Source organism: Pseudoliparis swirei, chromosome 6 (assembly GCF_029220125.1).
Source record: "Pseudoliparis swirei isolate HS2019 ecotype Mariana Trench chromosome 6, NWPU_hadal_v1, whole genome shotgun sequence".
NCBI lineage: Eukaryota > Metazoa > Chordata > Actinopteri > Perciformes > Liparidae > Pseudoliparis > Pseudoliparis swirei.
In genome coordinates this window covers 200016-272104 of record NC_079393.1, presented here as the reverse complement: position 1 = coordinate 272104, position 72089 = coordinate 200016, and the positions used below count along the sequence as shown (strand labels likewise).

The 72089-nt window shown below is 50.7% G+C and overlaps 1 protein-coding gene across 1 annotated transcript; it reads right to left on the bottom strand.

Annotated features, from left to right (window-relative positions):
• Positions 1 to 21820: 21820 nt before the first annotated feature.
• LOC130194892 (sodium channel protein type 8 subunit alpha-like) lies at positions 21821 to 62643 on the bottom strand. Its single transcript, XM_056416101.1, is given in 28 exon segments — positions 21821 to 21970; positions 24947 to 25228; positions 25307 to 25429; positions 25647 to 25820; positions 26023 to 26177; positions 26248 to 26299; positions 28834 to 28934; positions 29782 to 29947; positions 39297 to 39653; positions 39804 to 39890; positions 39976 to 40047; positions 40550 to 40856; positions 41703 to 41723; positions 42861 to 42888; positions 45569 to 45623; positions 45695 to 45898; positions 46033 to 46168; positions 50568 to 50631; positions 50685 to 50824; positions 50826 to 50892; positions 50995 to 51080; positions 51229 to 51357; positions 57507 to 57597; positions 57889 to 58000; positions 59350 to 59484; positions 59564 to 59741; positions 61483 to 61605; positions 62640 to 62643. Coding segments are annotated over 27 exon segments (3573 nt in total). The 5' UTR covers positions 61584 to 61605; positions 62640 to 62643.
• Positions 62644 to 72089: the final 9446 nt, after the last annotated feature.

Genomic DNA, 72089 nt, shown 5'->3' with positions numbered 1-72089 from the left:
GGTCAGGGCGAGTCAGTCACAGAGTCACCGGTCCAGCCAGTCAGCCCGCGGTCACCAGGTCAGAGTCATCACCAGTCAGTCGCCAGCCAGTCGGTCTGCCGGTCAGTCACCAGTCAGTCAGCCAGTCACATCAGTCACCGGTCAGCCAGGTCAGTCACCGGTCAGTCAGCCTGGTCTCAGCCAGAACCAGTCCAGGTCAGCCAGTCAGTCAGCGGTCTGCAGTCGGTCAGCCAGTCAGTTAGTCAGTCGCCAGTCAGTCACCCCAGTCACCAGTGTTAGGTCTGATCAGTCAGCCAGTCAGTCGCCCGGGACCACCAGTCGCAGTCACCAGTCAGTCACCAACCGTCACAGTCAGTGTTCCGAGACCAGTCAGTCACATCAGTCACCAGTCAGTCCCTTACCAACTCAGTCACCAATAGTCACCAGAGACCAGTAGTCAGGTCAGTCACCAGCCTGTCAGTCCAGGTCAGTCACCAGTCAGTCGGCCAGAACCAGTCAGTCAGACCAGTCAGTCACCAGTCAGTCACCCGGTCAGGTCAGCCTCAGTCAGCCAGGTCAGTCACCAGCCAGAACCAGTCAATCAGCCAGCCGCTAGCCGGTCACCAGTCACTCAGAGCTGTTGATCCGCCAGTCAGAAATAGTCAGCCAGCCATTGTCAGCGGTCAGTCACCAGTCAGTCACCAGTCAGTCAGTCGTCAGTCAGTCACCCAGTCAGTCACCGTCAGTCAAGCCCAGCCAGTCACCAGTCCCAGTCGTCACCAGTCAGTCAACCAGTCAGTCACGTCAGTCACCAGTCAGTCAGCCAGTCAGTCACTAGTCATCACCAGCCAGGAACCAGTCAATCAGCCAGTCATCAGCCAGTCAGTCACCGTCAGTCAGCCAGTCAGTTACCAGTCATCAGCCAGCCACCAGTCAGTCAGTCACCAGTCAGTCACCAGTCAGCCCGGGCCAGTCACCAGTCAGCCGTCATCAGTCACCAGCCGTCAGCCAGTCAGTCAGCTGTCAGTCACCAGTCAGTCAGCCAGTCAGTCAGCCAGTCAGTCAGTCAGTCAGCCAGTCAGTCACCAGCCAGGAACCAGTTGTCACCGAAGTCAGTCAGCCAGCTTCGTCACCAGTCAGTCAATAGTCGTCAGCCAGTCAGTCACCAGTCAGTCAGTCAGTCAGTCAGTCGTCAGTCACCTGCCGTCATCAGTCAGTCAGGCCAGTCACCATCAGTCAGCCGTCACCAGTCAGTCAGCCAGTCAGTCAGCCAGTCAGGCCAGTCACCAGTCAGTCAGCCAGCTGTCACCAGTCAGTCAGCCAGTCAGTCAGCCAGTCAGTCACCAGTCAGTCACCAGTCAGCCGGGCGCCAGTCAGTCACCAGTCAGTCACCAGTCAGTCAGCCAGTCAGTCACCAGTCAGTCAGCCAGTCAGTCAACCAGCCGTCACCAGTCAGTCAGCCAGCCGTCACCAGTCAGTCACCAGCCGCCGCCAGTCAGTCACCAGTCGCTCACTGGTCAGTCAGCCAGTCAGTCAGCCAGCCGTCACCAGCCAGGAACCAGTCAATCAGCCAGGTCAGCCAGTCAGTCACCATCAGTCAGCCAGTCACTAGCCGCCAGTCAGCCAGTTCGCCGCCAGCCACCAGCCGGGTCAGTCACCAGTCGTCACCAGTCAGCCAGTCAGTCACCAGTCAGTCATTGTCACCAGTCAGTCAGCCAGCGCTCGTCACCAGCCGTCAGCCAGTCAGTCAGCCAGTCAGTCACCAGTCAGCCGCCACGGGCCGTGGGTCATTGTCGTCACCAGTCGTCACCAGCCGTCAGCCAGCCCGTCAGCCGCCGCCGTCATCAGCCGTCAGCCAGCTTCAGTCAGCCAGTCAGTCAGCCAGTCGTCAACAGTCGTCAGCCAGTCAGTCAGCCAGTCGTCACCAGTCAGTCACCAGTCAGTCAGCCAGTCAGTCACCAGTCACCAGTCAGTCACCAGTCAGTCAGCCGTCAGTCACCAGTCAGTCAGCCAGTCAGTCACCAGTCAGTCACCAGCCGTCAACAGTCAGTCACCAGTCAGTCACCAGTCAGTCAGCCAGTCAGTCACGAACAGTCACCAGTCAGTCAGTCAGCCAGCTGGGTCAGCCAGTCACCAGTCAGTCAGCTGTCAGTCACCAGCCGTCACCAGTCAGTCAGTCAGTCACTGAATACCAGTCAGTCAATCACCAGTCAGTCAGCCAGTCAGGGGTCACCAGCCAGGAACCAATAATCAGCCGTCAGTCAGCCAGCCGTCACCAGGTCAGTCAGCCAGTCGTTAGCCGTCATTGGCCAGTCAGTCAGCCAGCCACCAGTCAGTCAGTCAACAGTCAGTCACCAGTCAGTCAGCTAGAACCAGTCAGTCACCAGTCAGTCAACAGTCAGTCACCAACCAGTCACCAGTCAGTCAGCTGTGAACCGCCGTCACCAGTCACCAGTCAGCCAGAACCAGTCAGTCAGCCAGCTGGGTCACCAGTCAGTCACCAGTCGTCAGCTGTCGTCAGCCAGTCAGTCACCAGCCAGGAACCAATAATCAGCCAGTCACGCCAGTCAGTCACCAGTCAGTCAGCCAGCCTGTTAGCCAGCTGTCAGCCAGTCAGTCAGCCAGCCACCAGCCGTCACCAGTCACGCCCAGTCAGTCAGTCAGCCAGTCAGTCACCAGTCAGTCACCAGTCAGTCACCAGTCAGTCAGTCAGTAACCAGTCAGTCAGTCACCAGTCAGTCACTAGTCAGTCAGTCACCAGTCAGTCAGTCACCAGTCAGTCACCAGTCAGTCAGTCAGAATGTAGGGCTGTGACTCACCTACACACACACAACACACACACGCACACACACACACACACACACACACACACACACACACACACACACATTGAGTTTTCAGCATGCGAGTCATATATCACCAGGTCTGATCACCGGTCATGTCAGTCACGACAGTCAGCCGTCATCGAGAGTGTTATCACCAGTCAGACAGAATCAGCCGTCAGTGGAGTCAGTCAACAACAGACGCTAGTTTAATACCAGTCAAAGACGCTTAATAAAGCGTCGCCAGTCACCAGTGTCATCTGAGCTCAGAGAAACTACAGGGGGTCGGCCCATTTTGTGTCCGTCAGTCAGTCACGTCACCAGTCTACCCTTCAGTCTACCAGTCAGTCAACGATCTTCAGCCAGTCACTTCAGTCGCCAGTCACCAGTCAGTCACCAGTCAGACAGCCGTCCATCAGTCAGCTCCGTCCAGTCAGGTCTCGTGGGTCAGTCTGCTTCGTCAGTCAGCCCAGTCAGCTCATCAGTCGGTCAGCCAGTCGTTTGTCCAGCCTGTCCTCATGTCAGTCAGCCAGTCTCGCCAGTCAGTCATGTCCTCCTGTCCTCCAGTCAGTCAGCCAGTCATGACCAGTCATGTCCTCCTGTCAGTCATCTCCAGTCCTGTCTCATGTCAGTCAGTCACCATGTCCCGTCACCTGTCCGTCAGTCCAGTCAGTCCTCCTGTACTTCGTCACCATGTCCTCAGCCAGTCAGTCCCAGTCAGTCCTTTGCCAGAACCTCATGTCCTCAGTCCTCCCAGTCAGTCACCAGTCAGTCAGCCGCCATCCTGTCCAGTCAGTCCTGTCAGCCAGTCCTTAGTCACCTGTCCTCCTGTCCACATGTCCCTTGTCACCAGTCATGTCCTCCTGGTCATGTCAGCCTTGTGTCAGTCTCATGTCAGCCTGTCCTCAGTCAGTCACCAGTCAGTCACCAGTCCTCCTGTCCAGTCATGTCCAGTCCTCATGGCCTCACCAGTCCTCAGCCAGTCCCTCATGTCTCCCCTGGCCAGTCATGTCAGCCTTTGTCACCAGTCATGTCACCAGTCCTCATGGCCTCCTGTCAACTCATGTCAGTCCTCGTCTTGTCCCGTCCTCCAGTCCTCAGGCCTCAGTCCTCCTGTCCTCAGTCCCTTGTCCAGCCGTCAGCCTGTCTAGTCAGTCATGTCAGCCTGTCGTCACCCTCAGTCAGTCCTCCTGGTCAGCAGTCCGTCAGTCCTCCTGTCCTCATGTCAGTCCTCCTGTCCTCAGGCTCAGTCGTCCTGTCCTCAGCCAGTTTGTCACTCATGTCCTCCTGTCAGTCCAGTCCTCATGTCACCAGTCCTTTGTCCTCCTGTCCTCAGTCAGTCAGTCAGTCCTCATGTCCTCCACCAGTCCTCCCAGTCCTCAGTCCCAGTCGCCTCATGTCCTCACCTGTCCTCCAGTCTTGTCCTCCAGTCAGTCATGCCAGTCAGTCACCATGTCCTTTGTCCTCAGTCAGCCATATCCTCACCGTCCATTTGTCCTCATGTCGTCAGTCAGTCATGTCACTCAGTCCAGTCCTCATGTCAGTCATGTCCTTCTGCCAGCCAGTCTCCTAGTCGTCACCAGTCGGTCAGCCAGTCAGTCACCAGTCGGTCAGTCACCAGTCGTCCGTCAGTCACCAGTCGTCCTCAGCATCAGTCCGGTCATATCCTCCTGTCAGTCCCTCCCGCTGTGTCCTCAGTCAGTCAGTCCTCCTGTCATCATGTCCTCAGTCGGTCAGTCCCAACCAGTCCAGTCAGTAACCAGTCAGTCAGTCTCCTGTCATGTCTCCAGTCAGTCATGTCCTGGTCAGCCAGTCCTTTGTCGTCAGAATAAAGACTCATCTGGTCTCTCAGCAGGTGGTCGATGATGACTCTGATGAAGAAGTTGAAAGTGAAGAAGCAGCAGAGGATGAAGGAGATGAAGTACAGGTACATGTTTGTGCTCTGCTCATCAGACTGCTATTGTGACTCCACCCACGCCACACACACACGCATGACACACACACACACGCACACACACACACACGCACACACACACACACACACACACACACACACACACACACACACACACATTGAGGTTGTATTAAGACAGGGGTGCTCACAGTTTTTCAGCATGCGAGCTACTTATATAATGACCAAGTCAAAATGATCTACCTATGTTCGGCATCGAGAAGTGTTAACACGACACGTGGAGACACATGCCGTCGTGGAGAGATCTCAACAACAGACGTTTAGTTTAATACAAGAACAAAGACGCCTCTAATAAAGGGACCTGACATCACTGCTGCTGTCATCTGAGCTCGAGAGAAAACTACAGGGGGGCGGGCCCATTTTTAAAAATGTCATGCGATACTACATTCACGATCTACCAATACTACCTTAACGATCTACCAATACTACCTTAACGATCTACCAATACTACCTTCGCGATCGATGTATTGAGACCCTGTATTCAGACAGCTCTCCATCAGGAGCTCCTCCATCAGGTCTTTTCAGGTGGAGGTGAGTCTGCTTCATGTTTCTCAGCCTCCACTCTTCAGCTCATCAGAAGGTTCTTTGTGTGTTTGTCCTCCTGTCCTCCTGTCCTCCTGTCCTTTTGGGTCCCTCCCTGTCTCCTGTCCTCATGTCCTCACCCTGTCCTCATGTCCTCATGTCCTCATGTCCTCATCCTCACCCTGTCCTCACCCTGTCCTCATGTCCTCATCCTCACCCTGTCCTCATGTCCTCACCCTGTCCTCATGTCCTCATCATGTCCTCATCCTCACCCTGTCCTCATGTCCTCCTGTCCTCATGTCCCTCATGTCCTCATGTCCTCCTGTCCTCATGTCCTCATGTCCTCCTGTCCTCATGTCCTTCTGTCCTCATGTCCTCCTGTCCTCCTGTCCCTTTGTCCTCCTGTCCTCATGGCCTCCTGTCCTCATGTCCTGTCCTCATGTCCTCATGTCCTCATGTCCTCCTGTCCTCATGTCCTCATGTCCTCCTGTCCTCATGTCCTCCTGTCCTCATGTCCTCATGTCCTCCTGTCCTCATGTCCTCATGTCCTCCTGTCCTCATGTCCTCATGTCCTCCTGTCCTCATGTCCTCCTGTCCTCATGTCCTCCTGTCCTCCTGTCCTCCTCATGTCCTCATGTCCTCCGGTCCTCATGTCCTCCTGTCCTCATGTCCTCCTGTCCTCATGTCCTCATGTCCTCATGTCCTCATGTCCTCATGTCCTCATGTCCTCATGTCCACTTGTCCTTATGTCCACCTGTCCTCGTGTCCACTTGTCCACCTGTCCTCATGTCCCTGTCCTCATGTCCACCTGTCCTCATGTCCACCTGTCCTCATGTCCACATGTCCTTATGTCCACTTGTCCTCCTGTCATGTCCTCCTCCTGTCCTCATGTCCTTCTGTCTCCTGTCCTCATGTCCTCCTGTCCTCCTGTCCTCATGTCCTCCTGTCCTCATGTCCTTTTGTCCTCATCTCCTCATATCCTCCTGTCCATTTGTCCTCATGTCCTCCTGTCATCATGTCCTCATGTCATGTCCTCCTCCTCATGTCCTCCTGTCCTCATGTCATGTCCTGTCCTCATGTCCTCCTGTCTCATGTCCTCCTGTCCCTCCTCCTGTCCTCCTGTCCTGTCATCCTGTCCTCCTGTCCTCATGTCCTCATGTCCTCCTGTCCTCATGTCCTCCTGTCCTCCTGTCCTGTGTCCTCATGTCATCCTGTCCTTGTGTCCTCATGTCCTCATGTCCTGTCCTCATGTCTCATGTCCTCCTGTCCTCCCTGTCCTCATGTCCTGTGTCATCCTGTCCTCCTGTCCTCCTTTCCCTTTGTCCTCATGTCCTCATGTCCTCCTGTCCTCCTGTCCTTTTGTCCTCATGTCCTCCTGTCCTCATGTCCTTTTGTCCTCCTGTCCTCCTGTCCTTTTGTCCTCATGTCCTTTTGTCCTACACACACACACACACACACACACACACACACACACACACACACACACACACACACACACACACACACACACACACACACACACACACACACACACACACACACACACACACACACGGCGTACTGACCCGTGTGGCGTCCACTGCTGCGTACATGACGTCCACACAGTCTGACGACAACCCCTGAGGAGGAAACACAACCTGAACGACTGTTTCACTTTGTGATCTCAGACTGATCAGGTTTAGAGGGATCAGGTGAGAGGGATCAGGTAAGAGGGATCAGAGGACTGAGAGGGACTAGGTGAGAGGGATCAGGTTTAGAGATCAGGTGAGAGGATCAGTGAGAGGGATCAGGTTTAGAGGGACCAGGGTGAGAGGATCAGTGGCTTAGAGGATCAGGTGAGAGGATCAGGTGAGAGGGATCAGGTTTAGAGGATCAGTGAGAGTGGATCAGGTTTAGAGGACAGGTGAGAGGATCAGTTTAGAGGGGACTCCGGGTTTAGAGGATCCAGGTGAGAGGGATCAGGTGAGAGGGATCAGGTGAGAGGGATCAGGTTTAGAGGGATCGGGTGAGAGGGACTAGTGAGAGGGATCAGGTGAGAGGGATCAGGGTTGAGGGATCAGGTGAGAGGGATCAGGTTTAGAGGACTGGGGTGAGAGGGATCAGGCTAGAGGATAGGTCAGAGAGGATCAGGTTTAGAGGGATCAGGTGAGAGGCATCAGGTGAGAGGGATCAGGTTTAGAGGGATCAGGTGTCTGACTGACCAGCTGCAGCAGCTTGCATCCGCCTCAACACGTTGTCGAGTTGAGGGGTCCTGTTCTCAGCGGACCCCGGGTCCCCCCAGGCCGCCCACCTGTAGTGAGTAGGACCCACCTGGCGGAGTAGGACCCACCTGTGGTGGAAGAGGACCCACCTGTGGTGGGAGTAGGACCCACCTGTGGTGGGAGTAGGACCCACCTGCAAGTAGGACCCACCTGTAGTAGGGAGTAGGACCCACCTGTGGTAGGAAGTAGGACCCACCTGTAGTAGGAAGTAGGACCCACCTGTAGTAGGGAGTAGGACCCACCTGTAGTGGGTGGGACCCACCTGTAGTGAGGGATGGGACCCACCTGTAGTAGGAGCAGGACCCACCTGTGGTAGGGGTTGGACCCACCTGTAGTAGGGAGTAGGACCCACCTGTAGTAGGGAGTAGGACCCACCTGTAGTAGGATGTAGGACCCACCTGTGGTAGGAAGTAGGACCCACCTGTGGTAGGAAGTAGGACCCACCTGTGGTAGGAAGTAGGACCCACCTGTAGTAGGGAGTAGGACCCACCTGTAGTAGGGAGTAGGACCCACCTGTGGTAGGAAGTAGGACCCACCTGTAGGGTATGAACTGCGAAGCTTCGGGGTCAAACTTCTTCCAGGTGTCATCAAACTTGAGTGGTAGTGGCGGCTCAGCGGTCGTCGGCTCCTCCGAAGGTCTCGGGCGATGGCGATGTACAGGTGCACCACCAGCAGGAGGTAGCGGCGGCGTGAGAGCGATGGCGACGGAGCGCGCAGTCACGCTAGCAGTCCTCCCGGGTTACTCCGTGTCGGTGTGATCTGCGGCGCCAGCCACATACGGTGCCGAGCTGCTGGCCAGCAGCATCGCCATTCTATCCACATCTCGAAGTTCACCATAGGTCCAGCGGCCTCTTCACCTGGCCCACCAGGCTAACAGCATGCCGAAGACGGAGGAGGTGAACGTGACGATGAAGAGGAGGAGGCCGATGTTGAAGCCATGTGACAGAATAGTGTGAACGCTTCCGGATGCCTCTGGCCTCGGAGAGCAGGCGCACTACCGGAAGATACGCTTTCCAGCACGCGGTTCATTGATCGCATGGACACAAAGTACTTCTCAGTGACGACGCCTGAAGAGGAGAAAACTATTCAACTCAACTCCCGTCACGAGGAACACGTGGAGAGGAATCTGAAGCCTTCATCGAGGGAACATGTGTCACGAGACGACACCACCTGTCCATGTCTCCTCTCACCTGATCATCCCTTCACTCAGCCTCACACACCTGAAGCTCCGCCTCCTTAAGGCCACCTCTTTGAGTTGTGTGAAGAACACGACTGAACTCATTATTATATCATCTCATCTTCTAGAAGCTTCTTGATGTCTCATTATGTGGAGGAGATCTGGACCAATGAAGCTCGTGGGGGCGTGTCTTGTTTTTCGATGCTCATCAACACTATTGGGACTCATCACTCACACTCACAGGACACATTGCATCCTGGAACATGCACATCGTGTTCTTGATCTCAACACCAGGGGGCGCTACAATGGTTTGCCCAATGTGTTTATTCTAGGTATATATATTATATAGACCTGTCTTGTCCTCCACAGGTGAGAGTCAAACTCACAGAGTGGAAACATGGACATCACCCACCATTGAACAGATGATATGAAAAGGCGCCTTATAAGATAAATGTATTATTATTATTATAATGTGGCTTTCAGAAAACTCTCTAATAATTGAAGTCTCAGATGTTAATTTCTGTGAATAAAGCAGCCAGTCGTTTCAATGAATTCAGACGATGACGTCACCGGAGGACCTCACCAGATAAGAGTTATTCAGTAGCAGTCAGCAGGTTCCAGCCGTCGGTGAAGTAGTGCTGCCGGAGCGCCGCCAGCTTCAGGAGGACCTCCATGACGAAGAGGCATTGTGGGCGTCGTGAACCCCACAGTCAGAACCGCCTCCTTGAGCCCGCTCTGCTGGTCCGTCTCCACCATCAGGGCCACCAGGTTCAGGCAGACCATTCACCATGAGACACCTGAAGGTGGCGCAGTCACCAGGTCCAAGAGCCGGGCCTGCAGGCAGTTCTGAAGGGAGGAGCAGCGAGGTAACCCATTCATCAGCGCCCCACAAGTGACTCTGAGTCCAGTTATTTTCGTCTCTTAATGTTCTTATCTTTATGTGTTTGAGGTTTGTTGTTGTTATGAAGTAAACACGTTGGACCAGGTATATATTTATGATGACAAATTAATTTGCATGTTCACCGTTAACTGACACCCAATAATGCTCATTGTTTTGCCTGATTGCACAGGAGCCCATCAGGTGCCTGAGCCCTAACAGAAAAGACTACCTGACCCTCAACGGTCCAGGTGTCTGCAGATGACGTCAGTTCTGGATGACCGTAACCCACAGGGTGAGCTGGCTGATCGAAGGTCTCAGGCCGGTTCTTCACAGAAAGTAAAGGATTGCTGCTCTGGGACTCAGATTAGAGCTTCACAAGCCATTAGACACACATGAGGAAGTCCGAGACGGTCCGCCAGGACCAGTCAGTCACCAGTCAGTCACCAGTCGGATCGTCAGTCAGGAACCAGTCAGTCACTCAGGTCACATATAGTCACACCCACCAGTCGGCCGGTTACAGTCATGTCGCATAGTCACGGTCAGTATTGATCGGTCCACCCACATCAGTAACATAGTCACCATGTCACACAGTCACCAGTCACACAGTTCACCATGTCAGTCACCCCGGTCAGCCAGCCATCTCGCGGTCAGGTCACCCGTCATAGTCATATAGCCCACCAGGTCAGAGTCACATTAGTCTTGGTCAGTCCCATTGAGGTCGGTCACTCAGAGTTCATCAGGACACACACCAGGTCATTCAGGTCATGTCACTCGGTCACCAGGTAACATAGTCACATGTCACCAGTCCAGGTAACTCAGTCAGAGTCACATAGTCACCAGGTTGAGTCATAGTCACCAGAGTCACGTTGACCAGGTCACATAGGTCACGATTCACCCAGTCACCAGGTCACATTGTCACAGAGTCAGTCACACCAGTCACCAGTCACACATATCACATGTAGTCACCAGGTCACATAGTCACTCTGTGACACACCAGTCGGTAGTCACACATTCATCCAGACGGTCGGTCACAGAGTCCACCAGGTAACATATTCACTCAGTGACTCTGTCAATTCGGTCATAGTCCATGTAGTCGAAGTCACCGAAGTAGGTCACTGATCAGTATTCACCATAGATCACTCAGTCGGTCAGTGCGGTCACCTGTAGTCACTCCCACCTGAAAATAGTCACCAAGGTCAGTCACCCACCAGGTCACTCAGTGTAGTCGGTCACCCAGTCAGGTCACATAGTCACACCCACCAGGTCGGTCAACACATCGGTCCTATGTGACACATAGTAGGACACATTCACTGTCACAGTCACTCAGTCCAGGCGGTCGGTCACATCACCATGACACCGGTCGTAGTCACACACAGTCACCATGTAGTTATGATGGTCACCAGGTCACATAGTCATGGTCACCCACCAGTAACACATCGGTCACCTGTCAGTCACATAGGTAACATATTCGCGGTAGTCACTCAGTGCTATCTCACCATAGTGGTCAGTCACCCAGTCCACTAGGTAACAGTCACATGACTCGGTCACCCACTCAGTCAGCCTTCATAGGTCACACAATCACATAGTAACACAGTCACCATCGACACTGTCAGGTCAGTCACAGAGTCGGTCATAGGTCACACTCATCCTCTGTTCCATCACACCCAGAGTCAGGTCAGTCACCCAGTCTGTCAGTCCACCAGGTCACCTTTCAGTCAGCCAGGACACAACTCACCAGGTCGGTCACAGTCTCTTGACCGGTCACCGGAATACATAGTCACCATGTCGGTCACCCAGTCACAGGTCACTTGATCCATGTCACGACCGCACCAGGTAAACACAGTTGTCTGCTATGTCACTCACTAGGGGTCAGCACAGTCTGGTCCATGTGATTGGTCCCAGCTCCGGTCTATACAAATTCTCTTCGCTCTGTCACACTCCACCAGGGGACTTCAATCCTACCAAGGTCGCATATGGTCATGATGACACACCCAACTGGTCTCATGATCGGTCCAAGTGACACACCACCAGGTCGACGGCATGCCTCTGCGGTCCGACCGCAGGTAACACAGTCTCAGCCTCTGGTCACCACTAGGTCAACTCCAGACATGACACCTACTATTCGGTCACCATGACACAATCGGTCAGTCTGGCTAACCAGTTCAGCTGCTGTTGGCACCTAGACTGCAGGAACCAGTCGGGGTCCCAATCAGCTAATAACTCACCTGCCAGCCGAAGAATGACAGTCAGCCAGTCGGCATGCCGTGGTAACAATCAGCTAAGGCCAGTAAGTTACCTGTAGTTGCGGCAATCAGGCCCGTCCAGTGCTCTGGTCAGGTCTAATGCGTGGACTACTGCCTCCTCTGTGAGGTCTACACAGTGGTCTCAGTCCGGGAGCCCGGTCATCCAGGGTCCGCAGTCGGTCAGGGTCTCACCCTGTGGTCAGAGGAGGTCCACCAGAGTCCGGTGTTCATAGGTCCAATGGTCGGTCCGGTGGAGTCCAGATCGAGTCTCAGGGGAGTCCATTGGTTCCAGCAACCCGGTCCAGGGAGTCGGTTAGAGTCCTGGCTTGATCGGGATTGATCGGTTGCCAGAGTAGAGTCATTGGTTGTTTCACGCAGTCAGTCCAAGTCTTGGTCGCAGTCCACCGAGCTATCCAGGAACCAGAGTCCCTTTCGGTCGCCGGTCATTGGTCAGTCAGCCTTAGGAGTCCAACGGTCTGTCACCGAGTCCTTAGAGTCTTTCCGAGTAAACACACTGCAACGAACCATATCGGATTAAAAACAGCAGATTTCCACTTCAGTCGCACTGGAGTCACTTTAGAGTCAGTGGCGCTTTCGGTCTTGTCGACTCGTAGGAGTCCAATGTCGGTCATAGCTTCAGTCCATTCGGTCTATTGACCGGTCAGGTCAGCCAACGGTCACCAGGGTAAGTCGCTTTAGTCACCAGGTCACCAGTCATTCAGTCCATAGTAGATCTCAGTCCAGTAGGAGTCAGGAGTCACTCAGCCTAGTACTCAGTAGAGTCCCACCTGTAGTAGTAGTCACGCAGTCGGTGGGAAGTAGGACCCACTCAGTAGCCAGTGGACCCACCTCTGTAGTAGGTCGGAGCAGGACCCACTCAGGTAGGAAGTAGGAGTCACCAGTAGGAACCCACTCGGTCACCAGTCAGTAGGACCCACCTGTAGTAGGAAGTGGGACCCACCTGTGTAGGGTCAAGTGGACCCACCTGTAGGTAGGTCACCTGTAGTCGGTGGAAGTAGGACCCACCTGAAGTAGTGGTCAAGGACCCACTGTAGGGAGTCACAGACCCACCTGTAGTAGGGACATAGGGACCCACCTGTCAGTCAGGGTACCCAGTCTGTAGTAGGCGGACCCACCTGGTAGTCAGCCAGGACCCAGGTAGGAAGTCGGTCACCCACCTGGTAGGGGAGTCGGTCCCACCTGTAGGTAGGGAAGTCGGACCCACCTGTGGTAGTGATAGGACCCACCTGTAGTAGGAAGCGGTCCCACCTTGTAGTCACCTAGGGAGTCTCAGTAGTCACCATTCCACAGTCACCAGCCTGTTGACCTCACGCAGTCTGGATTCAGCCGCCCACCTGTCGGTCACCGGTCGGTCGGTCGGTCGCGGTCGGTCACCGGTCGGTCAGCCCAGTCGGTCGCAGTCGGTCAGCCGGTCAGTCACCAGCCGGGACGGTCAATCAGCCCCGGTCGGTCAATGATCGGTCACCCGGTCAGTCGGCCGGTCAGTTGGCCAGTCGGTCAGCCGGTCAGTCGTGACCGCAGTCGATTAATTCGCGGTCGGTCAGCGGTCAGTCGGCCAGGCGGTCGGTCAGCCGGTCGGTCTTGATCGGTCACCAACACTTGGTCGGTCGGTCGGCGGGAACGCGGTCGGTCACCGGTCGGTCAGCCGGTCAGTCAGCCGGTCGGTCGGTCAGCCCGGTCAGTCTGGGACCAGTCGGTCCAGCCCGGTCGGTCCGGCCGCGGTCGGTCAGCCGGTCAATCAGCCCGGTCGGTCAGTCCGGTCGGTCACCGGTCGGTCCGGGAACCCGGTCAATCGGTCGGTCGGTCGACGGTCAGTCACGATCGGTCGGTCAGCCAGTCGGTCACCGGTCAGTCAGCCAGTTAAATTCACCAGCCGGGACCCGGTCAGTCAATGGTCGGTCAGCCAGTCGGTCACCCGGTCGGTCAGCGGTCAGTCGGTTAGCCAGTCAGTCGGCCGGTCGGTCGGCAGCCGGCCACCGGTCGGTCGGTCGCAGTCGGTCCCGGTCGGTCCAGCCGGAACCGGTCGGTCAGCGGTCAGTCGCGGTCCAGTCACCGGTCGGTCAGCCGGTCGGTCAGCCGGTCGGTCACTTAGTCACCGGAACGGTCGCCGGTCAGTCGGCCGGTCGGTCATTGGTCCTTGATCGGCAGGAACGGTCAGTCCAGCCGGTCGGTTATTGGTCAGTCAGCTTGGCGGTCGCAGTCGGTCAGTCACCGGTCGGTCTTGACGGGATCGGTCAGTCAGCCGGTCGGTCGGTCGGTACCCAGTCGGTCGGTCACAGTCGGTCGGTCGGCCGGTCAGTTGGCCGGTCGGTCACCAGTCGGTCGGCCATGCCGGTCGGTCGGTCGCAGCCGGTCAGTCACCGGTCAGTGGGCCGGTCGCCAGTCGGTCGCGGTCGGTCAATGGCACCGGTCGGTCGCGATGGTCAGCCGGTCGGTCACCGGTCGGTCAATTGGTCGGCCAGTCCGATTTTGCCAGTCAGTCGGCGGGAACCGGTCGGTCAGTCGGTCCGGTCGGTCGCGGTCGGTCACGCGGTCAGTCCAGCCGGTCGGTCACCAGCCGGTTCGGTCCGGCCGGCCGGTCAGTGACGCGGTCGGTCAGCCGGTCGCCCGTCTTGATTGGCCGGTCGGTCAGGTCGGTCAGTTGGTCGTCGCCGGTCGGTCAGCCCGGTCAGTGCGGTCGGTCGCGGTCGGTCAGCCAGTCGGTCAGTCACCAGTCGGTCGCAGTCGGTCGCAGTCGGTCAGCCAGTCGGTCAGTGCTGGTCAGTCAGCGGTCGGTCAGTCGCAGTCGGTCAGCCAGTCGGTCAGCCAGTCGGTCAGCCGGTCGGTCAGCCCGATTCGGTCAATCAGCCAGTCGGTCGGCCGGTCGGTCACCAGTCGGTCAGCCGGTCAATTGGTCTTGATCGGTGGTCGGCGGTCCCGGTCAGCCGCAGTCAGGTCACCGATGCGGTCGGTCGCAGTCGGTCAGCCGGTCGGTCAGTCGGTCGCGGTCGGTCACCCAGGTCGGTCACCCGGTCCGGTCGTCGGTCGATCAGTCGGTCGGTCAGTCGGTCGGTCGGTCAGTCGGTCGGTCGGTCAGCCCGGTCAGTCGGCCAGTCACCGGTCGGTGAGTCCGGTCGGTCCGGTCGATGCGGTCGGTCAGCCCGTCAGTCCGGCGTCGGTCAGCCGGTCGGTCGCGGATCGGTCAGCCGGTCGGTCGGTCGGTCGCGGCCGGTCGGTCACTCGGTCACGGTCGGTCGGTCAGCCGGTCGGTCGCAGCCGGTCGGTCAGCCGGTCGGTCAATGGCGGTCGGTCGGTCGCGGTCGGTCAACCGGTCGGTCGCAGTCGGTCGCAGTCAGTCATGGTCGGTCAGCCCGGTCAGTCGCAGTCGGTCACCAGTCCGTCGGCCAGTCAGTCGCCGGTCAGTCGCAGTCGGTCAGCCGGTCGGTGTTGGTCAGTCACCCGGTCGGTCGCCGGTCAGTCGGCCGGTCGGTCAGCCGGGTCGGTCAATCCCGGTCGGTCAGCCCGGTCGGGTCGTCACCAGTCGGTCAGCCGGTCACCGGTCGGTTGGCGGTCGGCCGGTCGGTCAGTCGGTCACCCCAGGAACCGGTCAGTCACCAGTCAGTCACCAGTCAGCCGGTCAGTCACCAGTCAGTCGGGGTCAGTCACCGTCAGTCAGCCAGTCAGTCACCAGTCAGTCAGCCAGCCGGTCAGCCAGTCAGTCGCGGTCAGTCAGCCAGTCGGCCAGTCAGTCAGTCAGTCAGCCAGTCAGTCACCAGTCCGGTCAGTCAGCCAGTCACCAGTCAGTCATCGTCAGTCAGCCAGTCACCGGTCAGTCAGCCAGGTCAGTCACCAGCCAGTCAGTCAGCCAGTCAGCGTCACCAGCCGTCAGCCAGCGTCGGTCAGCCAGTCGTCACCAGTCAGTCAGCCAGTCAGTCACCAGGTCAGTCACAGGAACCAGTCAGTCACAGCGTCAGTCACCAGTCGTCAGCCAGGTCACCAGTCAGTCAGCCAGTCAGTCACCAGTCAGTCACCAGTCAGTCAGCCGGTCGTCAGCCAGTCAGTCACCAGCCGTCACCAGTCAGTCAGCCAGTCAGTCAGCCAGCCGTCACCAGCCAGTCACCAGTCGTCATCAGTCACCAGTCAGCCAGTCAGTCAGCCAGTCAGTCAGTCAGTCACCAGTCAGCCGTCAGCCAGCCCAGTCACCAATCAGGTCGGTCACCAGTCAGTCAGTCAGTCACCAGTCAGTCACCAGTCAGTCAGCAGTCAGTCAGCCAGTCAGTCACCAGGCCAGAACCAGTCAGTCAGTCAGTCAGTCAGGCCAGTCGTCACCAGTCAGTCAGCCAGTCAGTCACCAGCCAGTCAGCCAGTCAGTCGCCAGCCAGCCGTCAATCAGCCAGTCAGTCACCAGTCGTCACCAGCCGTCAGCCAGTCAGTCGGGCCAGGAACCAGTCAGTCACCAGTCAGTCACCAGTCGGTCACCAGTCAGTCACCAGTCAGTCAGCCAGTCGTCAGCCAGTCGTCACCAGCCGGTCAGTGTCCAGACCAGTCAGTCAGCCAGTCAGTCACCAGTCAGTCAGCCAGTCAGTCAGCCAGTCAGTCGGTCAGCCAGTCGGTCACCAGCCAGGAACCAGTCAGCCAGTCAGTCAGCCAGTCAGTCACCAGTCAGTCAGCCAGTCGTCAGCCCAGTCAGTCAGCCAGTCAGTCAGCCAGCCACCAGTCAGTCAGTCACCAGTCAGTCACCGGTCGGTGGCCAGGTCAGCCAGTACCAGTCAGTCAGTCAGCCAGTCACCAGTCAGTCAGCCAGTCAGTCACCAGTCAGTCACCAGTCAGTCACCAGTCAGTCAGCCAGGAACCAGTCAGTCAGCCAGTCAGTCACCAGTCAGTCAGCCAGTCACCAGGCCAGTCAGCCAGTCAGTCACCAGTCAGTCAGCCAGTCAGTCAGTCACCAGTCAGTCACCAGTCAGCCAGTCAGTCACCAGTCAGTCAGTCAGTCACCAGTCAGTCAGACAGTCAGTCACCAGTCAGTCAGCCAGCCGCCACCAGTCAGTCAGTCAGTCGTCAGTCAGTCAGCCAGTCAGTCAGCGAGTCAGTCAGCCAGTCAGTCAGCCAGCCGTCAGTCAGTCGGTCAGCCAGCCGGGGCCAGTCAGTCACCCGGTCAGTCGGTCACCAGTAGTCAGTCAGCCACAGTCAGTCAGCCGGTCTCACCAGTCAGTCAGCCCGGTCAGTCACCAGTCGTCATCAGTCAGCGTCAGCCAGTCAGTCAGCCAGCGGTCACCAGTCAGTCACCAGTCAGTCAGCCAGTCACCAGCCAGGAAGTCAGTCACCAGCCAGGAACCAGTCAGCCAGTCAGTCACCAGTCAGTCAGCCAGTCAGTCAGCCAGTCAGCCAGCCAGGTCAGTCAGCCAGTCGTCAGCAGTCAGTCACCAGCCGTCAGCCAGTCAGGTCACCAGTCAGTCACCAGTCAGTCACAGTCAGTCACCAGTCAGTCACCAGGTCAGTCAGTCAGCCAGTCAGTCACCAGTCAGTCAGCTCAGCCGTCAGTCACCAGCCAGGAACCAGTCAATCAGCCAGCCGTCAGCCAGTCAGTCACCAGTCAGTCAGCCAGTCAGTTAGCCAGTCAGTCAGCCAGTCAGTCAGCCAGCCACCAGTCAGTCAGCGTCAGTCACCAGTCAGTCACCAGTCAGGTCAGCCAGTCAAGCCAGTCAGTCAGCCACCAGTCAGTCACCAGTCAGTCACCAGTCAGTCAGCCAGTCACCAGTCAGTCAGCCAGTCAGTCACCAGTCAGTCAGCCAGTCACCAGTCAGTCAGCCAGTCAGTCACCAGTCAGTCAGCCAGGAACCAGTCAGTCAGCCAGTCAGTCACCAGTCAGTCACCAGTCAGTCAGCCAGTCAGTCAGCCAGTCAGTCAGCCAGTCAGTCACCAGCCAGGAACCAGTCAATCAGCCAGTCAGTCAGCCAGTCAGTCACCAGTCAGTCAGCCAGTCAGTTAGCCAGTCAGTCAGCCAGTCAGTCAGCCAGCCACCAGTCAGTCAGTCACCAGTCAGTCACCAGTCAGTCAGCCAGTCAGTCAGTCACCAGTCAGTCACCAGTCAGTCAGCCAGGAACCAGTCAGTCAGCCAGTCACCAGTCAGTCACCAGTCAGTCAGCCAGTCAGTCACCAGTCAGTCACCAGTCAGTCAGCCAGTCAGTCAGCCAGTCAGTCACCAGCCAGGAACCAGTCAATCAGCCAGTCAGTCAGCCAGTCAGTCACCAGTCAGTCAGCCAGTCAGTTAGCCAGTCAGTCAGCCAGTCAGTCAGCCAGCCACCAGTCAGTCAGTCACCAGTCAGTCACCAGTCAGTCAGCCAGTCACCAGTCAGTCAGTCAGTCAGTCACCAGTCAGCCAGTCAGTCAGCCAGTCAGTCACCAGTCAGTCAGCCAGTCAGTCAGCCAGTCAGTCACCAGTCAGTCAGCCAGTCAGTCACCAGCCAGGAACCAGTCAGTCACCAGTCAGTCAGTCAGTCACCAGTCAGTCAGCCAGTCAGTCACCAGTCAGTCAGCCAGTCAGTCAGCCAGTCAGTCACCAGTCAGTCAGTCAGTCAGTCAGTCAGTCAGTCAGTCACCAGTCAGTCACCAGTCAGTCAGCCAGTCACCAGTCAGTCAGTCAGTCAGTCACCAGTCAGTCAGCCAGTCAGTCAGCCAGTCAGTCAGCCAGTCACCAGTCAGTCAGCCAGTCAGCCAGTCAGTCACCAGTCAGTCAGCCAGTCAGTCACCAGTCAGTCACCAGTCAGTCAGTCAGTCAGTCAGTCAGTCACCAGTCAGTCAGCCAGTCAGTCACCAGTCAGTCAGCCAGTCAGTCACCAGTCAGTCACCAGTCAGTCAGCCAGTCAGTCACCAGTCAGTCACCAGTCAGTCAGCCAGTCAGTCAGCCAGTCAGTCACCAGCCAGGAACCAGTCAGTCAGCCAGTCAGTCACCAGTCAGTCACCAGTCAGTCAGCCAGTCAGTCAGCCAGTCAGTCACCAGTCAGTCAGCCAGTCAGTCACCAGTCAGTCACCAGTCAGTCAGTCAGTCACCAGTCAGTCACCAGTCAGTCACCAGTCAGTCAGCCAGTCAGTCACCAGTCAGTCAGCCAGTCAGTCACCAGTCAGTCAGCCAGTCAGTCAGCCAGTCAGTCACCAGCCAGGAACCAGTCAGTCAGCCAGTCAGTCACCAGTCAGTCAGCCAGTCAGTCAGCCAGTCACCAGTCAGTCACCAGTCAGTCACCAGTCAGTCAGCCAGTCACCAGTCAGTCAGTCAGTCAGTCACCAGTCAGTCAGCCAGTCAGTCAGCCAGCCAGTCAGTCAGTCAGCCAGTCAGCCAGTCAGTCACCAGTCAGTCAGCCAGTCAGTCAGCCAGTCAGTCACCAGTCAGTCACCAGTCAGTCAGCCAGTCAGTCACCAGTCAGTCACCAGTCAGTCAGTCACCAGTCAGTCACCAGTCAGTCACCAGTCAGTCAGCCAGTCAGTCACCAGTCAGTCAGCCAGTCAGTCACCAGCCAGGAACCAGTCAATCAGCCAGTCAGTCAGCCAGTCAGTCACCAGTCAGTCAGCCAGTCAGTTAGCCAGTCAGTCAGCCAGTCAGTCAGCCAGCCACCAGTCAGTCAGTCACCAGTCAGTCACCAGTCAGTCAGCCAGGAACCAGTCAGTCACCAGTCAGTCACCAGTCAGTCACCAACCAGTCACCAGTCAGTCAGCCAGGAACCAGTCAGTCACCAGTCAGTCACCAGTCAGTCAGCCAGTCAGTCACCAGTCAGTCAGCCAGGAACCAGTCAGTCAGCCAGTCAGTCACCAGTCAGTCAGCCAGTCAGTCAGCCAGTCAGTCACCAGCCAGGAACCAGTCAATCAGCCAGTCAGTCAGCCAGTCAGTCACCAGTCAGTCAGCCAGTCAGTTAGCCAGTCAGTCAGCCAGTCAGTCAGCCAGCCACCAGTCAGTCAGTCACCAGTCAGTCACCAGTCAGTCAGCCAGTCACCAGTCAGTCAGCCAGTCAGTCACCAGTCAGTCACCAGTCAGTCAGCCAGCCACCAGTCAGTCAGTCACCAGTCAGTCACCAGTCAGTCAGCCAGGAACCAGTCAGTCAGCCAGTCAGTCACCAGTCAGTCACCAGTCAGTCAGCCAGTCAGTCAGCCAGTCAGTCACCAGCCAGGAACCAGTCAATCAGCCAGTCAGTCAGCCAGTCAGTCACCAGTCAGTCAGCCAGTCAGTTAGCCAGTCAGTCAGCCAGCCACCAGTCAGTCAGTCACCAGTCAGTCACCAGTCAGTCAGCCAGTCACCAGTCAGTCAGTCAGTCAGTCACCAGTCAGTCAGCCAGTCAGTCACCAGTCAGTCAGCCAGTCAGTCAGCCAGTCAGTCACCAGTCAGTCAGCCAGTCAGTCACCAGCCAGGAACCAGTCAGTCACCAGTCAGTCAGTCAGTCACCAGTCAGTCAGCCAGTCAGTCACCAGTCAGTCAGTCAGTCACCAGTCAGTCAGCCAGTCAGTCACCAGTCAGTCAGCCAGTCAGTCAGTCAGTCAGTCAGTCAGTCAGTCACCAGTCAGTCACCAGTCAGTCAGCCAGTCACCAGTCAGTCAGTCAGTCAGTCACCAGTCAGTCAGCCAGTCAGTCAGCCAGTCAGTCACCAGTCAGTCAGCCAGTCAGTCAGCCAGTCAGTCACCAGTCAGTCAGCCAGTCAGTCAGCCAGTCAGTCACCAGTCAGTCACCAGTCAGTCAGCCAGTCAGTCACCAGTCAGTCAGCCAGTCAGTCAGCCAGTCAGTCAGTCAGCCAGTCAGTCACCAGTCAGTCACCAGTCAGTCAGCCAGTCAGTCACCAGTCAGTCACCAGTCAGTCAGCCAGTCAGTCAGCCAGTCAGTCACCAGCCAGTCAGCCAGTCAGTCACCAGTCAGTCAGCCAGTCAGTCACCAGTCAGTCACCAGTCAGCCAGTCAGTCAGTCACCAGTCAGCCAGTCAGTCACCAGTCAGCCAGTCACCAGTCAGTCAGTCAGTCAGTCACCAGTCAGTCAGCCAGTCAGTCAGCCAGCCAGTCAGTCAGTCAGCCAGTCAGTCACCAGTCAGTCACCAGTCAGTCAGCCAGTCAGTCAGCCAGTCACCAGTCAGTCAGCCAGTCAGTCACCAGTCAGTCAGCCAGTCAGTCAGCCAGTCAGTCACCAGTCAGTCACCAGTCAGTCACCAGTCAGTCAGCCAGTCAGTCACCAGTCAGTCACCAGTCAGTCACCAGTCAGTCAGCCAGTCAGTCAGCCAGTCACCAGTCAGTCACCAGTCAGTCAGCCAGTCACCAGTCAGTCAGTCAGTCAGCCAGTCACCAGTCAGTCAGTCAGTCAGTCACCAGTCAGTCAGCCAGTCAGTCAGCCAGCCAGTCAGTCAGTCAGCCAGTCAGTCACCAGTCAGCCAGTCAGTCAGCCAGCCAGTCAGTCAGTCAGCCAGTCAGTCACCAGTCAGTCACCAGTCAGTCAGCCAGTCAGTCAGCCAGTCAGTCACCAGTCAGTCAGCCAGTCAGTCACCAGTCAGTCACCAGTCAGTCAGTCAGTCGTCAGTCACCAGTCAGTCACCAGTCAGTCACCAGTCAGTCAGCCAGTCAGTCACCAGTCAGTCACCAGTCAGTCAGCCAGTCAGTCACCAGTCAGTCAGCCAGTCAGTCAGTCAGTCAGTCACCAGTAACCAGTCGTCAGTCAGTCAGTCAGTCAGTCAGCCAGTCAGTCACCAGTCAGTCAGCCAGTCAGTCAGCCAGTCAGTCACCAGTCAGTCAGCCAGTCAGTCACCAGTCAGTCACCAGTCAGTCACCAGTCAGTCAGTCACCAGTCAGTCACCAGTCAGTCAGTCACCAGTCAGTCAGTCACCAGTCAGTCACCAGTCAGTCAGTCACCAGTCAGTCAGCCAGTCAGTCAGTCAGTAACCAGTCAGTCAGTCACCAGTCAGTCACCAGTCAGTCAGCCAGTCAGTCAGCCAGTAACCAGTCAGTCAGAATAAAGACTCATCTGGTCTCTCAGCAGGTGGTCGATGATGACTCTGATGAAGAAGTTGAAAGTGAAGAAGCAGCAGAGGATGAAGGAGATGAAGTACAGGTACATGTAGGGGTTGGACTCATAGATCGGCTGTGACTCCACCTACACACACACACACACACACACACGCACACACACACACACACACACACACACACACACACACACACACACACACACACACACACACACACACACACACACACACACACACACACACACACACACACACACACACATTGAGGTTGTATTAAGACAGGGGTGCTCACAGTTTTTCAGCATGCGAGCTACTTATATAATGACCAAGTCAAAATGATCTACCTATGTGGGGGGGGGGGTGGGGACGACACACGCCGGCATCGAGAAGTGTTAACACGACACGTGGAGACAGAATTACATGCCGGTGGAGAGACGATCAACAACAGACGTTTAGTTTAATACAAGAACAAAGACGCCTCTAATAAAGGGACCTGACATCACTGCTGCTGTCATCTGAGCTCGAGAGAAAACTACAGGGGGGCGGGCCCATTTTTAAAAATGTCATGCGATACTACATTCACGATCTACCAATACTACCTTAACGATCTACCAATACTACCTTAACGATCTACCAATACTACCTTCGCGATCGATGTATTGAGACCCTGTATTCAGACAGCTCTCCATCAGGAGCTCCTCCATCAGGTCTTTTCAGGTGGAGGTGAGTCTGCTTCATGTTTCTCAGCCTCCACTCTTCAGCTCATCAGAAGGTTCTTTGTGTGTTTGTCCTCCTGTCCTCATGTCCTCATGTCCTTTTGTCCTCCTGTCCTCCTGTCCTCATGTCCTCCTGTCCTCATGTCCTCATGTCCTCCTGTCCTCCTGTCCTCATGTCCTCCTGTCCTCATGTCCTCATGACCTCATGTCCTCCTGTCCTCATCTCCTCCTGTCCTCATGTCCTCTTGTCCTCATGTCCTCCTGTCCATTTGTCCTCCTGTACTTCTGTCCTCATGTCCTCCTGTCCTCATGTCCTTTTGCCCTCATGTCCTCATGTCCTCCTGTTCCTTTGTCCTTCTGTCCTTTTGCCATCCTGTCCTCATGTCCTCCTGTCCTTTTGTCCTCATGTCCTCCTGTCCTCATGTCCTCCTGTCCTTTTGTCCTCCTGTCCTCCTGTCCGCATGTCCCTTTGTCCTCCTGTCATCATGTCCTCCTGGCCTCATGTCCCTTTGTCCTCCTGTCCTCATGTCCTCATGTCCTCATGTCCTCCTGTCCTCATGGCCTCCTGTCCTCATGTCCCTTTGTCCTCCTGTCCTCATGTCCTCATGTCCTGTCCTCATGGCCTCATGTCCTCCTGGCCTCATGTCCCTTTGTCCCCCTATCCTCATGTCCTCCTGTCCTCATGTCCTCCTGTCCTCTTGTCCCTTTGTCCTCCTGTCCTCATGGCCTCATGTCCTCCTGTCCTCATGTCCCTTTGTCCTCCTGTCATCCTGTCCTCATGTCCTCATGTCCTCATGTCCTCCTGTCCTCATGTCCTCCTGTCCTCCTGTCCTCATGTCCCTTTGTCCTCCTGTCATCATGTCCTCATGTCCTCCTGTCCTCATGTCCTTTTGTCCTCCTGTCCTCATGTCCTCATGTCCCTTTGTCCTCATGTCCTCCTGTCCTCATGTCCTCCTGTCCTCATGTCCTCCAGTCCTCCTGTCCTCATGTCCCTTTGTCCTTTTGTCCTCCTGTCCTCATGTCCTCATGTCCTCCTGTCCTCCTGTCCTCCTGTCCTCCTGTCCTCATGTCCTCCTGTCCTCATGTCCTTTTGTCCTCATGTCCTCATCCTAACCCTGTCCTCATGTCCTCACCCTGTCCTCATGTCCTCACCCTGTCCTCATGTCCTCCTGTCCTCATGTCCTCATGTCCTCAGGTCCTCATGTCCTGTCCTCATGTCCTCATGTCCTCATGTCCTCATGTCCTTCTGCCCTCCTGTCCTCCTGTCCCTTTGTCCTCCTGTCCTCATGGCCTCATGTCTTCATGTCCTCCTGTCCTCATGTCCTCCTGTCCTCATGTCCTCCTGTCATCATGTCCTCATATCCTCCTGTCCTTTTGTCCTCCTGTCCTCATGTCCTTTTGTCCTCCTGTTCTCATGTCCTCATATCCTCCTGTCCTTTTGTCCTCATGTCCTTGTGTCCTCCTGTCCTCCTCTCCTCCTGTCCTTTAGTCCTCATGTCCTCATGTCCTCCTGTCCTCCTGTCCTTTTGTCCTCATGTCCTCCTGTCCTCATGTCCTTTTGTCCTCCTGTCCTCCTGTCCTTTTGTCCTCATGTCCTTTTGTCCTACACACACACACACACACACACACACACACACACACACACACACACACACACACACACACACACACACACACACACACACACACACACACACACACACACACACACACACACACACACACACACATGGCGTACTGACCCGTGTGGCGTCCACTGCTGCGTACATGACGTCCACACAGTCTGACGACAACCCCTGAGGAGGAAACACAACCTGAACGACTGTTTCACTTTGTGATCTCAGACTGATCAGGTTTAGAGGGATCAGGTGAGAGGGATCAGGTAAGAGGGATCAGGTGAGAGGGATCAGGTTTAGAGGGATCAGGTGAGAGGGATCAGGTTTAGAGGGATCAGGTGAGAGGGATCAGGTGAGAGGGATCAGGTTTAGAGGGATCAGGTGAGAGGGATCAGGTTTAGAGGGATCAGGTGAGAGGGATCAGGTGAGAGGGATCAGGTTTAGAGGGATCAGGTGAGAGGGATCAGGTTTAGAGGGATCAGGTGAGAGGGATCAGGTGAGAGGGATCAGGTTTAGAGGGATCAGGTGAGAGGGATCAGGTGAGAGGGATCAGGTGAGAGGGATCAGGTTTAGAGGGATCAGGTGAGAGGGATCAGGTGAGAGGGATCAGGTGAGAGGGATCAGGTGAGAGGGATCAGGTTTAGAGGGATCAGGTGAGAGGGATCAGGTTTAGAGGGATCAGGTTTAGAGGGATCAGGTTTAGAGGGATCAGGTGAGAGGCATCAGGTGAGAGGGATCAGGTTTAGAGGGATCAGGTGTTCGGACTGACCAGCTGCAGCAGCGCCAGGTATCCGCTCAACACGTTGTCGTAGTTGAGGTCCTGGTTCCCCCAGCGGACCCCCGGGTCCCCCCAGGTCCGCCAGAGGCAGTCCGTCTTGTTGTCCACGTCCTGCGGGGAGAACCGTTCCCCCGACGTCTCGTTGACGCAGGAGGAGAAGCGTCCAGAGAACAGGGTCACCCCCAGGATGCTGAAGGCCGTCCAGAGGACCAGGACCACCAGCAGGAAGTCCAGCATGGACGGGCCGGTCCGGACCAGAGCCTGCACCACCCCCTGCACACAGACAGGGGAGAGGGAGACAGGTCGTACTGCCGGTCTGTCTGCTCAGACGTTTGAGAAGTGCAGTCTCACCCTCAGGCCCTGGAGGCGAGAGATGACCCTCAGGAGCCCCAACGCCGTGAAGGTCCTCAGCAGCTGGAAGGCCCCGAACACAGAGAGCCCCAAGGAGTCGGCAGCCAGAGACACCAGAGACACCTGGAGGGGACAGCAGAGCCATCAGAACCAGCACCAACACTACTGGGACCGGCTCAACCCATCAGAACCAGCACCAACACTACTGGGACCGGCTCAACCCATCAGAACCAGCACCAACACTACTGGGACCGGCTCAACCCATCAGAACCAGCACCAACACTACTGGGACCGGCTCAACCCATCAGAACCAGGAATGGATGTCATGGAACCGTCCCACCTGTAGGATGAGGAAGTCGATCCAGCTCCAGGCGTCGCTGAAGTACTTGTTGAGCCCCAAGGCGATCCACTTGAGGAGCACCTCCACCAGGAAGAGACAGGTGAACACCTGGTCGGCTCTGGCCAGCACCGCCCTCAACACCTGGCGCTGCTGCAGGTGGAGGTCCTCAAACATCTGTTGACAACACAGTGATGTTGGGACCAGGTGTGTGGAGGTCTGGATGTCCATGGTTGTGGACATGTTTCTCGATACTAGGATATTATTATTATTATTATTATTAATAATAATATGAATAATCATACCATATGTTTGTCTTTACCATTTATAGTAATAGTAATAATAATAATAATATTAATAATAATAATATTGTCCTTACCAGAGCTGCACTGCTCAGCACGATGATGACGATGATGATGCTCTTAAAGCAGGTGTGCTGCTCGATGGAGACACACGCTCTCCTGAAGGTAGACCAGACCCTCCCTCTGCCGCGGGACGTGTCTACGTCCAGGAACGGGCAGCACCGGTACCACCCTGAAACACACGGCACAGTTCTGTGTCTGCAGCAGACCCCGGATCAGCTGCTGCTCCATCAGTACCGTACGGGCAGTGCAGCAGGCCTCAGGCAGCTCTCCATCCTGGTCCTCTGCAGGGCTCTAGACAAACACACACACACACACACACTCAGGACACACATACACTCAAACACACACACACACACTCAGGACAGCTCATCCCCTGCATATACATATATATATACATATATACATATTTATATATATACATATATACATATTTATACATATATATACATATACAGTATGTATAAATATATACATATATATACATATATACATATATATACATAAATACATATGTATATATATATATATACATATATACATATATATATATATATATACATATATACATATATATACATATATACATATGTATATATATACATATATACATATATATATATATACATATATACATATATACATATATACATATATATATATATACATATATACATATATATACATATATACATATATATATGTATATATATACATATATATATACAAATATACATATATACATATATATATAGTATACATATCTATATACAAATATATATATACATATATATATATACGTATATACATATATACATTTATACAAACATATATATATATGTATATACATATATACATATATATACATATATACATATATACATATATATACATATATACACATATATACATATATATATATATATACATATATATATACAAATATACATATATACATATATATATCTTTGGCTCTCTCAAGGCGGGTCGCTTTCCCTCCTCCCCATGACCTTCCCTTCCCTGCTTGGCTTCTCTCGTCATGTCTTGTCTTGTTTTATACTTGAGAGACTCTCTCCTCATCGCTCTTCGAACTAAAAACCATGGACCGATCAACTGATCATCTGATCAACTGGTCTCTCAACGCACTGACACCGCCTTCTCGACGGAAGCTTGGGTTGGGGAACCTGCCCGCCCTGCCGGACGTTGCAGCTGGTTACACGATGGACGTGTCGTGTGCCTAGCAGCCTTTCCGTGGAGGACGAGATGACATCTACCTATTGGAACTATGATTACAGGATTTCTGCTGTTTGATTTGGCGCTGCCCTGGTTTATCGGAAAATTAAGGAAACGGGACAGCCGTTAAAAGCCCCGACAAGGCTGCCCGACGAAATTGGATCGATTTGCATTTTTATGGGAGGAAAGTGGTGGAATAGCAGGTGCGCAAATAGGATGTAGCTGCTGGAAGACCAAACAATCCCAATCTTATCTGCTGGCTCCCTCAACCAGAACGGGCCTTGGTCAAGGCCGTTACTGGAACAACAACTCCCCTGAAGATCGCTGAAGTGAGAACCTCTCTCATTCCCTTCCCCCTATCCACAGACACCTGTGGTTGTTTTCTCCCAGGACCTTTCAAGGCTATCTCCATGGCAACGACCATCTTATGGACTGAGAACTTTGTCTGTTGTGGCCTGGGGAGGACGACATACCAGAACACGACACGAAACTTTCAATAATACTGATTGCATTCACTACCCCCCTCCCCCCATCCCACGCCTTCGCCTGCTTTTAACCCCCAGTGTGACCGGACGGGGCTGTGCTGGCGCTGCTGTGTTGGCGCCGGACCGGCTGGCTGCTTGTCGGTGCTGGTTACCTTCTGCCCCCAATGGATGGGCTTAGATCACCCAGTTGTTGGATTACCTCCCCTCCCCCCTTCCTACTCGTTGCAAGTTATGTCTAAATGTATGTGCTTATGTGCTAAGGTGTTTTTTTCCTGCTCCCACACTGTACCCCTCTCTCGGGGCATAGTCGGGGTTGGTGTTTTCTCGCCTTCTTCCCTCATGTTATGCTGTAATCTTCATCCACCCTTTCTTGTAATTTCGATGCTTTTGTACCTGTACTCTGGCAAACGACAAATAAATATATCAATCAATCAATCAATCAATCAATATATATACATATATACTGTATATACATATATATGTATATACATATATACATATATATATACATATATACATATATACAAACATATATATATATATACATATATACGTATATACATATATACATATATACATATATATACAAATATACATATATACATATATATATACATATCTATATATATATACAAATATATATATACATATATACATATATACTGTATATACATACATATATACATATATACATATATATACATATATATATATATGTATGTATATATTAGTGCTGTGAAAAATAAGGGGGGGGGGATTACAGGGTGATGGGTGGAGATTCCCCCCTGTTATAATAGGGGAAACACACTGAGCGTGTCTTCTTGTCTGATCAATACGCAACTGTGAGGTGCGCGAATGGACCGAGCGGCCAGCTGCTGATCACTCAGTCAACGGAGCACCGAAGACCCATTTTGACCCAGGAAAAACCCTGAATGTATATATGTGATTAATCATGATTAATCCACAGAAACCTGTGATTAATCTGATTAAAAATGTAAATCGTTACATGTATATATATAGATGTATATATATATACATCTATATATATATATAGATGTATATATATATGTTGTAAATTGTTACAAAATGTAATATAATTGATGAAACTACTTTTTTCTCTTTCTCTTCGTCGTCATCAGTCTTCGTCTCAGCAGCTGCGACGGGGACCGAGTGGGCGTCACCGCTTAGGGGACCCGGGACTTCCTTGTTGCCTAGCAACAGCACAACAACACAACAACACAACAGCACAACAACACGACAACACAACAACACAATAGCACGACAACACAACAGCACAACAACACGACAGCACAACGACACGACAACACAATAGCACGACAACACAACAGCACAACAACACAACAGCACGACAACACAATAGCACGACAACACAACAGCACAACAACACGACAACACAATAGCACGACAACACAACAGCACAACAACACAACAACACAATAACACAACAGCACAGCAACACAACAACAAAACAGCACGACAACACAGCAACACAACAACATGACAACACAACAGCACAGCAACACAACAACACAACAGCACAACAGCACAACAGCACAACACCACAGAAACACAACAACACAACAACACAGAAACACAACAACACAACAGCACAACAGCACAGCAACACAACAACACAACAACACGACAACACAGCAACACAACAACACGACAACACAACAACAAAGCAACACAACAACACGACAACACAACAACACGACAACACAACAACACAGCAACACAACAACACAACAACACGACAGCACAACAGCACAGCAACACAACAACACAACAACACAACACAACAACACGACAACACAGCAACAAAACAACACAACAACACAACAGCACAGCAACACAACAACACAACGTAGGTTACACACAGTGCATCAAGCAGCTTCATCCAAGCTGAACATCATCATCAACGGTTCTTCTCTAAATAGCCAGGTCCAGGTCTGGTCCAGGTAAAGGTTTAGGTCCAGGTCTGGTCCAGGTAAAGGTTTAGGTCCAGGTCTGGTCCAGGTCCAGGTCTGGTCCTACCTGTGTGGTCGGGGGGGTCATGGGTGCTCTTCCCCAGTAAAGTCCCCAACGCCCTGAGGATCCGACTGAAGGCCAGCGCCACGTTGCTTTGTTCTTTTCCTTCTGGATCCGCTACACAGTCAGAGCTGAAGGAGCTCAGCAGCAGCTTCAGGAACAGGGTCAGGACCTGAAACCAGAGCAGCAGCCAGAGGACAGAGAGGTCAGGACCTGAAACCAGAGCAGCAGCCAGAGGACAGAGAGGTCAGGACCTGAAACCAGAGCAGGAACAGATCTAAAGACTGAAACCAGTCCGGGAACAAAGATCTAAATCAGGGCATAGAGCAGAGCCAAGAGCAGATCCAGGACCTGTATCTGTAAAACCTGGTACTCAACCACTTCTACATTGGCAGTGAACCAGGATCTTCTCTCAGAGTGGCTGTCATTAAGCCTCTCCTGAAGAAGCTGCTCTGGATCCAGAGGTGTTGGCTAACTACAGACCGATCTCTAACCTCCCCTTCCTCTCCAAGGTCCTGGAGGAAGTGGTCCCAAATCAGTTGTGCGACTTTCTACATCATAATAGTTTATTTGAGGAGTTTCAGTCATTTAGAAAACACCACCGAGACATGACAGGGTCAGGACTCATCTCTGTACTGGTCTAGTTAGACCTTAGTCCTGATAGAGGACTCCTCTCTGTGCTGGTCTTGTTAGACCTTAGTCCTGATAGAGGACTCCTCTCTGTACTGGTCTTGTTAGACCTTAGTCCTGATAGAGGACTCCTCTCTGTGCTGGTCTTGTTAGACCTTAGTCCTGATAGAGGACTCATCTCTGTACTGGTCTAGTTAGACCTTAGTGCTGATAGAGGACTCCTCTCTGTACTGGTCTAGTTAGACCTTAGTCCTGATAGAGGACTCCTCTCTGTACTGGTCTTGTTAGACCTTAGTGCTGATAGAGGACTCCTCTCTGTACTGGTCTTGTTAGACCTTAGTCCTGATAGAGGACTCCTCTCTGTACTGGTCTTGTTAGACCTTAGTGCTGATAGAGGACTCCTCTCTGTACTGGTCTAGTTAGACCTTAGTCCTGATAGAGGACTCCTCTCTGTGCTGGTCTTGTTAGACCTTAGTGCTGATAGAGGACTCCTCTCTGTACTGGTCTAGTTAGACCTTAGTGCTGATAGAGGACTCATCTCTGTGCTGGTCTTGTTAGACCTTAGTCCTGATAGAGGACTCATCTCTGTACTGGTCTTGTTAGACCTTAGTGCTGATAGAGGACTCATCTCTGTACTGGTCTAGTTAGACCTTAGTCCTGATAGAGGACTCATCTCTGTCCTGGTCTAGTTAGACCTTAGTCCTGATAGAGGACTCCTCTCTGTACTGGTCTAGTTAGATCTTAGTCCTGATAGAGGACTCATCTCTGTACTGGTCTAGTTAGACCTTAGTCCTGATAGAGGACTCCTCTCTGTACTGGTCTAGTTAGACCTTAGTGCTGATAGAGGACTCATCTCTGTACTGGTCTAGTTAGACCTTAGTCCCGATAGAGGACTCCTCTCTGTACTGGTCTAGTTAGACCTTAGTGCTGATAGAGGACTCATCTCTGTACTGGTCTTGTTAGACCTTAGTGCTGATAGAGGACTCATCTCTGTACTGGTCTTGTTAGACCTTAGTGCTGATAGAGGACTCCTCTCTGTACTGGTCTTGTTAGACCTTAGTGCTGATAGAGGACTCATCTCTGTACTGGTCTTGTTAGACCTTAGTCCTGATAGAGGAATCATCTCTGTACTGGTCTAGTTAGATCTTAGTCCTGATAGAGGACTCATCTCTGTACTGGTCTAGTTAGACCTTAGTCCTGATAGAGGACTCCTCTCTGTACTGGTCTAGTTAGACCTTAGTGCTGATAGAGGACTCATCTCTGTACTGGTCTTGTTAGACCTTAGTCCTGATAGAGGACTCATCTCTGTACTGGTCTTGTTAGACCTTAGTCCTGATAGAGGACTCATCTCTGTACTGGTCTTGTTAGACCTTAGTGCAGATAGAGGACTCCTCTCTGTACTGGTCTTGTTAGACCTTAGTGCTGATAGAGGACTCCTCTCTGTACTGGTCTTGTTAGACCTTAGTCCTGATAGAGGACTCCTCTCTGTACTGGTCTAGTTAGACCTTAGTCCTGATAGAGGACTCATCTCTGTACTGGTCTTGTTAGACCTTAGTCCTGATAGAGGACTCATCTCTGTCCTGGTCTAGTTAGACCTTAGTGCTGATAGAGGACTCATCTCTGTACTGGTCTTGTTAGACCTTAGTGCTGATAGAGGACTCCTCTCTGTACTGGTCTAGTTAGACCTTAGTCCTGATAGAGGACTCATCTCTGTACTGGTCTTGTTAGACCTTAGTGCTGATAGAGGACTCATCTCTGTACTGGTCTTGTTAGACCTTAGTGCTGATAGAGGACTCCTCTCTGTCCTGGTCTAGTTAGACCTTAGTCCTGATAGAGGACTCATCTCTGTACTGGTCTTGTTAGACCTTAGTCCTGATAGAGGACTCCTCTCTGTACTGGTCTTGTTAGACCTTAGTCCTGATAGAGGACTCCTCTCTGTACTGGTCTTGTTAGACCTTAGTGCTGCATTCGACACCATTGACCATGACATCCTGTTACCGAGACTGGAGCAGTCGATTGGCATTTCAGGCACGGCACTAATTTGGTTTAAATCCTATTTATCAGATGGGATCTCAGTTTGTATTTGTAAACGATGACGCCTCGATAACCACCAACGTTAATCAAGGAGTTCCACAAGGTTCTGTGCTTGGACCAATTTTATTTACCTTATACATGCTTCATTTTGCCAATATTATCAGGAAACACTCCATAAACTTTCATTGTTATGCAGATGATACTCAACTATATCTATCGATAAAACCAGAGGAGAGCAACCAACTCGGTAAAATTCAAGCATGTCTTAAAGTGTTAAGAGAGACGCGTACGTGAACCGCCGAATTCTGTCGCCTCGGGTGAGAGACGGAAATAAAAAGGCACGCCGCAGTCTTCTCGGGTAGGGGAAACCGGGGGGAGGAGAGAAGCGGGGAGGGGGGGGGGAAACGGGAACGAGACGGGAGAGGAGAGATGGAGAGAAAGGTTTGAGGTGCGAGGCTCACACCGGTACTTTATTGAGGAAATAAACGTGCTCTGATGACAGGCGTGTAGATAACTGTCATTCCAAGCCCGTCGGGGGCGCCCAGGCGCAGCGCCTCACCGCTGCTAATCTGTCGCACTGGAGAGGACACGGGTCCACGGGTCACGATGCCCGGCCTCTCTTCTGACGAACGGCCCGGTCACGGTCTCCGCGCCGACGCCGAGGGGGAACGGAAACTCGAGCGAGGGCTAAGACCGAGTTAAGGGGAGAGGAGGCGGAGATCAGTAACTCCTCTATATGATTCCGCGATCGTTCGGGCCTGATGAATGACGCGTGCACATAGACAGTGGTAGCTGTTATTCTCGGCACGCGGCACCCCGGATGATGTCAGATCGATCTCCGCGGAGAGAAATGCTGGGTATTCAATAATCTAGTCTCCTCCCAAACACGCCGAGGGTACTAGGCTCAGAGCGGCTGGCGGGACACTTATTAATATTCTTATTCTTAGGACAAACTCAATGACGAGGACTCGGTGTTACGAGTCCCTCTCTTGGTCCCGAACCAACCACGGCTCGGCGGAGAGACGGAGGTCTACCGGCTGCAGCGATATCTCTTTAGTACAAAATGTCAGTTACCAGTGTGTGAGGAATCAGTATGTGCCCTGAGTGACGGAGATCAGTGGGTGTAGCCGTGCAGATGTCGCTCAGACTCACCTCGGGGGCGGCGGGGGTCCGCTCTCGGGTCTCTGCCTTTGGTCTTCTCGGGTGGGTCGACAAGTGAAGAAATAGGACTCACAAAAAAGTAGGTCCACGAACCGAATGTAAAGTTTAAGACTGCAAGGCAGCCAAGTATTTTATTCAAAAAAGGAAGAAAGAAATAAACAAAGTACAATTATTAATGATTTCCCTCTCGGGAGCCTGACACAAAAGTCACAAGAACTTAAAAAACTCTTTTTCTTCCGCCTTTCAGAAAAGAAAGAAGAAAAATAGACAAAGTACGTCAGGCGCCCGTGAGTTCTTCACGGACGCCTGACGCAAACCACAGCATATGAAAAAAACCTTTTTTCTCAAAAACTCTCCCAAAGACCTCTTTCCTTTTCTCTGTTCGTCACCTTTATACCCTCGGCTCCTCCCACTTTTACCGGATATCCGTCCCTCTCTGGGGGTGCTGATGGGGGGTTCATCCCCCCCCCCTCTCTTCCTGAGAGGTTCTGGGGAGACTCTCTGTCCCACATCAAAGAGGGGGACTGTTGTCTTAGCTGGTTTAGATGAGCTCGGTCACCTCCGTGTCTCCTCTTATCTCTCAGGCATTTAGGGTACCCTCTTTAGGATCCTTTCAGACCTGGTGAGACTTCCCGATGCCAGTGACATCAAACACACTCTAACCGGGGGTTAGGATACCGAACATATTGGGAGACATATATCACATTATCATATCAATGACCATTGATCTACAGGCAGGTTAACACACATGAATCCAGGCTCGTGTTTATTCACTTTCGTAGTAACATCCTCTCTGGCCCATTTGGTCAGGATTTGGGCTCCTGAACACACAATCAACCAGGTCTTCATCTGAATATCACAAGAGGTGCCATGGTCCTGTCGTGTCGAGCCGGTTGTAAACGCCTCCGCTGACCCCTCAGGACCTGTGTTCTGTCACACCTGGCCCTCTGCTTCTCGTCCCAGCGATGGCCTCGATGCTTTCATCTGATTTTACAGCCACTCTCCCTGTCGGCCGGCATGATGGATTCCTTGTTGCTTTCCTATTGTCGTAGTCTAATGGAACTGGGGTCTCTTTGATCTGTTTTATTACCCACATTCCGCATTTACTTTTCCCGGCCTGGTCTATTCTCGCTAATCCCAGAAAAATTCGCATTTATTTGTCCCACTTCTAACACCCTCTCTTGTGAATTTTGATAAACCAAGCCTCTTTAACATTCCAATTACTTTTATGCAAATGGCCCTTAATCTGTTTCCCTTATTATCAGTTATCTGTGTTAACCCGACTACTCCTCACACCCTCTCTCGGATTAGCCACAGATACTTAACATCACAACCTGGATTATGCCTCAACCAAAACCCCTATAAATTCATAAAAAAACAAAATACAACATAAACCATTGAAACCTTGAAATCAGTAACATAAAATGAATACCTCAATACAAGTCATATCACATATTATTTTTTTCCTTTTTTTTTTTCCCATGTTACTCACGCTCAATCACCTTGGTACTCCTCCATTGTCCCAGTGTCTCTTCCGCATCGTTTTCACCATATAATCCACATAGTCCAGAAATCAGGACCGCCAAATGTCTATGAGTTATGATTACCCATCAAGTCCAATATTCCGTTCGTAGACAAACTGTCCTGACCCGCTGTGCAATGTACAGCCGGGTCTCTTCATCGAACCCTCTGCACAGAGTGCAATTGAGTTCCTTCGGGGAAACCCTCTGTACGAATTACAGTTGAGTCCCCCCGGTCGAACAGTTCAGTTCGAAAAGGTCAGCACCGGGACGCGTCTGCCCGGTCCTGCTTGTGGAAAAACAATGTGGGTGGAGCCCACACTGTTGTAGTGTTGACCCTGGTTGTCAACGTCGGGTCCCCAGTATGAAGCCTCATACTGCTCGATCTCTGCTGCTCCTCTGCGGTCCTGGTAGTGCCACGTCCGTGGCTCTGCTTCCAAGAGGCAGGTCAGCTCGGGGGATTCTCGAAACGCCTTTGGCCTTGGTGGGATCCGTGACCGTCTGTCTTGATCCCCAGGTAGAGGTCGGAACGTCACTGCATGCGCTGCTCGGTCTTCAGGAAGACGGATCACTGGTTCTGGTCACAGGATGCACATGCAGGGCTTCTCTCTCGATCTTTCAGATCCAGGCTTCGCTGTGTGGATGACGCGAACAGACCTGGACCTGCTTGACATTGGGATTCATGGTGCACCCATTCTGGGCGGAGGGTTTGAACTTGTCAAAGTACCGATGGGTGATGTGAGGTTAAAACAATAAACACAAAAGGTAATAATAAAGAATGATGAAAGAAATCAATGATCTGGTGATGTGGTTTCTGTAGAGGCATTGCTCTAGCAGCCACCACCATGTAAAGAACCTCTGTTCTCTTTGATCGGGTCCTTTAATCCACGTGAAGAACATCTCAAGGACTGCATTCTTTCATCTACGTTTAAACAATCAGGCACGTCTCAAAAAGATGCAGAACAATTGGTTCACGCGTTCGTTACTTCGAGACTGGATTACTGCAACTCCTTATTATCAGGCTGCTCTATAAGTCTCTTAAGTCAACTCCTTATGATCAGGCTGCTCTATAAGACTCTTAGGTCAACTCCTTATTATCAGGCTGCTCTATAAGTCTCTTAAGTCAACTCCTTATGATAAGGCTGCTCTATAAGTCTCTTAGGTCAACTCCTTATTATCAGGCTGCTCTATAAGTCTCTTAAGTCAACTCCTTATGATCAGGCTGCTCTATAAGTCTCTTAGGTCAACTCCTTATAATCAGGCTGCTCTATAAGTCTCTTAGGTCAACTCCTTATTATCAGGCTACTCTATAAGTCTCTTAGGTCAACTCCTTATAATCAGGCTGCTCTATAAGTCTCTGAGGTCAACTCCTTATTATCAGGCTGCTCTATAAGTCTCTTAAGTCAACTCCTTATTATCAGTCTGCTCTATACGTCTCTTAGGTCAACTCCTTATTATCAGGCTGCTCTATAAGTCTCTGAGGTCAACTCCTTATTATCAGCCTGCTCTATAAGTCTCTATAGTCAACTTCTTATTATCAGGCTGCTCTATACATCTCTTAGGTCAACTCCTTATTATCAGGCTGCTCTATAAGTCTCGTAGGTCAACTCCTTATTATCAGGCTGCTCTATAAGTATCTTCGGTCAACTCCTTATAATCAGGCTGCTCTATAAGTCTCTTAGGTCAACTCCTTATTATCAGGCTGCTCTATAAGTCTCTTAAGTCAACTCCTTATTATCAGGCTGCTCTATAAGTCTCTTAGGTCAACTCCTTATTATCAGGCTGCTCTATAAGTCTCTTAGGTCAACTCCTTATTATCAGGCTGCTCTATAAGTCTCTTAGGTCAACTCCTTATTATCAGGCTGCTCTATAAGTCTCTTGAGTCAACTCCTTATTATCAGGCTGCTCTATAAGTCTCTTAGGTCAACTCCTTATTATCAGGCTGCTCTATAAGTCTCTTAAGTCAACTCCTTATTATCAGGCTGCTCTATAAGTCTCTTAAGTCAACTCCCTATTATCAGGCTGCTCTATAAGTCTCTTAGGTCAACTCCTTATTATCAGGCTGCTCTATAAGTCTCTTAGGTCAACTCCTTATTATCAGGCTGCTCTATAAGTCTCTTAGGTCAACTCCTTATCATCAGGCTGTTCTATAAGTGTCTTAAGTCAACTCCTTATTATCAGGCTGCTCTATAAGTCTCTTAGGTCAACTCCTTATTATCAGGCTGCTCTATAAGTCTCTTAAGTCAACTCCTTATTATCAGGCTGCTCTATAAGTCTCTTAAGTCAACTCCTTATTATCAGGCTGCTCTATAAGTGTCTTAAGTCAACTCCTTATTATCAGGCTGCTCTATAAGTCTCTTAGGTCAACTCCTTATTATCAGGCTGCTCTATAAGTCTCTTAAGTCAACTCCTTATTATCAGGCTGCTCTATAAGTCTCTTAAGTCAACTCCCTATTATCAGGCTGCTCTATAAGTCTCTAAGGTCAACTCCTTATTATCAGGCTGCTCTATAAGTCTCTTAGGTCATCTCCTTATCATCAGGCTGCTCTATAAGTCTCTTAAGTCAACTCCTTATTATCAGGCTGCTCTATAAGTCTCTTAGGTCAACTCCTTATTATCAGGCTGCTCTATAAGTCTCTTAGGTCAACTCCTTATTATCAGGCTGCTCTATAAGTCTCTTAGGTCAACTCCTTATCATCAGGCTGCTCTATAAGTGTCTTAAGTCAACTCCTTATTATCAGGCTGCTCTATAAGTCTCTTAGGTCAACTCCTTATTATCAGGCTGCTCTATTAGTCTCTTAGGTCCCTCCAGTTGATCCAGAATGCTGCAGCTCGTGTTCTCACTAAACTAAGAAAAGAGATCACATCACTCCTGCACTAGCTGCTCTGCACTGGCTCCCAGTAAAATCAAGAATCACTTTTAAAATTCTTCTCTTAACCTACAAAGCCTTGATTGGTGATGCCCCATCATATCTTAAGGAGCTTGTAGTACCATATTGCCCCACTAGAGAGCTACGCTCACTAAATGTGGGACTACTTGTAGTTCCTAGAGTCTTAAAAAGTAGAATGGGAGCCAGAGCCTTTAGTTATCAAGCTCCTCTTTTATGGAACCAGCTTCACCTTCAGTCCTGGAGGCTCCGCCCCCTCATGTAGACTGAAGACTTAATTTCCTCTTTGACAGAGCTTATAGTTAGGGCTGAATCAGGTTCACCTGGTCCAGACCTGGAGACGCTGCTATAGGCTGAGAGCTGCTGGGGGACGTTTAGGATGCACTGAGCTCCTCTCTCCTCTCCTCTCTCCTTAGGGATGCTTAGGATACACTGAGCTCCTCTCTCCTCTCTCCTTATGGACGTTTAGGATACACTGAGCTCCTCTCTCCTCTCCTCTCTCCTTAGGGACGTTTAGGATGCACTGAGCTCCTCTCTCCTCTCCTCTCTCCTTAGGAACGTTTAGGATGCACTGAGTACCTATCTCCTCTCCTCTCTCCTTAGGGATGAATTTTCATCTCTCAATCACACGTTACTAACTCTGCTTTCTCCCTGGAGTCCTTTTGACTTCACGTCTCATGGGGTCATCGGACCCTATGAGACGTCATAGATCCTATCTGCTGATGGATCATCGAGGTCTGGGTCGTGGAATTCCTGCTCCTGACTACGCCACTGTCCTGTTGAGACTCCGCCCACTGTTGAGACTCCGCCCACTCCTCCTCTCTACCTCCACCTGATGGATCGTGGAGGTCTCCATGGTGGAATATGCCTCCTATGAACTATTCATCCACTCTGTCACATTCATTGAATGTATTTTAACTCTAAATCTGTCCTTCTGTACACATTACATCTATTGTTCTGTCCATCCTGGAGAGGGATCCTCCTCTGTTCTCTCCTCAAGGGTTCTGACCTTTTTTTTCCCTGAAGGGTTGTTTGGGAGTTTTTCCTGATCCGATGTGAGGTCAAAGGTCAAAGGTCAGGGATGTCTATGTGTACAGATTGTAAAGCACTCCGAGACAAATTTGTAATTTGTGAAATTGGGCTATACAAAGAAACTGAATTGAATTGAATGACCCATACCCTTTGACCTTGATCTGTCATGGCTCCAGCTGACCTGCTGGACTGGAGGATTAGTGACGTACAGGATTCAGGCTCAGGTCCAAATAAGTCAACCGAGCCTTGAACTCACCAGCAGGTTTCCGATGACCAGGACCATTGAGAAGAATATCAGACATGTGGTCCGATCCGAGACCTCCATGGAGTCCCACATGATCTGGACCCACTCTCCAAACAGGACCCTGGTGATGACGAGGAAGGAGTGGAAAAAGTCCCCGAAATGCCAGCGCGGCAGCAGGCAGTCCTTCGAGATGCGACAGACGTGGTCTTCGTAGTCCTGCTGGAACAGCTGCATGCCGACCAAGCTGAAGATGAAGACCGTGATGAGCAGGACGAAGGTCAGGTTTCTCAGAGCCCTCACAGCAGTCTAGACCAGCTTTAAGAACATGCGGAGGGACGGCCACCACCTGGCCATCCTGAAGACCCGCATCTGCAAAGGAGACCAGGACCCAGTTTAGAGGACTTGATAGTCACAGGGGACCAGGACCCAGTTTAGAGGACTTGATGGTCACAGGGGACCAGGACCCAGTTGAGAGGACTTGATGGTCACAGGGGACCAGGACCGGATGTAAACACTGACCACGATGAACCAACTGACATTCAAGTCAATAGTGACCTCCATCAGGCTGATGGCAATGATGATGCTGTCAAAGACGTTCCAGCCCACCTGTAACCGTGACAACAGACACACGTTACCATGGGAACATCAAACAGCCATCCACACTGAGCCGGGAACAAACAGGAAGTGTGACCTGGAAGTATCCGTACGGGTCCATGGCCACGAGTTTGAGGAGCATCTCGGCTGTGAAGATCCCCGTGAAGACCTGAGAGAGGTCATGGGTCAGGAGTGAGAGGGACACGGTCAGGGACGCATATATCTGTGTGTTTGTATATATATATATATATATGTATATATATATACATATATATATGTATATATATAGATATATTAGGGCTGTGAAACGATTAAACATTTAAATCAAATTAATCACAGGTTTCTGTGGATTAATCACATATTACCGATATTCTCGGGATATTTTTGTGAGAACATAAAGATTTATGACAAAAGACGGATATATACATCTGCGGCGCGAGACGGAGAGCCGAGTCGTGTTAACGCGACACTAGAGACAGAATGACACGCTGCTGTAGAGACGACCAACAACAGACGGACTGGAAGCTCATTCTGCGCATGCGTTAAATGCGTTAATAAAAATTAACAAATTAATCCTGTAATTTAATCATTACGCGTTAACGCGTTATTTTTCACAGCACTAATATATATCTATATATCTATATCTATATCTGTATATAGAACAGACGGACCAGAGAGGCGGTGGTCAGCGTCCGCACAAAGCGCTCCGTCATGGGGTAATGCTCCATGCACATGAAGAGGATGTTGACGATGAGGCAGATGACGACCCCGAGGTCAAAGAAGGGGCTCGTGATGAAGCTGGAGAGCCGCTGCTTGAGCCACCGCCAGCAGCCACAGCAGCTCCACTTCAGGAGGACGTCGGCGAGGACAGAGCAGCAGCGAGGACACGCCGCCTGGCCCTCCAGCCCTGAAACACACCGCTGGCTGAGAGCTGCAGGACTCTGACCAGGAGGGCCTTTACTGAGCCGAACCCTAACCCTAACCCTTTACTGAGCCGAACCCGAACCCTAACCCTTTACTGAGCCGAACCCTAACCCTAACCCTTTACTGAGCCGAACCCTAACCCTAACCCTTTACTGAGCCAAACCCGAACCCTAACCCTTTACTGAGCCTAACCCTAACCCCGGGCCCCAGCAGGCGTCCAGGACTAGGGTCTGAGGGGTCCCACGTAGTACAGCACCATTCTCAACCGTAAATATAAGGATAGATATGATGTTATGCAAAAAAAGAAAAGGATATATAGTATCATATGTGATTTATAATATATTTTATAATATATTGAGTATAATATAAAATATAAGATAATGTATATATTAAACAAAATATAAATAAGGTATAATATATCAAATAGAGTATAGTAGGGGTTGTAGGGGAGTTGGTAGAAGAGGGACTAGATGATTGAATGTAATATAAAATGGGGTAGAATATAAATGGCAATATGATATTATATAGGATATGTAAAAATAAAGTGATAAAATAAAAAACTTATAGATTTAAAGTGACGTTTTGGGTTGGTGGTACTGTTTTGGGGGGGGTTATAGTTGAAATTATGGGGAAGGGTGAAGTTCTCGGGTCTGGGGGGTTGGTTTGTGGGTTTGTTGGTTTATTTATGTTATTTTTTTAGTCATATGTGGTGTAAATAGGTATAATATAGTAACTGGAGGTTGCACATGAGGGATTACACACATGACTGGTAAGGTGAACAACAAACCCTAAAAGCCTACATTTTAGCATAAACGATTCTTATTGGCAGAAAAACGCTTATAAAAATCACTTCCACGTTAGGCCACGCCCACAACAGCCATTGGGTGGGGGGTAAATTACCCAGCGGTACAGCCATAAGGACTTTGGACCTTAAAGACTGGGAAAGAAACACAACCTATGTTAGTATTATGAAGACTGGGCCCCTTTCCCACCACAGAGGGATAGTTTAGACTAATATTTTGAAAAAACAGAAAAATATATATATTTTTTTTCTGCACCATGAGTTAAAAGGGTGGCACAGATAATGGGGTTGGAGTCAATTGAGATTCATTAATTGAACCTCCTGGGAAATTTCTCCTCTATGGTAAGGGTTTGTAAAACAGTCATTGGTACGCTTAAGAACAAGCCTCGAAATTAATAATTTATCCAAAAAAAACATTCTTATGGGTAGGAAAACACTTTGAGAATCACGTCGGCATGAGGCCATGCCCACAACGGCCATTTTAGATACGCATTACCCAGCAGCATAATCACAAGTACTTGGGGTCCTCAACAATTGGAAATAAACATAACTTAGATAGGTATTATTAATACCGGGCCGGCTTCCCATCACAGAAGGAGGGTTTGGACTAATAAGGAATTACAGAAAAAAATAAAATTTAAAAATCTTTTTTCTGTACCATGAGTCAAAAGGGTGTCACGGACAATGGGGTTGAAGTCAATTGGGACACATTAATTGAATCTCTTCGGAAGTTTCTCCTTGATGGTAAGTGTTGGTAACAAGTTCATTGGTTTGTATTGAAGGTAGGAACCCTTATGTTATAAGGGTTTCTTTAAAATAGGTTATATAGGAAGACCAGTCTTGGAGTTGTGCGTTGTATGGAACACAAGGACTGGTTCAAAATAGGCTGTTGGGATTATTAGTCCAGAGGGTCTTGTTGGTCTGGGTGTAAATTGGATTGAAGGTCAAAACTTTGTCTAAAAAGGTCAAGGGCTACTTTGAAGAAAAGCAATAACAAGAAAACTAACCTAATTGGATCACATGGTGAATAGTGCAATTCAAACAAATATCTTGATGTTCAAAGACAAACAATATAAATAACATAGACCAGTCCACCTGAATAAACTAGAAACAATGACGTCAAATACTTTAGTTTGTGGCCCGTTTCAGACTTCGTTGAAGGTTACATAATTCCAGGACTTTGTACACCCTGGGAGGGCCACCTCAGGCGAGAGTGTCTAGTGAGGGCCGAAACACTCGAGGACCTTGAGATCCACTACTGATGACTTGTTTCTTCAAGGAAGGCTGAAAGGAAAAGGGTTACTCTTAAACTACGAATATTAAACATTATTCAAAGACCAATACAATGTTACATCAAAATGCATTAATACTTACCTCAAAACCATTTATCAATAGTATGTCTACAATGTTGCATTAAAATGAAGAAACACTTACCTTTAAAACCAATAATTAGTGTTACAATCACAATCTAACATTTTTCCGAAATTACAAAGGCCGGGGTTCTTACCTGTAGATATTAAGACGGATTAATATAAAAATGCTTTAAACAGACGGATACTTACCTGCAAATAACCACTTTGTATCTTTAGCAAACACTGTTAACCCTGAGAAAGTTACCTTAAAAATCAAACCTTGATCCAGGGCCCAAGCCGGTTCTCAGCCCGGGCTTCAGCCGTTCCTTGTGGAACACAGCCACCATTCTGTAAAGAAGCCCTAGGTTTTAAATCCTGAACTCCTATAAATTAGATTATTTTTAATAGGACTCCTAATCTGGGTTGTAGATCGATTAGTCGAGGTGTGCGGTTTGGGGCGTGGTTTTAATTCTGCCCCATTTTAGACGGGTAGGATCCGGGTTGGGCTTTGGTTCAATTATCGGGGTTTGACGTATGTAAGGATGGGAAGAAAACTTGGTTCATTGAATCAACATAAACAAAAAAAAGGGGCCGGGATTTAGGGGGTATCTTAGAAGGTACGACCCGCCCACCTTAGCAAGTCTTTTGGTGGGTTCTTATAGGAATAGGGTAGGCCGAAATACTCGTTGAACTTGAGATCTACTACTGATTTGTTCTTACCTTAACAACTCCACATATACAACATAAAGGTACACATACAGCTTAACCTTAGACTGTTCCTCCGGTCTAAAGTAAGGAATATACACCTTACCTGTACTTTAGCCCTAACCTTAACTACTCACCCTAAACCTAACTTTAACTATTCCCCGTTATATGATAAAGTAAGGCACACCTAAACTTAACCTTTAACCACTCTCCCTTTTAACATACAGGTATATACACCTAACCTGTACTTTTACCCTAACCTTAACCATTCACCCTATACCTGGACTACTCCCTGTTGCAACATAAAATAGGGTACACCTAAGCTTTACTTTAAACCACTCTCCCTTTGAACAGACAGTTATATACACTTAAAACTTGTACTTTTATCCTAACCTTTTCCACTCACCCTAACCTGTACTACTCCCTGTTACAACATATAGTAATGTACACTTAAACTTAAACCTAAACCACTCCCCCTTTCAACATAGGGTAACCTATACCCTTAAATGTACCTTAAAGCTTTACGACTCCCCTTTTAGTTCTGCCTCCTGTCCTGTTACACTAGCCCCTTGAACACAGCTTGCCTTGGGCCTAAGCCTGACCTCAACCCAGACTTCAACTATTTCTCTTTAGGTACAGTCACTATCCCTGATAGAGGCCTTAACTTTAAATCCTGAACTCAACCAATTTGGAAACCGATTCCCGGGTTTGAAGATCTACCGGACGAGGCATACTAAGATACACGCGTCGGCCCGTGCATTCCTTGGATCTCCATTCAACTGCCGAGCCGTCGGGCGAACGCGGGGAGATTCATGAGTATATTCGTATTCCTAACCCTTTACTGAGCCAAACCCGAACCCTAACCCTTTACTGAGCCGAACCCGAACCCTTTACTGAGCCGAACCCTAACCCTAACCCTTTACTGAGCCGAACCCTAACCCTAACCCTTTACTGAGCCTAACCCTAACCTTATCCACTCCCCTTTCAAACATAAAGTAATGTACACCTAAACTTAACTTTAACCACTCACCCTTTCAACAGATAGCAATATACACCTAACCTGTACTTTTACCCTAACCTTAACCACTCACCCTAACCATAACCAGTCCCCCTTACAACATAAGGTAATGTTCACCCAATCTGAACCTTAAACCTTAACCACTCCCCATTTTTACCCCTTTCAGTGCTGCGTCCTGTTACACTAGCTTCCTGGAACACAACCTACCTTGGGCCTAAGCCTGACCTCAACCCGGTCTTTAACTATTTCTCTTTATGTACTGTCACTATTCCTGATAGAGGCCTTTACTTTAAGTCCTGAACTCAACCAAATTTGAAAAACCTAATCCCGGGTTTTAAGATCTACCGGACGAGGCATTATTAAGATACAGGCGTCGGCCAGTGCATTCCTTGGATCTCCATTCAACTGCAGAGCCGCCGGGCGAACGCGGGAGATTCATGAGTATATTCATTTACCTAACCCTTTACTGAGCCTAACCCTTTACTGAGCCGAACCCTAACCGTAACCCTTAACTGAGCCGAACCCTAACCCTGTACTGAGCCTAACCCTAACCCTTTACTGAGCCGAACCCTAACCCCCTCACCTCCTAACCCCCTCACCTCCTAACCCCCTACCCCATAACCCTAACCCCTCACCCCCTACCCCTAACCCTAACTCTTTACTGAGCCGAACCCTAACCCTTTACTGAGCCGAACCCTAATCCCCTCACCTCCTAACCCCCTACCCATAACCCCCTCACCCCCTACCCCCCTACTCCTAACCCTAACTCCTAACCCCTAACATAGTGTGAGACACGCTGTCTTTGAGCTGAAGGAAGTGGAAGTGGATGAACTGACTCACAAGTACACAAATGGTGTGTGTGTGTGAGAGTGTGTGTGTGCTTCCATACCCTCTGTGTTTTCACCGTCGCGCTCCGATGAGAGCGCCGCCCTGCAGGCCGGCTGCTGCAACAGCAACACTTGTGAATAAAGGCTTGTTTCATAGAGACAATGTGTGAGAACGAAGACAACCTCACCTCCTCTTCCTCTCTCCTCTTCACGGCATTCAGGACGAGAGCGAACTCGTCTTCTCGGCGCCGCAGCTCGGCCATGCCGGCTTCCTCCCGCTCGCGGCACAGCGAGGCCACGCCCCCAAACGCCAGGCCGAGGACGCAGAAGCAGCCGGGGAGGAAGACGAGCACGAAGACGGCCAGGTAGGCTGTACCGGCTGCTCGTAACGTCTGCAGACAGACAGGCAGGCCAGAGAGACAGGTTAGAGAGAGACAGGTTAGAGAGAGACAGGTTAGAGAGAGACAGGTTAGAGAGAGACAGGTTAGAGAGAGACAGGTTAGAGAGAGACAGGTGCTCCTCCTACCTGCTGCAGCAGCTCCTCCCAGGACCCCGTCAGCCGGACCAGAGCCAGCAGAGACCAGCCGAACGAGTCGAAGCTGGTGTAGCCGTAGTCGGGGTTTCCTCCTGCCTTCAGACAGGTGTAGCCCTCCGGACAGCCCCTGAACACACCACGTCACCTTCATGTCCTCATCTCCTCATGTCCTCATGTCCTCATGTCATCATGTCCTCATGTCCTCATCTCCTCCTGTCCTCATGTCCTCCTGTCCTTATCTCCTCCTGTCCTCCTGTCCTCATGTCCTCCTGTCCTCATCTCCTCCTGTCCTCATCTCCTCATCTCCTCATGTCCTCATCTCCTCATGTCATCATGTCCTCATGTCCTCATGTCCTCCTGTCCTCATCTCCTCATCTCCTCATGTCCTCATGTCCTCATGTCCTCCTGTCCTCCTGTCCTCATGTCATCATGTCCTCATCTCCTCATGTCCTCATGTCCTCCTGTCCTCATCTCCTCCTGTCCTCATGTCCTCATGTCCTCATGTCCTCATGTCCTCATGTCCTCATCTCCTCATGTCCTCATGTCATCATCTCCTCCTGTCCTCATCTCCTCATGTCCTCATGTCCTCATCTCCTCCTGTCCTCATGTCCTCCTGTCCTCATCTCCTCCTGTCCTCATGTCCTCATGTCCTCATGTCCTCATCTCCTCATGTCCTCATCTCCTCATGTCCTCATCTCCTCCTGTCCTCCTGTCCTCATGTCCTCATGTCCTCCTGTCCTCATGTCCTCATGTCCTCCTGTCCTCATCTCCTCATGTCCTCATGTCCTCATCTCCTCATGTCCTCATCCTAACCCTGTCCTCATGTCCTCATCCTAACCCTGTCCTCATGTCCTCATGTCCTCCTGTCCTCATGTCCTCCTGTCCTCATCTCCTCATGTCCTCCTGTCCTCATCTCATGTCCTCATGTCCTCCTGTCCTCATCTCCTCATGTCCTCCTCACATTAATCCTGATGGCGCCGCGGACGGCCGCCTCGGTGCATTGGTGCGCAATGTTTTTTGTTGTTTTCGTCTTAAATACTGTTTTCTGCTGTGATTCCCGGAGCTCTTTCACCAGAGAAGAGCTCATGAACATCAGGGGAACAACTCCAGCGGATTTATTTCCAAAGTTTTTAACTTCTGTGGCGTTACTGGACATTTTTGTAAAAGGTGTCCTCACCTTCGCTCACGCGGTGAGACGCCGTCGGAGAGGGAAACGTTCAGGGGCGCTTTGTAATGGCTACGGAAACGGGGATCTCGTACAGCGCTGCTGGGCATATTTCTCTCCAATGTCCGCTCACTGTGCAACAAACTGGACGAACTCCAGCTGCTGGTGGGGAGAGACAGAGACTTCTCCTCATCCTCCGTCCTGTGTTTTACGGAATCATGGCTAAGTGGATCGATACCAGATTCTGCGTTCCAGCTGGCTGGCTTCCAGCTGTTCCGAGCGGACCGGGACACGGAGCTCTCCGGAAAAACAAAGGGTGGAGGAATCTGCTTCTACCTCAACAACGGCTGGTGCAACGACGTAACGGTGATTCTACAGCACTGTTCGCCGGACCTGGAATCCTTTATCATTCACTGCAAACCCTTCTACTCCCCACGTGAGTTCGCTTCATTCATCCTGGCCGGAGTTTACATGCCGCAGGGAAACGTGCAAGAGGCACAGCGGACCCTCCCGAACAGATACGGTGTGTGGGCGGACCTTCCCGGACTCTTTAGTTATTGTACTGGGATTTTAACAAAGGAAACCTCAGCCACGAACTCCTAAATATAGACAGTCAATTAAATGCCCTACCAGAGAGAAGAGCATTCTGGACCACTGCTACACAACAATCAGCAGGGCCTATCACGCCGTCCTCGAGCTGCACTGGGAAACTCTGACCACGTCATGGTTCATCTGATCTCCTCATACAGGCAGAGACTAAAGCTCTGCAAACCTGTGGTGAGGAAGTTCAAGAAGTGGACCAGTGAGGCTCTGGAGGATCTACGGGCGTGCTTGGACTGTACTGACTGGGATGTCTTCAGGACTGCTACCAACAGCCTGGATGAGTACACAGAGGCTGTAACTTCCTACATCAGCTTCTGTGAGGACAGCTGTATTCCATCCAGCTCCAGGGTGAGTTATAACAACGACAAACCCTGGTTCACAGCGGAGCTCAGGAAGCTAAGACTGCAGAAGGACCAGGCATTCAGGAGTGGGGACAAGGACCTATACACAGTCAAAATACAGGTTTAGCAAGGCGGTGAGAGATGCTAAACGACTGTACTCTGAGAAACTGCAACAGCAGCTCTCAGCAAACGACTCTGCTTCTGTCTGGAGAGGCTCAGGCAGATCACCAACTACAGGCCCAAATCACCCCACTCCATGAACAATGTGCTTCTGGCAGACGAGCTCAATGAGTTCTACTGCCGCTTTGAAAGACAATGGAGCAGTCCTGAGACAATCCCCCACAGCCCCATCAACAAGCCACAGACCATCAGCCCACCCTCCCCCAGCCCATCAGGGGCTCACACCTCTGGAGCACCCTCCATCTCCTCAGCGACGACCCTCGTCATCCTGGAGAGAGACGTCAACAGGCTGTTTAAAAAGCAGAACCCCCGGACTCCGTCTCCCCCTCCACCCTGAAGCACTGTGCTGACCAGCTGTCTCCGGTGTTCACCGACATCTTCAACACCTCCCTGGAGACATGCCACGTTCCAGCCTGCTTCAAGGCCTCCACCATCATCCCCGTCCCCAAAAAACCCAAGATCACAGGACTCAATGACTACAGGCCCGTCGCCCTGACCTCTGTGGTCATGAAGTCCTTTGAACGCTTGGTCCTGTCACACCTTAAGACCATCACAGACCCACTCTTGGACCCCCTGCAGTTCGCCTACAGAGCCAACAGGTCTGCAGACGACACAGTCAACATGGCCCTTCACTACATCCTCCAGCATCTGGACTCCCCAGGAACCTACGCCAGGATCCTGTTTGTGGACTTCAGCTCTGCTTTCAATACAATCATCCCGTCCCTGCTGCAGGACAAGCTCTCCCAGCTGCACGTGCCTGACTCCACCTGCAGGTGGATCACAGACTTCCTGACCGACAGGAAGCAGCACGTGAGGCTGGGGAAACACGTCTCAGGCTCCCGGACCACCAGCACAGGTTCCCCAAGGCTGTGTTCTTTCCTCTGCTGTTCTCCTGTACACCAACAGCTGCACCTCCAGTCACCAGTCCGTCAAGCTCCTAAAGTTCATGGATGACACCACCCTCATTGGGCTCATCTCTGGTGGGACGAGACTGCCAGGTGGGAGACTGACCACCTGGTGACCTGGTGCAGCCAGAACAACCTGGAGCTCAACGCTCTAAAGACAGTGGAGATGGTTGTGGATTTCAGGAGGAATGCAGCCCCACCCGCCCCTCTCATCCTGTGTGACTCCCCCGTCGACGCTGTGGAGTCCTTCCGCTTCCATCATCACCCAGGACCTCAAGTGGGAGCTGAACATCGGCTCCATCACCAAGAAGGCCCAGCAGAGGATGTTCTTCCTGAGGCAGCTGAGGAAATTCAACCTGCCAGGGAGAATGATGGTACAATTCTACACGGCCATCGTTGAGTCCATCATCTGCTCCTCCATCACCGTCTGGCACCCTGCAGCCACAGCCAAAGACAAGTGCAGGCTGCAGAGCATCATCCGCTCGGCCGAGAGGGTTATCGGCTGCAATCTGCCTTCCTCCAGGTCCTGTTCACTTCCAGGTCACTGAAGCGGGCCAGAAAGATTGTCGCTGACCCCTCCCACCCTGGACACTCCCTGTTCGAGTCCCTCCCCTCGGGGAGGAGGCTGCGGTCCATCAGGACAAAGACCTCCCGCCACACCAAAAGCTTTTTCCCGTCGGCAGTCGGGCTCATCAATGGAGCCCGGATCCCCCACTGACTGTCACCCCCAGGACTACCACCTCTTCTTCCACCTTCCTCTCTCCTCCTTCTTCCCGCTCCTTCCTCTTCCTCCTCCTCCCTCTTCCTCCCACTCCTCCTCCCTCCTCCTTCTTCTTCCCTCCTGGAGGCCTCCTCCACACGTCACTTTAACATGCACTTTAACTTGAGGCCTCCTCCACACACATGCCACTTTATTTGCATGCACTTTAACTTAAACACACGCCACGCGTAACATACACTTTTAACTAAAACACACCACTTGAAGCACACACCCAAACACTTTCACATTATTTGTTGTCTTTCTGTCGTGTTGATTGTTGTTTGTTTGTCATGTCCAAATGTTGCACCTTCCGCCAAAAAAAATTCCTCGTTTGTGTAAACATTCCTGGCAATAAAACTGTTTCTGATTCTGATGTCCTCATCTCGTCATCTCCTCATGTCCTCCTGTCCTCATCTCCTCATGTCCTCCTGTCCTCATCTCCTCATGTCATCATCTCCTCATGTCCTCCTGTCCTCCTGTCCTCAACTCCTCATTTCCTCATGTCCTCATGTCCTCATCTCCTCATGTCCTCCTGTCCTCATCTCCTCATCCTCACTGTGTGGTGACCGTACCCAGAGTTGGAGTTGTTTCCACAGAGCAGCGCGTCACGCCGACCCGGCAGGAAGTACTGATGATCTGCCAGAGACACAAGGTCAGCTGTAGAGGTCAGACCTTCATCTTCATCATACCAGCGTTGTTAATGCTCTCCTTGAAACTGATCCCTGTGGCGTCTCTTGTCATATTTTCCATATCAGGCCAAATGACACATTTGTTCCTTAGGTCTCCCATGAAGAGCAGCTGACCAATCAGAGCCAAGCTGCTGATGCAGCGCCAGGACCAGCGCGCTGGCCAGGCCCTTCAGTGATTGGATGAGAGCTCCCACAGTCTTCTTCAGACCTGAGAAGAGACGAGTTGAAAAGTGAGCGACTAAAAGTGCCTCGTCATGTCCCTTTAAAAGAGACACTGGTCTAAACGGACAACACACACACACACACTGACCTGGGATGAGAGGGATGATCTTCAGGACTCGAGGAACTGTCTTGAGCACAGACACTTTGCCCAAGTCTACAAACTCTGAGAGGAATCTATAACACATCATCATCATCATCATCATCATCACCCTCATCATCATCAGCCTGGCTGCTTTGCAAGTCACAATGAATAATTGCTTGTGAACAGAGGTGCTAGTGTGTGGATCCCAGTGGATCATAGTGGATCCCAGTAGATCATTACCCCGTGCTGATCACCACCACATCCAGCCAGTTCCAGGGATCTCTCAGGAAGGTGAATCTCCCGGCACAGAAGCCTCTGGAGAGGATCTTCATGACGGCTTCCAGTGTGTAGACGACTGTGAAAACGCAGCTGTTGAAGGGGAGGAGCAGACGTCAACACACAACACACAGGACACGCCCACAACACACAGGACACGCCCACTGGAAAGAGAGACCCGTCTCCAGAGCATTTAGGATTGCATTTAGCGAATAATTTAGCATCGCATCTAGCATAGCATACGCCTCATGTGTCCTGGTGATGCTCCTCCTCCTTTCTACCTCCTTTTTCATGGATTGTGGTCCATGCCTAGTACTCATTATTAATAACTTCTGTCACATCTGGTCACATGACATCTAGTGTTCATCTAGTCACATGACATATATTGTTCATCTGGTCACATGACGTCTATTGTTCACCTGGTCACATGACATCTATTGTTCATCTGGTCTCATGACATCTATTGTTCATCTAGTCACATGGCATCTATTGTTCATCTGGTCACATGACATCTATTGTTCATCTGGTCACATGACATCTATTGTTCATCTGGTCACATGACATCTATTGTTCATCTGGTCTCATGACGTCTATTGTTCATCTGGTCACATGACGTCTATTGTTCATCTGGTCACATGACATCTATTGTTCATCTGGTCACATGACATATATTGTTCATCTGGTCACATGACATCTATTGTTCATCTGGTCACATGGCATCTATTGTTCATCTGGTCACATGACATCTATTGTTCATCTGGTCACATGACATCTATTGTTCACCTGGTCACATGACATCTATTGTTCACCTGGTCACATGACATCTATTGTTCATCTAGTCACATGACATCTATTGTTCATCTGGTCACATGACATCTATTGTTCACCTGGTCACATGACATCTATTGTTCATCTGGTCACATGACATCTATTGTTCATCTGGTCACATGGCATCTATTGTTCATCTGGTCACATGACATCTATTGTTCATCTGGTCACATGACATCTATTGTTCATCTGGTCACATGACATCAGAATCAGAATCAGAAACAGGTTTATTGCCAAAGAATGAATGTTTTCACAAACAAACGAGGAATTTTTTTTGGTGGAAGGTGCAACATTTGGACATGACAAACAACAATCAACGCAAGGAGGAGGAGGTGGGAGGAAGAGGGAGGAGGAGGAAGAGGAAGGAGCGGAGAAAAGGAGGAGAGAGAGGTGGAAGAAGAGGTGGTAGTCCTGGGGTGACAGTCAGTCAGTCCGGGTCCATTGATGAGCCGACCCCGTCGGGAAAAAGCTATTGGTGTGGCGGAGGTCGTGGCCATGATGGGACCCAGCCCCTCCCCGAGAGGAGGACCCAACAGGGAGTGTCCAGGGGGTGGAGGGGGCGACAATCTTTCTGGCCCGCTCAGTGACCTGGAAGTGAACAGGACCTGGAGGAAGGCAGATTGCAGCCGATAACCCTCTCGCCGAGCGGATGATGCTCTGCAGCCTGCGCTTGTCTTTGGCTGTGGCTGGGTGCCAGACGGTGATGGAGGAGCAGATGATGGACTCAACGATGGCCGTAGAACTGTACCATCATCTTCCTGGCAGGTTGAATTACCTCAGCTGCCTCAGGAAGAAGATCCTATGCTGGGCCTTCTTGGAGATGGAGCTATGTTCAGCTCCACTTGAGGTCCTGGGAGATGATGGAGCCCAGGAAGTAGGACTCACAGCGTCGGGGAGTCACACAGGATGAGAGGCGGGTGGGCTGCATTCTCCTGAAATCCACAACCATCTCCACTGTCTTCAGAGCGTGAGCTCCAGGTTGTTCTGGCTGCACCAGGTCACCAGGTGGTCAGTCTCCACCTGTGGTCTCGCCCCGCCAGAGATGAGTCCAATGAGGTGGTGTCATCCGCGAACTTTAGGAGCTTGACGGACTGGTGACTGGAGGTGCAGCTGTTGGTACAGGGAGAACAGCAGAGGGAGAACACAGCCTTGGGGGGAACCCGTGCTGGTGGTCCGGGAGCCTGAGACGTGTTTCCCCAGCCTCACGTGCTGCTTCCTGTCGGTCAGGAAGTCTGTGATCCACCTATTGTTCATCTGGTCACATGACATCTATTGTTCATCTGGTCACATGACGTCTATTGTTCATCTGGTCACATGACGTCTATTGTTCATCTGGTCACATGACGTCTATTGTTCATCTGGTCACACGACATCTATTGTTCATCTGGTCACACGACATCTATTGTTCACCTGGTCACACGACATCTATTGTTCATCTGGTCACATGACATCTATTGTTCATCTGGTCAAACCCTGACCCCCAAAAGAGCTCCAACTAACGTCATGAAGGTGGATCACTTGTTTCTGAAGTCTTCCTTTGTATTTATACTGACTCCATCTGGGCTTGAAGTGTAAAGTATGATATATACATATATATATAATATATGTATACTATATATTGTAATTGTATGTTGTACATCATCACACTGTTCACATTCTGAAGAACAGAGATTAAATTCAGCTGAAAGAGAGCGGTCAAAGGTCAGGTCAGAGAGGTCAAAGAGGTCAAACAGAAGACAGGCGGATCTTGTTCTTCAAATAGTTTAATGCTGTGGATCACTTCTGTTGGTCGAGGCTCCTCCTCCTCCTCTTCCTTCTTTTCTTCCTCTTCCTCCTCCACCTCTTCTCCCTTGTGTGTGTGTCCTCATGTGTGTGTGTTGTGTGTGTTCTCATGTGTGTGTGTCGTCTCGTGTGTGTGTGTCATGTGTGTGTGTGTTCTCGTGTGTGTGTCCTCATGTGTGTGTGTCCTCATGTGTGTGTGTGTGTCCTCGTGTGTGTGTGTGTGCTCATGTGTGTGTGTTCTCATGTGTGTGTGTCCTCATGTGTGTGTGTCATGTGTGTGTGTGTCTCATTTGTGTGTGTGTCTCATGTGTGTGTCCTCATGTGTGTGTGTCTCATGTGTGTGTGTGTGTCATGTGTGTGTGTCTCATGTGTGTGTGTCCTCATGTGTGTGTCTCATGTGTGTGTCCTCATGTGTGTGTGTGTCTCATGTGTGTGTGTCGTGTGTCTCATGTGTGTGTCTCATGTGTGTGTCCTCATGTGTGTGTGTGTCTCATGTGTGTGTGTCTCATGTGTGTGTGTGTCTCATTTGTGTGTGTCTCATGTGTGTGTGTCTCATGTGTGTGTGTCTCATGTGTGTGTGTCCTCATGTGTGTGTCTCATGTGTGTGTGTGTCTCATGTGTGTGTGTCTCATGTGTGTGTCCTCATGTGTGTGTGTCTCATGTGTGTGTGTCTCATGTGTGTGTCTCATGTGTGTGTGTCTCATGTGTGTGTGTCTCATGTGTGTGTGTCTCGTGTGTGTGTCCTCATGTGTGTGTCTCATGTGTGTCTCATGTGTGTGTCTCATGTGTGTGTGTCTCATGTGTGTGTGTCTCATGTGTGTGTGTGTGTCTCATGTGTGTGTGTCCTCATGTGTGTGTGTCTCATGTGTGTGTGTGTGTCTCATGTGTGTGCGTCTCGTGTGTGTGTGTCTCATGTGTGCGTCTCGTGTGTGTGTCCTCATGTGTGTGTGTCTCATGTGTGTGTGTGTGTGTGTGTGTCTCATGTGTGTGTCTCATGTGTGTGTGTCTCGTGTGTGTGTCTCATGTGTGTGTGTGTCATGTGTGTGTGTGTGTGTGTCCTCATGTGTGTGTGTCCTCATGTGTGTGTGTGTGTCTCATGTGTGTGTGTGTCTCATGTGTGTGTGTGTGTGTCTCATGTGTGTGTGTCTCATGTGTGTGTCTCATGTGTGTGTCTCATGTGTGTGTGTCTCATGTGTGTGTGTCTCATGTGTGTGTGTGTGTCTCATGTGTGTGTGTGTGTCTCATGTGTGTGTGTCTCATGTGTGTGTCCTCATGTGTGTGTGTGTCTCATGTGTGTGTGTGTCTCATGTGTGTGTGTGTGTCTCATGTGTGTGTCTCATGTGTGTGTGTCTCATGTGTGTGTGTGTCTCATGTGTGTGTGTCTCATGTGTGTGTGTCTCATGTGTGTCTCATGTGTGTGTGTGTCCTCATGTGTGTGTGTCCTCATGTGTGTGTGTCTCATGTGTGTGTGTCTCATGTGTGTGTGTGTCTCATGTGTGTGTGTGTCTCATGTGTGTGTCATGTGTGTGTGTCTCATGTGTGTGTGTGTCTCATGTGTGTGTCTCGTGTGTGTGTGTCTCGTGTGTGTGTGTGTGTCTCATGTGTGTGTGTGTCTCGTGTGTGTGTGTGTGTGTGTCTCATGTGTGTGTGTGTGTCTCATGTGTGTGTGTCTCATGTGTGTGTGTGTGTCATGTGTGTGTGTGTCTCATGTGTGTGTGTCTCATGTGTGTGTGTCTCATGTGTGTGTGTGTCTCATGTGTGTGTGTGTGTGTGTGTGTCTCATGTGTGTGTCTCATGTGTGTGTGTCTCATGTGTGTGTGTCTCATGTGTGTGTGTGTCTCATGTGTGTGTGTCTCATGTGTGTGTGTGTGTCTCATGTGTGTGTGTCTCATGTGTGTGTCTCGTGTGTGTGTGTGTGTGTGTGTCTCATGTGTGTGTCTCGTGTGTGTGTGTCTCGTGTGTGTGTGTCTCATGTGTGTGTGTGTGTCTCATGTGTGTGTGTGTCTCGTGTGTGTGTCTCATGTGTGTGTGTCTCATGTGTGTCTCGTGTGTGTCTCGTGTGTGTGTGTGTGTCTCGTGTGTGTGTGTGTGTGTGTGTCTCATGTGTGTGTGTGTCTCATGTGTGTGTGTCTCGTGTGTGTGTGTGTCATGTGTGTGTCTCTGTGTGTGTGTGTGTGTGTCTCTGTGTGTGTGTGTCTGTGTGTGTGTCTCATGTGTGTGTCTCGTGTGTGTGTGTGTGTGTGTGTGTGTGTCTCCTGTGTGTGTCTCATGTGTGTGTGTGTGTCTCATGTGTGTGTGTCTCGTGTGTGTGTGTGTGTGTCTCATGTGTGTGTGTCTCGTGTGTGTGTGTGTCTCATGTGTGTGTCTATGTGTGTGTCTATGTGTGTGTGTCTCATGTGTGTGTCACATGTGTGTGTGTGTGTCTCATGTGTGTCTCATGTGTGTGTGTGTGTCTCGTGTGTGTCTCGTGTGTGTGTGTGTCTCATGTGTGTGTGTGTCTCGTGTGTGTGTGTGTGTGTGTCTCATGTGTGTGTCTCGTGTGTGTGTGTGTCTCATGTGTGTGTGTCTCATGTGTGTGTGTCTCATGTGTGTGTGTGTCTCATGTGTGTGTGTCTCATGTGTGTGTGTGTGTCTCATGTGTGTGTGTGTGTCTCGTGTGTGTCTCATGTGTGTGTGTCTCATGTGTGTGTGTCTCATGTGTGTGTGTGTGTGTGTGTGTGTGTGTCTCATGTGTGTGTGTCTCATGTGTGTGTGTGTCTCATGTGTGTGTGTCTCATGTGTGTGTGTCTCGTGTGTGTGTCTCATGTGTGTGTGTCTCGTGTGTGTGTGTCTCATGTGTGTGTGTGTGTGTCTCATGTGTGTGTCTCATGTGTGTGTGTGTGTCTCATGTGTGTGTGTGTCTCATGTGTGTGTGTGTCTCATGTGTGTGTGTCTCATGTGTGTGTCTCGTGTGTGTGTCTCGTGTGTGTGTCATGTGTGTGTGTGTCTCATGTGTGTGTGTGTGTCTCATGTGTGTGTGTGTGTGTGTGTGTGTGTGTCTCATGTGTGTGTCTCGTGTGTGTGTGTCTCGTGTGTGTGTGTCTCATGTGTGTGTCTCGTGTGTGTGTGTGTGTGTGTGTCTCGTGTGTGTGTGTGTGTGTGTGTCTCATGTGTGTGTCTCATGTGTGTGTGTCTCGTGTGTGTCTCGTGTGTGTGTGTGTGTGTCTCGTGTGTGTGTGTCTCGTGTGTGTGTGTGTGTGTCTCATGTGTGTGTCTCATGTGTGTGTGTGTGTGTCTCATGTGTGTGTGTCTCGTGTGTGTGTGTGTCTCATGTGTGTGTCTGTGTGTGTGTGTGTGTCTCATGTGTGTGTGTCTCGTGTGTGTGTGTGTGTGTGTGTGTGTGTGTGTGTCTCATGTGTGTGTCTCATGTGTGTGTCTCGTGTGTGTGTCTGTGTGTGTGTGTGTCTCGTGTGTGTGTGTGTGTGTGTGTGTGTGTGTGTCTCGTGTGTGTGTGTGTGTGTGTGTGTGTGTGTGTGTGTGTGTGTGTCTCGTGTGTGTGTGTCTCGTGCGTGTGTGTGTGTGTGTGTGTGTGTGTCTCATGTGTGTGTGTGTGTCTCATGTGTGTGTGTGTGTGTGTGTGTGTGTGTACTCACTCCACCGCCCTGCTCCAGGCTGCCGGTTCCTTCAGGGTCATCAACACACAGTTGGTGAGAACCGTGAACATCAAGAACCATCTGAACACCGTGAGGAGGGTTAGGGAAAAGGTCAGAGTATCCCACAATGCATTGCTCAGGAGCAGCCTGGTATCCCACAATGCATTGCTCAGGAGCAGCCTGGTATCCCACAATGCATTGAGGATAATATATTGATCGTGAGCACGTCCTCTGTGTTTTGTGACTTCCTGCCAACCTTCACAATAAAAGCCAAAGACATCGACCTCTATAGTGAGGACACACAGCCTGTCTCACATCAACCACTGACACACAGCGACTGACCACAGCGGGACAACAGACAGCAGCAGAGCACCAGGATATGAGGCGGTGAGGACGGAGACGCTCCTCAGCCGGCTGAACGGACTCAGCAGGAAACAGACGGACTCAGCATCAAACCTGTGAATCATGTGGTCTCTACTGAGCACGACGAACGTCTGCAGAGAGACGGGTCAGAGAGACAGACGGGTCAGAGAGAGAGACCAGGGAGAGAGACCAGAGAGACAGACGGGTCAGAGAGAGAGACCAGGGAGAAAGACCAGAGAGACAGACAGGTCAGAGAGAGAGACCAGAGAGACAGACAGACAGACAGAGAGACAGACGGGTCAGAGAGAGAGACCAGGGAGAGAGACAGACAGAGAGACAGACGGGTCAGAGAGAGAGACCAGGGAGAGAGACCAGAGAGACAGACAGGTCAGAGAGAGAGACCAGAGAGACAGACAGAGAGACAGACGGGTCAGAGAGAGAGACCAGGGAGAGAGACCAGAGAGAGAGAGAGACAGAGAGAGAGACCAGAGAGACAGACAGACAGACAGAGAGACCAGACAGACAGACAGACAGGTCAGAGAGAGAGACCAGACAGACAGAGAGACCAGACAGACAGACAGGTCAGAGAGAGAGACCAGAGAGAGAGACCAGACAGAGAGACAGACGGGTCAGAGAGACAGACACGGGTCAGAGAGACAGACGGGTCAGAGAGAGAGACCAGAGAGACAGACGGGTCAGAGAGACAGACGGGTCAGAGAGAGACCAGAGACAGACAGAGAGACGGTCAGAGAGACAGACGGGTCAGAGACCAGAGAGAGACCAGAGAGACAGACAGAGAGACAGACGGGTCAGAGAGACAGACGGGTCAGAGAGAGACCAGAGAGAGACCAGAGAGACAGACGGGTCAGAGAGACAGACGGGTCAGAGAGAGAGACCAGGGAGAGAGACCAGAGAGACAGACAGACAGGTCAGAGAGACAGGTCAGAGAGAGAGACCAGAGAGACAGACAGGTCAGAGAGACAGACAGGTCAGAGAGCGAGACCAGAGAGACAGACAGAGAGACAGACAGATGGGTCAGAGAGAGAGACCAGGGAGAGAGACCAGAGAGACAGACAGGTCAGAGAGAGAGACCAGGGAGAGAGACCAGAGAGACAGACGGGTCAGAGAGACAGACGGGTCAGAGAGAGAGACCAGAGAGACAGACAGAGAGACAGACGGGTCAGAGAGAGAGACCAGGGAGAGAGACCAGAGAGACAGTCGGGTCAGAGAGAGAGACCAGAGAGACAGACAGAGAGACAGACGGGTCAGAGAGAGAGACCAGGGAGAGAGACCAGAGAGACAGACAGAGAGACAGACGGGTCAGAGAGAGAGACCAGAGAGACAGACAGGTCAGAGAGAGAGACCAGAGAGACAGACAGGTCAGAGAGAGAGACCAGAGAGAGAGACAGACAGAGAGACAGACAGGTCAGAATATGTTTCCATCACCGGTCTTCTAGATCTCTTAAAGGGAGACACCGACCTCTGATTGGTAGAAGGGATCCAGATCCTCCAATGGGGTGTTCAGAAGCTTAGGGGATGGGGTTCCATAGTAGAATGGGAGGGGCTTCCCGGCCTCCAGGTCACTGGCTGGTTTGACCTGGGTGTTCTCTGTTACCTGTCAACCAGAGTGCCAGCCAATCAGAGAGGAGCTTATGAGCTGTAATATAAATATAAAGACGTCCTCCGTCCTCCACCTCGCTGCTGCTCCTCGTCTGTAGCTCCACCCCCTGAGCGTCACCTGGGGGGTGGGTCTTCTCAAGTGAAGCCGGTGTCAGGCGTCTGAACACCTCCGCACCAACAGGGGGCAGCAGAGACGCCGTCCTGGTGTTCTGCAGTGCTGCCCGGACTCCACTGTCCCCCAGCAGCAGCCTCCTGTGAGGAGACAGACAGCGTGACAGGGACAAGGACAGAGGAGATGGACAAGGACAGAGGACATGGACAGAGGGGAGAGGACTAGGACAGAGGACATGGAGAGAGGACATGGACAAGGACAGAGGGGAGAGGACTAGGACAGAGGACATGGACAGAGGACATAGGGCATGGACAGAGGACATGGACAGAGGAGATGGACAAGGACAGAGGACATGGACAGAGGACATGGACAAAGGACATGGACAGAGGACAGAGGACAGGACATGGACAGAGGATGGAGACAGACAGAGGACATGGACAGAGAGGACAAGGACAGAGGACAGAGGACAAGGACAGAGGACATGGACAGAGGACATGGACAAAGGACATGGACAGAGGACAGAGGGGAGAGGACATAGGACAAGGACATGGTGAGAGGACAGAGGACAAGGACATGGTCAGAGGACATGGACAGAGGACATGGTCAGAGGACAGAGGACATGGACAGAGGACATGGACAGAGGACATGGACAGAGGACAAGGACAGAGGACAGAGGACATGGTCAGAGGACATGGACAGAGGACATGGACAAGGACAGAGGACATGGACAGAGGACAAGGACAGAGGACAAGGTCAGAGGACATGGACAGAGGACAAGGACAGAGGACAAGTGGCTTCTGCTCGCTAGTGAGTAGCTCTGGTCATGTGACCTCCACCCGCTCCTCCTCCTCATCAACTCCTCCCCCTACACTGGCTGTTCAGGTCTCACCTCTCCGACCGCGAACAGTTAATTATCATCAATAAACTTGACTCCCTTTTGGCAACATTATACACCACCACGGCCTCCATCACCACCTACTCCACCATCACCACCATCTCCACCATCACCACCTATTCCACCATCACCACCATCACCACCTACTCCACCATCACCACCTACTCCACCATCACCACCTATTCCACCATCACCACCATCTCCACCATCACCACCTATTCCACCATCACCACCATCTCCACCATCACCACCTACTCCACCATCACCACCTATTCCACCATCTCCACCATCACTACCTACTCCACCATCACCACCATCTCCACCATCACCACCTACTCCACCATCACCACCTACTCCACCATCACCACCTACTCCACCATCACTACCTACTCCACCATCACTACCTACTCCACCATCACCACCTACTCCACCATCACCACCATCACCACCACCACCATCCACCATCACCATCACCACCATCTCCACCATCACCACCTACTCCACCATCACCACCTACTCCACCATCACCACCTACTCCACCATCACTACCTACTCCACCATCTCCACCATCACCACCTACTCCACCATCTCCACCATCACCACCTACTCCACCATCACCACCTACTCCACCATCACTACCTACTCCACCATCACCACCATCTCCACCATCACCACCTACTCCACCATCACCACCTACTCCACCATCACCACCTACTCCACCATCACCACCTACTCCACCATCTCCACCATCACCACCTACTCCACCATCACTACCTACTCCACCATCACTACCTACTCCACCATCACCACCTACTCCACCATCACTACCTACTCCACCATCACCACCATCACTACCTACTCCACCATCACCACCTACATGATCACCGTAAAGCTCTCTACACACACACTGTTACTATGAGTGTGTGTCAGTAACATCGACACACACATTCAGATTCATATTCTATATATAAGGGAATCTCACTCACAGCTGTGCAGGACAGAGTCTCCTCTGATTGGCTCTCTGGAGCAGCTCCTCTTGCTCCTTCCTGCTCCTCCACAGCTCAAAGAAGGACATTCGACTCGTCATGTCTGTCTGTCCTCTGCATCCAATTTTTCTCCCCTTTAAAAAACCCCCCCCCCCAAACATGTTCCCCATACCCCCAAGTCAAAAATTTTTTTTTTTTTTTTTTTTTTTAAAAAACCCCTTTTAAACTTTTTTTTTTTTCCCTTTTTAATTTAATAAACCCCCCAAAATTTTTTCCCCCAATTTTTCCTTTTTTTTATTTTTTTTTCCCTCTCCATTTTAAACCCCATATTTTTCCTTTTTCATTTTTTTAAACTAATTTTTTTTTTTTTCCCCCCCAAATTTAAAAATAAAAACCCGGGCTTTTTTTTTTTTCCCAAATTAAAAACTAAAACCCTCTTCTTTTTTAAATTTTCCCTTTAAAATTTTTATTTATTTCCCACATTTTTCCCCTTTTTAACTTTTCCTCCCCTTTTAAAACTTATCCCCCAAACAGGCCAAATTTTCCCCCAAACGGGTCCCCCCCCCCCTTTAATTTTCCCTCTTTTTCCCCAAAAAAGGGCCTTTTTTCCCCCCAAACCCCTGCCCACCCTTTTCCCCTGCTTTTCCCGTCAATTTTCCCCCTTTCCCTTTTTTACTTTTTCCCAAAAATTTCCCCCTTTTCCCAAAAATTTTTTTTTCCCCCCAAAATATTTTATTTCCCCCCAAAAAACCCTTATTTCCCCTTCCCCAAAAATTTATTTTCCCCCAAAAGGATTTTTGTTTCCCCCTTTGGGGGGTTCTTTTTTTCCCAAATTTCCCATTTTCCCCCCATTAAAGGGATCTCATCCCTGCCCCCAGAACAGTTCTCTGATTCTCCCCCCGGGAACAGTTCTTGCTCTCCTGTCCCCAGTAAAGGACCTTTCACTCGCCCCCATGTCTTTTCTGTCCTCTGTCCCCTGTAACAGTTCTCTCTCTCTCTTCCCCTGTCATTGTCTCTCTCTTTCCCCCTTCTTATCTCTTCTCTCTGCCCCCTTAAACTTTTCTCTCTCTCCTTCCCCTTCTTATCTCTCTCTCTCTGCCCCCATGTCGGGCCGCTCTATCCCCCCATGTCTGTATTTTCAGTCCCCAGTAAATGGTCCTGATCACCCCCCATGAACAACCACCACCGCCCCTGTAACATTATTTGATTCCTGTCCCCAGCTTTATCTCTGACTTCTTTTCCCCCTGAAAACCACTCTCTTTTCCCCAAACAACTCTCTCTCTTTTCCCCAAACAACCACCACCTGTCCCCATGTAAAGGGACTTGCTCTATTTCCCCTGAACATGTATCTGTTACCCCCCATGAACAACACCATTGCCCCATGAACAGGGACCCTGATCTCCTGCCCCCAGAACATGTGAGACCTTTCCCCCCCAGTCTTTTCCTACCTACTCGCCCCTTAAATGTGAGATTAGAGAAAGTATTTCCCTTCCTGCCCCCAAACATTATTCATCATTTATGTAAATTACCTGTTACCCCCCCTTAAATGTGTTTGACTCACCTGTCCCCATGTAAATGTGACTTATTATCCCCCATTAACGGAGACCCCGCCCCTTAACAGGCCCGCCCCGCCCCAAACTGTGTTCGCCACCCCCCCAAACATTTTCACTCTTTCCCCCAGCGGCTTCTCATTGATGAACGTGAATCTTTGCCCCAGAAATGTGCCTGCCTACTTTCCCCAGAACGTACCCTTTCCTCCCCCCAGAAAGTTCCGACCTACCTGTAGTAACAGTGTTTGCTTATCTGTTTAAAAGTTTCCTGTCTTTGCCCCCAGTCTGGATTTTGACTCTCTGAGGGCCTGACTCACCCCCCCATGTAACAGGATTTTCACTCTGTCCCCATGAACATGGACCTGACCTACTCCCCCCCCAGCATGGACTATTTACCCCCCCTTAACATGGCTCGACCTACCCCCCCATGAACTTATTTTGTTTACCCCCCCATGAACTTACCGACCTACCCCCCCATGAACATTGATTTTGCCCACCCCCCATGAACAGGATTGACCTACCGAGTAACAGGTTTTTGACCTCCCCTGCCCCCTGCAGGACCGACTCATCGCCCCAGAAATGTGACCGACCATTTCCCCAGAAATGGACTGATTCCCCCCAGAACATGTGACTTACCATTTAGGGAACTGGACCGACTCTACTCTGTCCCCATGGAACATGTGATGATCTGATCTCTACTCTCCTGTCCCCATGGAACATGTGATCTGACTCTCCACTCTGTCCCCATGGAACATGATCTGGACTCTACCTGTCCCCATGGAACATGTGACCTGACTCTACCTGTCCCCATGGAACATGTGATCTGGACTTACCTGTCCCCATGGAACATGTGATCTGACTACCTCACTGTCAACCCCATGGGAACATGTGATCTCTCTGACCTCTACTCTGTCCCCATGGAACATGTGATCTGACTCCATCTGTCCCCATGGGCGGAACATGTGTGTAGACTCTCTGACTCTACTCTGTCCCTGTATGGAACATGTGTGGGGATCTTGACCTCTACTCCTGTCCCCATGGAACATGTGATCTGACCTCTTACTCTGTCCCCACGTGAAACATGTGATCTGACCTCTACTCTGTCCCTGTATGGGAACATGTGAGATCTGATTCTCACTCTGTCCTCTATGGAACATGTGATCTGACTCTCTACCTGTAACCCCATGGAAACATGTGATCTGGTCTCTACCTCCCGTCCCCATGGAACATGTGAGATCTCTGACTCTACTGTCCCACTCTGTCCCCATGGAACATGTGACTTGGACTCTACTCTGTCCCCATGGAACATGTGTGATCTGACTCTACTCTCTGTCCCCATGGAACATGTGATCTGGGACTCCTCACTCTGTCCCCTATGGAAATATGTGATCTCTCTGACTCTACTCTGTCCCTCATGGGAACATGTGATCTGGATCTCTACTGTCCCCATGGAACACAGGTGTGATCTCTGATCTCCACTCTGTCCCCATGGAACATGTGATTCTTGACCTCTCTGTCACCATGGAACATGTGATCTCTCGACTCCCACTCTGTCCCCATGGAACATGTGATCTCTTGACTCTCATTCTGTCCCTATGGAGTCATGTGACCTGACTCTATTCTGTCCCTCATGGAACATGCGGATCTGGGACTCCTACTCTGTCCCCATGTGAACATGTGATCTGACTTACTCTGTCCCTCATGGAACACATGTGATCTCTCTGATCACCATCCCCATGGAACATGTGATCTGGATTCCCACTCTGTCCCTCATATGGAACACATGTGACCTGGGACTCACCAGTCCCCAAGGAACATGTGATCTGATTCTCACTCTGTCCCCATGGACACATGTGTGATCTGACTCTACTCTGTCCCCATGGAACATGTGTGATCTGACTCTACTCTGTCCCTACGGAACATGGGTGGATCTGACCCTTACTCTGTCCCCATGGAACATGCGTGCTTGGACTCTAATCATTCCACCCCATGGAACATGTGATCTCTGACTCTACCTCTGTCCCCATGGAACATGTGATCTCTCATTCTTACCTCTGTCCCTACGGAACATGTGATCTGATCTCACTCTGTCCCCGCTGACCTCTACCTCTGTCCCCATGTCAATCACACGTTACTAACTCTGCTTTCTCCCGGAGTCCTTTTGACTTCATGTCTCATGGGGGTCATCGGACCCTAAGACGCCAGATCCCATCTGCCTGATGGACTGCCCAATGTGGGAATTTCTGCCTGACTACTAATTCCTGTTGGAGACCCCCACTTACAGACTCCTGCCCACTCCTCCTCCCACCATTCGCCCTATTGGATTCAGGAGGTTCCATCGTGGAATATGCCTCATGAACTTATCTACACTCTGTTTACATTCATTGAATGTATTTTAACTCTAACCTATTCTTCTGGTCACATTACATCTATTGGTTCTGTCCATCCTGAGAGATCCTCCTCTGTTCTCTGCATAGGTTTCTTCCTTTTTTTTCCTGAAGGGTTATTATTTGGGGAGTTTTTCCTGGTCCGATGTGAGGTTTTGGGCAGGGATGTTCATGTGTACAGATTGTAGCACTCGAGACAAATTTGTACCGTGAAATTGGGCTATACAAATAAACTGGAATTGAATTGAATGTGATCTGATCTCATTTCTGTCCCCATGGAACATGTGATCTGGACTCTACTCTGTCCCATACGGGAACATGTGATCTGACTCCTCACTCCCTGTCCCCAGTGGAACATGTGATTCTGGAATCACATCGCCACTAACTCTGCTTTCTCCCTATACAAACAAACTGAATTGATCTGGATCTGACTCTGTCCCCATGGAACATGTGATCTGACTCCTCACTCCCCCTGTCCCCATGGGAACATGTGATTCTGACCCCTACTCTGTCCCCATGGAACATGTGTGATCTCTGACTCTACTCTGTCCCCATGGAACATGTGATCTGACTCTCACTCTGTCCCTCATGCGGGAACATGTGATCTGGACTCACTCTGTCCCCATGGAACATGTGATCTGTCTCTGTCCCCATGATTTTCATCTCTCATCCTGCATTTTAACTCCTGCTTTCTCCCGAGTCCTTTTGACTTCCATGTCTCATAGGGTCATCGGACTATGAGTTGACATAGATCCTATCTGCCTGATGGATGCGTCTGGGTGGAATAAATTCCTGCTCTATTCGCCACTGTCTGTTGAGACTCCGCCACTGTTGAGACTCTACTCTGTCCCCATGGAACATGTGCCTGATTTTACCGTCTCCTCTGGATCCCCATGGAACATGTGATCTACTGACTCTACACTCTGTCCCTGATTCGTAAATATGTGATCTGACTCTGTCACTCTGGTCCCTATGGGAACAATGTGATCTGACTTCCTCTATTGTTCTGTCCATCTCATGGAACATGTGATTCTGACCTTACTCTGTCTCTCATGGAACACATGTGATCTCTGACTCTACTCTGTCCCCATGGAACATGTGATCTCTGACTCTACTCTGTCCCCATGGAACATGTGATCTGACTCTACTCTGTCCCCATGGAACATGTGATCTCTGACTCTGTCCCCATGGAACATGTGATCTGACTCTACTCTGTCCCCATGGAACATGTGATCTGACTCTACTCTGTCCCCATGGAACATGTGATCTGACTCCACTCTGTCCCCATGGAGCATGTGATCTGACTCTACTCTGTCCCCATGGAACATGTGATCTCTGACTCTACTCTGTCCCCATGGAACATGTGATCTGACTCTCACTCTGTCCCCATGGAACATGTGATCTGACTCTACTCTGTCCCCATGGAACATGTGATCTCTGACTCTCTCTGTCCCCATGGAACATGTGATCTGACTCTACTCTGTCCCCATGGAACATGATCTGACTCTACTCTGTCCCCATGGAACATGTGATCTGACTCTCACCTCTGTCCCCATGGAACATGTGATCTGACTCTACTCTGTCCCCATGGAACATGTGATCTGACTCTTACTCTGTCCCCATGGAACATGTGATCTGACTCTACTCTGTCCCCATGGAACATGTGATCTGACTCTACTCTGTCCCCATGGAACATGTGATCTGACTCTACTCTGTCCCCATGGAACATGTGATCTGACTCTCCTCTGTCCCCATGTGACATGTGATCTGACTCTACTCTGTCCCATGGAACATGTGATCTGACTCTCACTCTGTCCCCATGGAACATGTGACCTGACTCTACTCTGTCCCCATGGAACATGTGATCTGACTCTACTCTGTCCCCATGGAACATGTGATCTGACTCTACTGTCCCCATGGAACATGTGATCTGACTCTACTCTGTCCCCATGGAACATGTGATCTCTGACTCTACTCTGTCCCCATGGAACATGTGATCTGACTCTACTCTGTCCCCATGGAACATGTGATCTGACTCTACTCTGTCCCCATGGAACATGTGATCTGACTCTACTCTGTCCCCATGGAACATGTGATCTGGCTCTACTCTGTCCCCATGGAACATGTGATCTGACTCTACTCTGTCCCCATGGAACATGTGATCTGACTCTACTCTGTCCCCATGGAACATGTGATCTCTGACTCTACTCTGTCCCCATGGAACATGTGATCTCTGACTCTACTCTGTCCCCATGGAACATGTGATCTGACTCTACTCTGTCCCCATGGAACATGTGATCTCTGACTTACTCTGTCCCCATGGAACATGTGATCTGACTCACTCTGTCCCCATGGAACATGTGATCTCTGACTCTCTCTGTCCCCATGGAACATGTGATCTGACTCTACTCTGTCCCCATGGAACATGTGATCTCTGACTCTACTCTGTCCCCATGGAACATGTGATCTGACTCTACTCTGTCCCTGCATGGAACATGTGATCTGACTCTACTCTGTCCCCATGGAACATGTGATCTGACTCTACTCTGTCCCTATGGAACATGTGTGATCTGACTCTCTCTGTCCCCATGGAACATGTGATCTGACTCTACTCTGTCCCCATGGAACATGTGATCTCGGACTCTACCTGTCCCCATGGAACATGTGATCTGACTCTACTCTGTCCCCATGGAACATGTGATCTGACTCTCTGTCCCCATGGAACATGTGATCTCTCCTACTCTGTCCCCATGGAACATGTGATCTTGACTCTACCTGTCCCCATGGAACATGTGATCTCTGATCTACTCTGTCCTATTCATGGAACATGTGATCTCTGACTCTACTCTCTGTCCCCATGGAACATGTGATCTGACTCTACTCTGTCCCCATGGAACATGTGATCTCTGACTCTACTCTGTCCCCATGGAACATGTGGATCTGACTCTACTCTGTCCCATGGAACATGTGATCTGACTCTACTCTGTCCCCATGTAACATGTGATCTGACTCTACTCTGTCCCCATGAGACATGTGATCTCTGAGGTGGGCTCTACTCTGTCCCATGGAACATGTGATCTGACTCTACTCTGTCCCATGGACCATGTCATCTGACTCTACTCTGTCGCCATGGAACATGTGTTCTGACTCTACTCTGTCCCCATGTAACATGTGATCTGACTCTCTATCCCCATGGAACATGTGATCTGACTCTACTCTGTTCCCATGGAACATGTGATCTGACTCTACTCTGTCCCCATGGAACATGTGATCTCTGCTACTCTGTCCCCATGGAACATGTGTGATCTGACTCTACTCTGTCCCCATGGAACATGTGATCTGACTCTACTCTGTCCCCATGTAACATGTGATCTGACTCTACTCTGTCCCCATGGAACATGTGATCTGACTCTACTCTGTCCCCATGGAACATGTGATCTGACTCTACTCTGTCCCCATGGAACATGTGATCTGACTCTACTCTGTCCCCATGGAACATGTGATCTGACTCTACTCTGTCCCCATGGAACATGTGATCTGACTCTACTCTGTCCCCATGGAACATGTGATCTGACTCTACTCTGTCCCCATGGAACATGTGATCTGACTCTACTCTGTCCCCATGGAACATGTGATCTGACTCTACTCTGTTCCCATGGAACATGTGATCTCTGACTCTACTCTGTCCCCATGGAACATGTGATCTGACTCTACTCTGTCCCCATGGAACATGTGATCTGACTACTCTGTCCCCATGGAACATGTGATCTGGACTCTACTCTGTCCCATGGAACATGTGATCTGACTCTCTGTCCCCATGGAACATGTGATCTGACTCTACTCTGTCCCCATGGAACATGTGATCTGACTCTACTCTGTCCCCATGGAACATGTGATCTGACTCTACTCTGTCCCCATGGAACATGTGATCTCTGACTCTACTCTGTCCCCATGGAACATGTGATCTGACTCTACTCTGTCCCCATGGAACATGTGATCTGACTCTACTCTGTCCCCATGGAACATGTGATCTCTGACTCTACTCTGTCCTCATGGAACATGTGATCTGACTCTACTCTGTCCCCATGGAACATGTGATCTGACTCTACTCTGTCCCCATGGAACATGTGATCTGACTCTACTCTGTCCCCATGGAACATGTGATCTGACTCTACTCTGTCCCCATGGAACATGTGATCTGACTCTACTCTGTCCCCATGGAACATGTGATCTGACTCTACTCTGTCCCCATGGAACATGTGATCTGACTCTACTCTGTCCCCATGGAACATGTGATCTCTGACTACTCTGTCCCCATGGAACATGTGATCTGACTCTACTCTGTCCCCATGGAACATGTGATCTGACTCTACTCTGTCCCCATGGAACATGTGATCTGACTCTACTCTGTCCCAATGGAACATGTGTTCTGACTCTCTCTGTCCCCATGGAACATGTGATCTGACTCTACTCTGTCCTCATGGAACATGTGATCTGACTCTACTCTGTCCCCATGGAACATGTGATCTGACTCTACTCTGTCCCCATGGAACATGTGATCTGACTCTACTCTGTCCCCATGGAACATGTGACCTGACTCTACTCTGTCCCCATGGAACATGTGATCTGACTCTACTCTGTCCCCATGGAACATGTGATCTGACTCTACTCTGTCCCCATGGAACATGTGATCTGACTCTACTCTGTCCTCATGGAACATGTGATCTGACTCTACTCTGTCCCCATGGAACATGTGATCTGACTCTCCTGTCCCCATGGAACATGTGACCTGACTCTACTCTGTCCCCATGGAACATGTGATCTGACTCTACTCTGTCCTCATGGAACATGTGATCTCTGACTCTACTCTGTCCCCATGGAACATGTGATCTGACTCTACTCTGTCCCCATGGAACATGTGATCTGACTCTACTCTGTCCCCATGGAACATGTGATCTGACTCTACTCTGTCCCCATGGAACATGTGATCTGACTCTACTCTGTCCCCATGGAACATGTGATCTGACTCTACTCTGTCCCCATGGAACATGTGATCTGACTCTACTCTGTCCCCATGGAACATGTGATCTCTGACTCTACTCTGTCCCCATGGAACATGTGATCTGACTCTACTCTGTCCCCATGGAACATGTGATCTGACTCTACTCTGTCCCCATGGAACATGTGATCTGACTCTACTCTGTCCCCATGGAACATGTGATCTGACTCTACTCTGTCCCCATGGAACATGTGATCTGACTCTACTCTGTCCCCATGGAACATGTGATCTGACTCTACTCTGTCCCCATGGAACATGTGTGATCTGACTCTACTCTATCCCCATGGAACATGATCTCTGACTCTACTCTGTCCCCATGGAACATGTGATCTGACTCTACTCTGTCCCCATGGAACTCTGAATCTACTCTGTCCCCATGGAACATGTGATCTGACTCTACTCTGTCCCCATGGAACATGTGATCTCTCTACTCTGTCCCCATGGAACATGTGATCTGACTCTACTCTGTCCCATGGAACATGTGATCTCTCTACTCTGTTCCCATGGAACATGTGATCTGACTCTACTCTGTCCCCATGGAACATGTGATCTCTGACTCTACTCTGTCCCTGGAACATGTGATCTCTGACTCTACTCTGTCCCCATGGAACATGTGATCTGACTCTACTCTGTCCCCATGGAACATGTGATCTCTGACTCTACTCTGTCCCCATGTAACATGTGATCTGACTCTACTCTGTCCCATGGAACATGTGATCTCTGACTCTACTCTGTCCCATGGAACATGTGATCTGACTCTACCTGTCCCCATGGAACATGTGATCTGACTCTACTCTGTCCCATGGAACATGTGATCTGACTCTCTGTCCCCATGGAACATGTGATCTGACTCTACTCTGTCCCCATGGAACATGTGATCTGACTACTCTGTCCCCATGGAACATGTGATCTCTGACTCTACTCTGTCCCCATGGAACATGTGATCTGACTCTACTCTGTCCCCATGGAACATGTGATCTCTGACTCTACTCTGTCCCCATGGAACATGTGATCTGACTCTACTCTGTCCCCATGTAACATGTGATCTCTGACTCTACTCTGTCCCCATGGAACATGTGATCTGACTCTACTCTGTCCCCATGGAACATGTGATCTCTGACTCTACTCTGTCCCCATGGAACATGTGATCTGACTCTACTCTGTCCCCATGTAACATGTGATCTCTGACTCTACTCTGTCCCCATGGAACATGTGATCTCTGACTCTACTCTGTCCCCATGGAACATGTGATCTCTCTGACTCTGTCCCCCATGGAACATGTGATCTCTGACTCTACTCTGTCCCCATGGAACATGTGATCTGACTCTACTCTGTCCCCATGGAACATGTGATCTGACTCTACTCTGTCCCCATGAACATGTGATCTCTGACTCTACTCTGTCCCATGGAACATGTGATCTGACTCTACTCTGTCCCCATGGAACATGTGATCTCTGACTCTCTCTGTCCCCATGGAACATGTGATCTGACTCTACTCTGTCCCCATGGAACATGTGATCTGACTCTACTCTGTCCCCATGGAACATGTGATCTGACTCTACTGTCCCCATGGAACATGTGATCTCTCTGACTCTGTCCCCCATGGAACAT